The following is a 72,089-nucleotide window of genomic DNA, read 5'->3' as shown; positions in this document are numbered from 1 at the left end:
CACTTTTGCCTTTTACATCTTCTGAACACTTCATATGTTGGTGTGTGTAAGCTCCCATTATGGTCTGTACTTAAATTGCTTTTATATTTGGTGGCTCAGTGAGTCTGCCTGACAGGTAGATGCAACATATACCTCAACATCTATGTAAATACTGTTTCTGCTGAACCTCCACCTGAGTCATAATCAGACGTGTACCTTGTAAAATACCCCAAAAACTCGAGCTGTAGATACATACTGTATTCTATTAATAAATACAACTTTTCAGACCTTTCCTTTCTGAAGTCGCTCACTGTGCTGGCCCACCTGCCACTGACCCCCTCATGCTTATACACTGTGCCCTGAGTGTACATGAAGGACTGCTATATAATAATAATAATAATAATGATAATGATGATGGGGATCGAACTTTGAGCCCTTGTGTTTGGGAGTCAGCTGCCCTGGCCATTGGCCCTGGCCGCTGCACCACACCACTTCCATTTTAATCTCTTGCATGCTGGAGCCGTCCTCTGCTCCATTGCTCAGGTCCAGCATGTCCTGGCACCAGAGGAGGGAAATCCCTCTGATGAGAACACCCAAGGTATTTCCTTTTTGTATTTGTAGCTTCAGCTGCAGGTGAAGAACACCCCCAGTAACCAAGTCTGTTTTTTGTCTGTGCATTAGCGATCAGCACACATGGCATGCTGACGTCATTGCACAGAAAGTGCTCATTTACTTTCACTTAATTCGGTGCTCAGGGGAATATCTCTGCCTGGCAATGGGCTAATGCTCCTGCTTCCCCCAGCCCCAAAAATGTTTTTACCCCTTCATGGACAGATAGGAGAAGTTGCCTTCAATCTGCTCAACCTGGGGGGGGGGGGGGGGGGGGATAGAAAGTCCACTAGGCACCTGGGAGTATTTGTTTTTTATAATGCTAAGGGGTGGGGGCAGCCCACCCAGGCATCAAGCCAAACCCACACTCGACAAATAAGACAACAGTCTTTCTGTACCTCGTAGGCAGATAGGAGGCCATTACACATGGACACATATATAATATACTCTTTTTCAGAGTTGTGTATTGTATGTATTGGTAGACTATATATACAAAGAAACAAGTACATGGAAAATAGAGTGATATTTGAATTATAGCACTGTTTGGAGGAGAAAAAAATATTTCATGAAAACGACTTCTTGTGCTGTATTTGTGAATGTCAAGTGTTTAATGAATATGTGTTTATTTTAAAATTGTGAAGTATTTATGAAAATCTGTGACTACAGCCTCTGTGTATAGATTGTACTAAAAAGGTTTTTAAATAAAATCATTTTAAATTAATTGTTATGTAAAGGTGATCACTAGGCCTACAAAGTGTGGAATAAAGAATTTTGTATCAAATCACAATGTGTATTGATACTTAGTGTTTAATTAGAAAAACTTGTTTTGGTTCAGTGTAAACTGATATTTTAAATAGAAGTGTATTTTGACACATAAGGGAATAATTTCTTGTTCAGTATAATACTACCCGGTCCATTTTGGTCCTACCAGGATAAATCTCTCATTTTTGTTTGGGTCATTATAGAAAGGCCTCTAGATGCCAGGGTGATTTTTTTTTATTACCGTTGGTGTGGGTGGGGGCCTGCTCAGACATAGGGCCAATCCCCCACCCCCAAAATTACCCTACCTATAGTCCTGTCCCTTCCAGGGGCACACAGGAGGTCTTTACCTCCAATCTACCCCACTGGGGGGAGGCGGGAAGAAAGTTCACTAGACACCATGGATAGATTTGTCTTCTATAATGAAATGGAGTGGGGTGACCTACCCAGACTTTGGGCCAAACCCCCACTCCACAAATATTACAGTGGTCTTTCTGGCCCTTTCAGGAGCAGATAGGGGGTATTTACCTAAAGTCTGCACTGTCCAGTGGCCTTTCTGTCCCTAGGGATAAAGTTTGAGTAAACACCCTCAATCCACCCCCAGGGAGGTGGTAAAACACTTATTCTCATAAACTGGGATGAAAGCACAGGGTGATGCCTGGGTAAGTTGCCCCACAACCTTATTTGAGCCACAAAAGGGTGGGGGCAGCTCAGCACACCCAGGGACCACACCGTGTCCCCACCCTAAAATAAGTGCATGAGTCTTTCTGCCTCCCTGGGGGTGGATTGAGTGTGTTTACCCAAAATCTGATGCCGGGGGACAGAAAAGCCCATAGAGACTAGGGGTAAAATAGTCCCCAAACATTTGTAGGGGAAAAAAGGTCCCCCCCAAAAAATGGATGGGGCGGCTCATCCAGGCATTGTGACGTGCTCCGACCTCGGAACAGGTGCATCAGTCTTTCTGCCACCTGGGGTGGTTTGAGGATATTTACTGAAAATGTGCCTCTTTGTGACAGAAAAGCTACTAGTCAACAGAGATTTCAACATGGCACCAAAAGAAACAAAAGGCCAAGGTGACCTACTCTGGCATCGAGCCAATACTCTTACCCCAGAATGGGCTCTGCAGCATTCCTGTCCATATGGCAAAAGGGGAAATTCTTATGCTTTTTTATTCTTTTTTATTACATATGGGTAGCAGCCGCGGCCCGTGGAGGGAGTTCCGTGGGGCGGTAAGGCGGGGCAGGGGAGGGGCAGGGAGGAGGGTTCTAAAAACCAGAATATGGATAATTGCAGGTAAGTAAACAATTAAATAAATAAAATGAATTTCGTAGCGCTGTGGTTTCGTGAATTCTGAACCCATTCAATGAAGGTTGTCGTATCGTGATGACTTTGGTATCAGCGAACCGCGACTGACAAGTGCGGTATGCATAAGCATTTTCGTCATGCTACACCGATGGATTCACTGTATATTTGACGATCTAGCCTGCACCCGTGGGTTCCATTTTGTGCATAACCGCCATTTTGTGGTTGCCCTCACATAGGCTAATGACTATAGGATGACTGTGACCAAGCGAGCCTCTAGGGATGCATACACCTTAGTTCGAGTTCATGTTGACTTCAGTTTGACCTGAGTCAACCGACCCTGTTGCCCGAGGCTAAACTTGTTGAGCCAGTACCTTGTTAAGCAGCTGGTCAGATAGAGATCAAAGAGCAGGACATTATCGATTCTATGGCACACGCACACACCCCTCTATCTTTCCCTTCATCTGTTTCTGCTCCTTACTTTTATGGCCTTATGGCCGAATTATTGATTTGGGTTGAGGTCTTTTATGATGGGCCCGTCCGGCTTGTTCGAACAAGAATGCTGCATTTATGCCTTGTCATTGGCGATGGGTTGGATAACTGAAAGTGGGTTTGTCGTTATGTGAAACCTCTGTAAATATCATCCCTTGATTGGTCAAATTTGTGAGTAATTGATGCTAGCCAGGAACGTGGTTTTTGGCATAAAAGACGATGCTCCGCTCTATTATGTTGAGCAGTCTCCTGAGAACATACACCGTGTTGTACTTCTAGGATCTCTGTTACTGGCTGAAGCTAATAAATTTGATCTTTGAAGTCAACAGAAGAATCCCGTGTCTCTGTATTCTAAGACAGGTGAACCCGAAGACTTTGGGCGTGTCCCCTGCGCCGCTGGGTTTAAATCCCGTTTCTTCAGTTGGCGCCCAACTCTGGGGCGACTTCAGCGGTACTGGTCCAAGCCTGAAGATCGTGAGGAGCTTCGTGTGAAAATTGTGGAGGGAGTCCTACCACTTCATCGACCCCTGTATGTCGTTGTGGTCCGAAAGTCTTTGCTGCGAACTTCCCCGCATTCCGACGGCTACGAAGGACTGCTGCCCTGACTGTCGCCCTGTCTTGGAGCCTTTTGATGACTTGTAAAGCGAGACGATAGATGGGTCTTCTGGCGACGTCATCGATATTTCAGTTAAGTATGAGTGGAGCGTCTCCCAGTCCTTAGTTTGTTTTGGTATCCTTCGGGATCGCTTTGATTTGGTACCTGCAGGCCCCAAAGCCGAGGGACTCGTGTATTCACGAGGCTATCGTTTTGATATTCTCTTGAAGTTTGAAGCTAGACTAGTGAGCGAAGATGCCTGGTCTTAGCAGACTTGGAAAGATATTTTGTTATGGTTGTAATAAGGATTCCCGATTGGAGGACTCCTGTCCGGTACCTCCGATTGGAACTCCGACCTATGAGCTCTATTTAAAACACGGCGTGGGCCCCATCACGTATTATGATGTATGGATTAGGTATACTAGGAAGGATGGTGTCCTAAAGTGGCCCCAATATGGTACGACACGGAAATTTTAGACAATTTAGAATTCAGACTCTTCGAAAAGAAAGCCCGGCCGTCAATGTTTGACTCTTTCCGCCTTTGGCGAAAGGAAGCCAAACAAAAGGAAATTAAGTTAGCGAAACTAAATAAGCGTGCACGAGGTATGTCGATGGTGCAGGCTGCTATACAGTTTAAGGATAATGAGGAAGAGCAAGAAAGCGAACAGATGTTTAGGCAACGTAAATTAGCGGTAGACAAATGTTATCCAGCTTTGCCGCCTCAACAGCAAGAAGAAAAGAAAGATCTTGCGAAAGATCCTTTAATGTCGCATCTATTAAGTTCGCCACCCCCTTATGCTCAGAGTGCTACCGCACCTCCGCCACTTGTAGTTGCGCAACCCCCGGTTGTTTTACCTCCAGTGGTTCCTCAACAGCCAGCTCTCCCTCTACTGGCTACCACTGCCTCGGCGCAGCCTTCTCAAGGGTCGCCGTCTTTGCTACCTCCTTCGTCTGCTACTCCTATACCTGTGTTGTCTGTTCCCTCTGTCACTGTTCCGGCTTCGGTTCCTTCTCATTCTGCTTTGTCTCCTGTTCTTTTGTCACCTTCTCCTTCTGCCCGACGGAGGATGACTGATGCGGTTGCTAGTCTTTTTTCTCCTCTAATGGGTTCATTGGGTATGTCTCCTGTTGTAGAGCGTAAGCAATTGCGTAGTCAATTGCCCGGTCCTGATGAACGGACAGTGTTAGATCACTTGGCGCGTAAATGGGTTACCTTTCCTTCGCACTATGATCTTGAGGGTGTTATGGATGTTTTCCATCAATGGGAAGCACCGAAACAGAGATACGTATTTGATGTGATGTGTTCTTTTCTTCGTGAACAGTGGGAAGATAGCGAGGTAGGGCAGACTCCGCATGAGTTGTTCCGTGTGCGGTCCGAGTTTGCGAAAGGAACTATAGTGGGTCTTGATGTTGAAAGAGCAGTCGCGACATTGTTGTCGTTTAGGAGTGAGTTTCCTTCTAGGTCGTTATTTGAGCCTGATTCTTCAGTTAGGAGAAAGGCACGTCAATACCCGATGCGTGAGGTTCCTGCCGTTTGGAGACCTGGTGATGCGAATGCTAATCCACCTGTTCTGGCACATTTCCAGCGCGTTTGAGTACATGTTCCATGGAAGCGTGCAGAAGTCCTAGCTCTAAAGCAGACTATGCCTGATCCACGTAAAAATCCTGCGGGGTTTTATAAGGAGCTATCTCAAACTGCGGGTTCATGTATTATGAATTTGGCTGATATAGATATGTTATTTGGGAATGTTGTTCCACAGCCTATATGGAGTAAGATTCGTCATACGGATCATGCGCAGGAATTAGGAGATACATGGAATAACCTTAGAACTGCAGATGAAAGACAAATAGGTGGTGCTAAACCCGAGAATGTGATTGCTGATCTCCCTGGTAGAATTATTGATTATATGAAGACTTTGATGCCTGCTATGCGTGTCAATTGGGACAAGTTGTCTGCATGCAAGCAGAAGAAAGATGAAACTGTGTCCGACTTTTTCACTCGATTTGAAGAGACATTTGCAGACCACAGTGGTCAAGCCATGAGTACAGAAGGTGGTCAAAGGTTGTTCGTTGACAAGTTTGTGTATAATTTGCTTCCCGAGTTGTGCAATAGGTTGAAGGATTCTGAAAGTGCCTGGGCTGTTTCTTCGTCAGCACAGATATTGGCTACTGACCAGTACTATGAGAATAGAAATAAGGATGAGATAGAGAAAGCGGATAAGAAGACTAAGGAATTGAAGACTAAGGTTCTTTTGCAGCAAGCATACCCGCCTCGCAATACCCAGCGTGATTACCAGCAACCCCAACAATATCAGAGAAACTCGCAAAGGTTCGAGTCTTCTCAACAGCGTTTTTCTGTAGGTCCTAATCAGTGTGCGTATTGCAAAGAAGAGGGTCACTTCAAGAATAGTTGCCCGACTTTATTACAGCGCACGAATGGTGTTTCTGGTATGAGAGGTCGAGGTGTTCAACAAGCTCCGCGAGGTCGAGGACATGGTATGTCCCAGATTGCGCGTTCCTTGCCTCCGCAGAATTTGATGAATTGTTTTGATCAACTGAATGATGCGTCTGGTAGGACGGCTCAATACTATGCGGATGATTATTACGTTGAAGGTGAGAATATGGAAGGTAACGATTGCTAGGACAGCCACAGATAAAGAGAGGGAGTCGTTTCAGTGCCAGTAGATCAGAGTGGACCTTATGTTAAAGTGATTGCATCAGGTGTCAGAGCCTTTTCTGTTGGACACTGGTGCTGCGAAGAGTTCTATCATGCACTCTAAACTCCCTAGCGCACCTTTGTCTGGCTCAATGAATGTTTCAGTAGGTTTTTCTGGCGCCCCGGTTAAAAATCCGATCTCTAGTCCTTTGTCTCTTTCTGTCGGACCTTGTGAATTCGAAGCACCCCTCATCCTGACGACAGGTTGTGGTGAGAACTTGTTGGGATTGGACTTGTTGAAGAGATTGCATGCGACGCTTTATTGTTCTCCTTCAGGAGTGCAGCTTACATTGGGAAAGAGAGTGATCTCCCCGATGTAATTGGCTAAAGACCAACTTCCAGCTGAATTGTCTTCTCTTCCTGATTCTCTTTGGGCTACTGGTCCTAATGATGTGGGTCTTTTGGAGATTCCGCCATATGTTGTGACATTGAAGGCGAATGCTAGATTGCCACGCATTCCACAGTATCGTATCTCAAGTGATGGTGAAAGAGCACTCTTGGCGATCATCTCTGATCTGATTGAGAAAGGGGTGATTGAGGAAACGAGAGGTAATGTGTGCAATAGTCCGGTGTTGCCTGTTCTGAAAAGAACCGACTCTTCACAACCTCCTGTATATAGGTTTGTGATCGATCTTCGCGAGGTGAATAAGATCGTTGTTCCACAATTCCCTGTTGTGCCTGATATCACCGCTTTACTGACTTTGATTCCGGCCACAGCCACGTGGTTTTCGGTGATTGATCTGAAGAATGCTTTCTTCAGCATCCCAATTGCCGTGGAGAGTAGAGATATTTTTGGCTTCTCTTTAGGAGGCCGAAGTTTCCGGTTTAAACGCGCTCCTCAAGGCTATTGTGAGAGTCCATCGATCTATAGTCAAGCCTTGAAGACGCAACTTGATTTGTTGGTTTTACCTGATGGTGCTGCCCTTATTCAGTATGTTGATGATCTTTTAGTTGCTGCTGACAATGAAGAGACTTGTAGAGAGGCTACTCTGTCATTGTTACGTCACTTGTCTGATTTCCATCATAAGGTTTCTCTTTCAAAGTTGCAATATTGCCGACAAGAAGTTACCTATTTAGGTCACCTCTTATCGAAGGAGGGAAGAAGATTGACCCCAGAAAGAATTCAAGCGATTGCGAAAATGAGTGTGCCTACGACACAGAGAGAAGTGCGTGCCTTTCTAGGTATTACATTGTACTGTAGACAGTGGATTGCTAATTTTTCGTTGCTTGCAAAACCTTTGATAGCTCTTTAAGGATACTCCGAATCCTATTCCTTGGACTGACGAATGTCAGAAGAGTTTTTCAGAATTGCGTGATGCGCTGTGTTCGGCTCCTGTGTTGGGTACTCCCGATTACGGTAAACCCTTCACATTGTATGTCCACGAGAGAGAGGGATGTGCATTGTCAGTTTTGACTCAACAGTTTGGCGATAAGCAACGTCCATGTGCTTATTTTTCGTCGACTTTGGATCCGGTAGCTAGAGCGTTGCCGAGTTGCTTGAGAGCTACAGCGGCAGCGGCTGTTTCAATTCGACAGTCTGCTGGTTTGGTGATGGACAATACACTGATCGTGATGGTTCCACATGCAGTGGATACCTTGTTGAACCGTACCAAGACACAGCACTTAACTAGTGCTCGGTTGTCAGGTTACGAATTGACATTGTTAGCGAGTCATGTACATATAAAGAGATGCAACACGTTGAATTCAGCCACGTTGTTGCCGATCTCAACTGAGACAGATGATACCGAACAACATGATTGTTTTCTTAGGACTGAGGAAGAAACGAAAGGGAGGATAGACCTTAGGGACACTCCTCTTGCGGAATGTGATGGTACTTTATGGGTTGATGGTTCGTGCTTTAAGCTTCCGAATGGTGATACGACTGCGGCATATGCTGTTATGACTTTGCATACGATTGTTGAAGCTGCTCGTATCCCATATAATTCAGCACAAGCGCCAGAGTTGATTGCATTGACAAGAGCGTGTGTATTGTCGAAAGGGAAAAGAGTGACTGTGTACACTGACAGCCAGTATGCGTTCGGTGTTGCACTTAGCTTTGGACGGTTGTGGAGAGAACGTGGGTTTCTGACTTCGCATGGGACCAAGATCCAACATGGTCAATTGGTGAATGAACTTCTTGAGTCTCTTATTCTGCCGTTGCAAGTTGCGATCGTGAAATGCAGTGCGCATAAGAAAATAACGGATGATGTTGGTTGTGGTAAAGCGTTTGCAGACGAAGTCGCGAAAGAGACTGCAAGAGATGTGGTGAGTCGAATGTACGTTGCGGGTCCGGCAAGATGGGTTCCAGATAGAAGTATGTGTGAAGATACGATTGAGAGTGTGAAATCCATCCAAGCTGAAGCTACAGAGAAAGAGTTGAATGAATGGAGAGAAAGCAAGGGTAAATTGGATTTGAATGGTTGTTGGGTTGAGTTGTCAGAGCATCAGCGATGGTTGTTGCCTGATGCATATGTACTTCCAGTGGTTACGATGGCACATGGAATGGCCCATATCAGCGTGAAAGGAATTTGTAAGTTGTTGGCCCCAGTATGGCAAAATGCTGGAATTCCTAAGTGTGCAGAGAATTTGGTCAAGAACTGTATGGTTTGTTTGATGTACAATCCTGGTAAGGGAACTCCAACTCCAGCTGGTCATTTTGCTCCTCCCATGTATCCGTTTGAGGCTTTGCAGCTAGATTTCATCCACATGGAGAGGTGCAACAATCTGAAGTATGTCTTAGTGGTTGTTTGCTCTTTTTCTAGATGGGTGGAAGCCTACCCTTTGAAGGACAATACTGCCTTGTCCACAGCTAAGGCCCTTATTAAGGAATTTTTCCCTAGGTATGGGTTGCCGAGAATGGTCTGGAGTGACAATGGGAGCGAATTTGTGGGTCAAGTGATGAAGAGTGTGTGTGATGGGTTAGGAATCCGGCAGAAGTTCCACGCTGCCAATCATCCCCAGTCAGCTGGTCTAGTTGAGTGCTACAATGGCACGTTAAAATTGAAATTGGCCAAAATTCAAGCGAGCTCTGGTCTACAATGGCCTGATGCTTTGCCGTTAGCCCTTCTGTCCACAAGAATGACTGTGCATTCGCGAATGGGTCTGAGTCCTTATGAGGTTGTGTTCGGTCGCCCGGCAAATATTTTGGGAGTGCCGCGGCCGACAAAATATAGTGAGATAGAACACCCTGTATTGCTTGACTACCTGTACGAATTGACGGCTAAATTGCGTGTTCTGCATCAACAGGTTCATGACACTTTGCCACAGGTTTCTGAAGATCCAGGGCACACCATTGAACCTGGCGCGTGGGTGCTCGTGAAGAATTTTCAGCGAACCAAGAACGAGTAGCCCCGCTGGACAGGACCGTATCTGGTGTTATTATCCACCCGTTCTGCGATACGAGTGCACGGTAAAAAGAACTGGATTCACGGCGTACATTGTAAGAGGGCCCCTTTGCCTCTGCCGTACGACCGGTGGGTCCAAAAAGGACTTCCTGATTCTGAGACTGAGACCGTGCCTCGTTTTCTGCCTGTCAGCGATGCCCGTTTGATTGGAACAAACACTGAGCCAGAAAGCGATAATCTTCTTCAAGAAACTGTGCCTCCATCGAACCGTTTGAACACTGTTAAACCTGAGAACAGACATTGCCTGGCAAAAAGCGTTTTAATTTGCGATCAAGAGTCGCGGGACAAGTAACAAATTAAGTTCCTTCTTTGCTAAATTTTTTTGAGGTCAGCTCCCCTCCAAGAAACTATTTTGATTTTTGTTTTTCGAACCACCATCCGGGTTCAGCTGTAGGGTCGCGGTGCCAAGTCCTTGGAGTGCAAGCCGAAGACATTAGGTCGACGGTTCTGGTTGGTCTAAGGGCGTTCCCTGGACCGACAGGCGCATTCCTTAGCACAGAACACCCATCCGCCGCGAGCAGCACGGTTAGAGGATGGAGTTTTTCGGGATGGAGAGACCTACTAAAAGAATGAGCTTCAAGAACGAAATGTGTATAATAATGAGTAGAAGACGGTTTTTAATATTATGTCTGTTTATACTGTTTAGTTTAATGATGTTTTTAATTGGATATGTGACATTCTCTATTCAAGTGACATTCATGCCCACTGCACAACCCATGCCTCCTCCTACTGCCTCTTCGCATTCTTTTCACCCCCTGCCCGAACATGAGTCCATTAGGAGAATGGAATTCGCTAATAATTCCTTTGTTCAGCTTCTGCACCAACACCAGCTAGTAGTGAACACAACTAATTGTTGGGTGTGTGGCCTTATGCCCCATACTACCAATAAAGGTATTCCTTACCTGGTCCTGCCATTTAGCTACAATGGTTCTGTGTGGGCATATAGAACAATGTTCATTTATGCCTGTGAAGTCAACCCCCTGCGTTCTGTGAAGGATAATGCGAAGAATAGTGCTCTGGTCAAGGGAATAGTTGACATGATTAGAGGAATAGGTTCTTATGAGGCTATCCCGAGAGATGCGACGCTAGCGTATATTGGCTGGAACGTTACTGGACATGGAGCTAGTCTGAGTGGGAACCAGCGAGCGAAGAGATCCTCTCCGATTTGGATAGTACCCCATCAGGGTCATTACTGTCTGCAAGGCAATGGCAAGAATCCTAGAGCTCAGTTAGGGAAGAGTGTTTGCATTGAGACATATGTTTTTGCATCCGAGACTTCCCCACCGTTTCTAGCAGCTAAGGGTACCTACTTCATTTGCCATGACAGAGCGTATACATGGTTGCCCCCTGATTTCTCGGGTACATGTTTTGTCTCGTTCTTGTTACCCCCCACATTTAAAGCTGCGGCAGATTACCACAAGATGAGAGTCGTTAGAGGTGTCTTCAGAAATGAAGATACCGCAGGACAAGAATTGGGAGATTTCTCGAAGGGTTTTCTGCCGTTTTGGGGACCTATGGTTAACAGCAGGAACATATGGCAATTGACGAGAGTAGTTGAGTCCACCATAGTCGAGACTGCCGGCGCGCTTAGTAACTTGACTGCTGAGCTCCAGTCGGATCGCCTTATGACTCTTCAGAACAGAGTTGCGTTAGATGTCATACTTGCAGATAGAGGAGGGATCTGTAAATTGATCCAATCAAGCTGTTGTGTTTTCATTCCAGACAACGCTCCAACAGTTTTCCAAGCCATCTCCAAGCTACATAAGCTCTCCGAGTCCGTAAGCTCTCCGAGTCCGTACATGTGGACAAAGGAGATTGGTCGGTAATGGGATGGTTCTGGGGATTGTTATCCACCTGGGGATGGAAGATTCTGATGGTCATTGGGATGGTATTAGCTATCCTTTTTCTTTTCTGTCTTTGTATACAGTGTGCTCCTGCTATCTGTGGCCTTTTTGCTACCTCGTGTTCGAGGAGACCTGTCCAGAGAGAGTTACTAAGTACCAGGATGATGCTACAGCAACATCTCAATGATCTGATAAATATAGACCTGGACTCAGATTGACGTGAGTTTAGGTTATTGCCTATGTAAGGGCAAAAGGAGGGTCTGTGGTTCCGTGAATTCTGAACCCATTCAATGAAGGTTGTCGTATCGTGATGACTTTGGTATCAGCGAACCGCGACTGACAAGTGCGGTATGCGTAAGCATTTTCGTCATGCTACACCGATGGATTCACTGTATATTTGACGATCTAGTCTGCACCCGTGGGTTCCATTTTGTGCATAACCGCCATTTTGTGGTTGCCCTCACATAGGCTAATGACTATAGGATGACTGTGGCCAAGCGAGCCTCTAGGGACGCATACACCTTAGTTCGAGTTCGTGTTGACTTCAGTTTGACCTGAGTCAACCGACCCTGTTGCCCGAGGCTAAACTTGTTGAGCCAGTACCTTGTTTTTTTTTTTTTTTTTTTTTTTTTTTTGAAACCGTTTATTGCAGTTCGTAAAAGTTACAGGTATGGGCCTACAACCATCCGGCCGGCCGCTAGAATGACAAAAACATATTGCACACATACAGTAAAAGTCTCTAGGCAGTGCAGAGCAGTGAAACAGGAGTAATCAATGGTGCAGGCCACACAGCTCCAAGCCCACAGTACGGTTCCCTTTTCTTGAAACAAAACAACACCAAAAAACCACACCCGCAGGGCAACCCGCGATCCAAAATAACAGCACGTGCTCCATAAGTGGGGGATCCAAACCAGCAGCAGAACTCTGGAGAGGGGAATGGGAATAGATCAGGGACTGGGGGACCGCGCGCCCGCGGCTGAGGGAGGGGGGCCATCTAGGGAGACGGAGCAGGCGAGGCAGCCGGTAGCAGTGGTGGCTCACAAATACCCCCACGGTAGGCGTTCCAGGGGCCCCAGAGTTTCACCCACGCCCCAGGCTTACCTCTCGCCACATACACCACCTTTTCACGAAACATACACCAATCCATATGCTCTTTCCAGGCCGACACCGCAGGGGGCCTCTGGGATCCCCACAATTGAGCAATGTCGCGCTTGGCTATCATGTATCCCAGAGTCACCCACCGCGTCTGCGGGACCGAATAGTCATTTGGTTCCCATACATTCAGCAAGCATCTCCTCGCTTCAGGCAGCAGCGCAACACGCGTCACCACACGCAGGACCTCATGCACACCACGCCAGAATCGCTCCACCTTCGGGCACTCCCACAGTATATGCATGAAAGTCGCCAACGCACCACAGCCACGCTTACACATTCCGTCACCAGCAAAACCCATACGCAGAAGCCTTGGCCCCGTCACGTAAACCCGGTGAAGGATCTTGAGCTGGACGAAACGAAGGCGAGCCGGGATGGCCACCTCTTTCGGAGAGGCCACCGCGGAAATCCAATCCTCATCGTCCAGCTCCAGCCCGTCGGCAACCCAAGCCTCGCGGAGACTAGTAAGCAGGCACGATCTATCGTTGATCAGTTTTTTGTATATGAGGGAGATCGTGCTGTCCGGGACATGGCCATCTAGGACTCTGTCCTCCAGGGGGGAAGACTCCGGAATGGATGCGACATCCGGGAAGACGGAGCCCAGCGCATGGCGGACATGTAGGTACCGAAAGTACTCACTGCCCTGCAGCTGGAACTCCGCCTGCAGCGTCTCAAAAGTTTTGAATCCCCCCCTCGTCCAGAGATCTCCCACCGTGCTGATTCCGATCATGTCCCACTTCTCGAAGCCCTTCGACGTCCACAGGGAGCCCAACCTCTCAGACGCATACAGCGGTGACGCCCGGGTCAAACGGTCCTTCCACCCCATAGCTGCATTAGCCGCGTGCCAGACACGCACCATAACACGCATCGGTCCCGTCAAACGGGAGTCGGGCACGCCAGCGTAGAGCGCTCGATTGTAATCGCCACCGGGCAGGAGCATCTTATCCATCTCAAATGCCGGGTTCAAGGCGGGCCCGTAAAGGCCATGATTAATTGCAGCTAGTTGGGAGGCCCAGTAATACCGTTTAATGTCAGGGAGGGCGACCCCCCCATCGTACCACGGGAGCGTCAATTTAGCCAGAGCAATGCGCGGCCTCCCGTCCCAGAACAGGCGCCGCTGGAGGCCCTCCACCTCACGGAAATAGCGTGCCGGGACCAAGTCCATAGTATTCTGGAGGGCGTAGAGGAAGCGTGGCAGGGACATCATTTTAAACAAGGCCGCTCGGCCGAGCGGCGAGAGCGGCAGACGCCGCCAGCGCACCACGTCCTCCCTCAAACGCCGGAGGGGGGGTAACAAATTCCGCTCATAGCGGGCCTCCGGGTCAAGAGTGATATAGATACCCAGGTACCGAAAACCTTGGGAGGCAATCTGGATCGGACAGTCCCGTGGTAGGGCCGGAGCCTCCCCGGAAAGCACATATACACAGGATTTCGCCCAGTTGATGACCAGGCCTGAGTTGCGACCGAATGAACGCAAAACATCAACCAGGACGATCAGTGATTTACGCGGGGAGGCGAGATACAGAAGGATATCGTCAGCATAGAGGGACACACGGTCCTCATGCTCGGGGGTCCAGCGGAGACCACGGATAGAAGGGTGCCACCGCAGCCACTCCGCCAGGGGCTCCAGGGCCAGGGCAAACAGGAGAGGCGACAGGGGGCAGCCCTGTCGCGTACCCCTCCCCAGCGCGAATGGGGCCGAGACTCGCCCATTCACTACCACCTGCGCCAATGGGCCCGAATATAGCAATTTGACCCAGCTAATGAAACCCGGGCCAAACCCGAATTTTGCCAGCATCGCCCAGATGTATGGCCATTCAAGCGTATCAAACGCCATGGTGGCGTCCAAGGACGCCAAGATGGCCGGCTCCCGCACAAATGGGACACGCGCGAGCACCCCGTGCAAGCGCCGCAAATTGAGTGCCGTGTTGCGGTGCGGTATAAAGCCAGATTGGTCTTGGTGGACCAAATCGCCCACCACGCCCACCAACCTGTTGGCCAACACCTTGGCGAGAATTTTGGGCTCCGCGTTCAAAAGCGAAATCGGCCTATAGGATGTGACCCGTTCACGGGGCCTCCCCTCCTTGTGGATCACCACAATTGTGGCTAGACGCTGGTCCGGCGGGAGGGAACCCCGCGAGTGGGCCGCCAGGAACATCGCGCGCAGGTGGGGCGCCAACACATCCGGGCGTAGCTTGTAGAGCTCGATGGGAATACCATTGGGGCCCATGGCCTTGCCGGATGCAACCGAGCGAATAGCCAAGGCAATTTCGTCCGAGGTGGGAGGGGCGTCCAGCGAATCCCTGTCCTCCACCGTTAGGGAGGGCAGTGCGATGTCCCGAAGCAGGGCATGGGAGTCTGCCTCCGAGCAAGCCAGTACCTTGTTAAGCAGCTGGTCAGATAGAGATCAAAGAGCAGGACATTATTGATTCTATGGCACACGCACACACCCCTCTATCTTTCCTTTCATCTGTTTCTGCTCCTTACTTTTATGGCCTTATGGCCTAATTATTGATTTGGGTTGATGTCTTTTATGATGGGCCCGTCCGGCTTGTTCGAACAAGAATGCTGGATTTATGCCTTGTCATTGGCGATGGGTTGGATAACTGAAAGTGGGTTTGTCGTTATGTGATGCCTCTGTAAATATCAACCTCTGATTGGTCAAATTTGTGAGTAATTGATGCTAGCCAGGAACGTGTTTTTTGGCATAAAAGACGATGCTCCGCTCTATTATGTTGAGCAGTCTCCTGAGAACATACACCGTGTTGTACTTCTAGGACCTCTGTTACTGGCTGCAGCTAATAAAATTGATCTTTGAAGTCTACAGAAGAATCCTGTGTCTCTGTACTCTAAGACAGGTGAACCCGAAGACTTCGGGCGTGTCCCCTGCACCGCTGGGTTTAAATCCCGGTTCTTCAGTGCGCGCTGCATCGCAAAATGCATTTTGCGATGCAGCGCGCGCTACGAAATTCGTTTTATTTATTTAATTGTTTACTTACCTGCAATTATCCATATTCCGGTTTTTAGAACCCTCCACCCTGCCCCTCCCCTGCCCTGCCTTACCGCCCCACGGAACTTCCTCCACAAGCCGCGGCTGATGGGTAGCATAAAGCTAAATTATAATATTGTGCTATTTCTATAGCATGTTTCAGGCTAGCTGCCACCTGGGGAAACCAACCAAACCCAGCCATTTCTTTAAACTAGCCTCCTGGGGCAGTGCCTCCTGTGGATCCCATGACATTTGCTTACCCACTGCGTCCTGCAAATCTCAAACTTAGACTAAAATCACACATTGTCCTTGCATTTCCGTGAAGTAAACATCCATAAATCACAGGGAGCTACAAAATTCCTACCACCCAGCATTTTCCCACTTGTCCCAATAAAAATGCTGCCCCATTTGTGTGGCGGGCCGAGTTCCCACAAAAGCAACTCATCAACACAGGATCAAAGAGGGATCTTGATTTGATGCATGCCTGTCGCGGGCACAAGGCCCAGCCACACAAGTGGGGAATCATTTTTATTGAGACAAGTGGGGGAATGCTGGGGGTAAGAACTGTGTGGATTCCTGGCGATTTAGGAACCTTATGTCACAGAACTACAAGGAAGATGCAATCTATTAGGCAAAGTTGGAGTGGTTCAGGGCATGTGTTAGTGAGAAAACATTGTGGGATCCACATGATGCACACCACCTTGGACTCCTCCATTTGTCTAGTTTTCAGAAATGCCTGGCTTTGGTCAATTTCCCTAGGTGGCCGCTAATCCCTGGCCCAGAAAACGCTGCTGCTCCATTGCCAAATCAGGTAATTTTTGTGATAGGAAATGTCTCTGCATTGTGTCTTGGGCTCTTTTATGTCACGTGCACTAGACCTACTCATACAAGCGAGGTACGATTTATTTCATTTTATCAGGAGACTTAGGGAGGTAAGGATTTTGTGGATTTCCACAGATTCCAGAACTATCCATCACAAAAATGTGAGGAAAATATGTATTTTTAGCCAAAGTTTGAGGATTTTAGGGTCTTGTGTGTAAGAAAACCTGGCGCAGGTTACACAAATCACCCCACCCTGGATCCTTCCGGGTGTCTATTGTTAATAAATGTGCTGGTTTGCTAGGTTTTCCTAGGTGCCGGATGAGCTAGGGCCCAAAACCCATAGCTACCCATGTTGAAAAAAAGGGTCAGTTTTCACTGGAAAAATGTGATGTGTCCATGTTGAGCTTTGGGGACTTTTCATGTTGCAGGCATTAAGACTACCCACATAAGTGAGGTACAATTTTTATTAGGAGACCTAGGGGAGCACAGTGTGGTAATAGATGTATGGCTCTCGACAGATTCCAGAACCTTTCACCACAGAAATGTGAGGAAAATGTGTCTTTTATATAAAGTGTGAGGTTTGTTGGGACTTCTGGGTAGCAAATGCTGGTGCAAGCAACACAAATCATCCCACTTTGGATTACACCATTTGTCTGTTTTTCAAAAATGTACTGCCTTGCTAGGATTCCCTAGGTCCCTGCTGGGCGAAGGCCCAAACTCCATAGCTAACTGCATTGCATAAAAAGTGTCGGTTGAAAAATATTATGTGTCCGTATTGCATTTTGGGCCTTTTCCTGTTACTAGCACTATGCCTACCCACACAAGTGAAGAACGATTTTTATCGGGAGACTCGGAAGAATGATAGGTGGTAGCAAATGTGTGCCTCTCCACAGATTCCAGAAGTATTTCTTACAGAAATGTGAGGAAAATGTGTGTATTTTAGTCAAAGTTTGAGGTTTGCAAGGGGTTCTTGGCAGGAAAACCTGGTGAGAGCCACACAAGTCACTCTACTCTGGATTCCCCTAGGTATCTAGTTGTCAGAAATGTACAGGTTTGCTAAGTATCCCTAGGGGCCAGCTGAGCTAGGGTCCAAAATCCACAGCCAACATTGCAAAAAAGGGGCAGTTTTCAGTGTTAAAATGTGATATGTCCATGCTACGTTTTGGACCCTTTCTTACCCTGGGCACTAAGTCTACCCACACAAGTGTGACACCATTTTTTCGGAAGACTTAGGAGAACACAGAATAGTAGAATTATGTGAAATATCCTCTTAATCAAATGTTAGGGTGAGTTCCCACAAAATCAGAGATGTGCAAATAACCAATGCTCCTAAACTCCATATCGTGCTGCTCATGTCAGAAATACATAAGTTCCTTTGATCTCCGTTTTTCACTATTATATTTTGTCATATGAAATGCGCTATACCCAGTACACACAAAAAAAACTTTTTAAGGTGCAACTCAGTTATTGGTTCTGGATACCTCGAACCCTATATATCCCGCAAAAAGAACGGTCTAGCAGATATAATGGTATGTTGCTTTTGTAATTTGGCCATCGTGACAAGAGTTACAAATGAAAATGTTCTCACATTTTAAATATTTTTATATTTAAACAGTTAGTTTGTTTGGCAAAACCTTGAGGAATCTACACAAATGACTCCTTGCTGAATTCAGAATTTGGTCTACTTGTCAGAAATATACAGTTCTCCAGGATCACCACTGGGTTTCACAGCGGTTTCCACCACAAAATGGCAGTAGATTGAAAGCACAAAAATGAGGAAAAATGGGCTACCTCTTTAATTAAGCCAAAACTGTGGTAAAAATAGTTTTTTTGATTTAACTATGCATGTTCTTGAAAGCTTCTATTTTTGCAAAGTCTTTTTTCCTATCCTCCTCCCCCATGTAAAACACGTTAGCTATATGTTGGCTATTTTCTGAGTCCCCTCCAGGGTAATCCACAAATCCTGGGTCCATTTAGAAACCTCAGGATGCTGGAAAAAAAAGAACGCAAATTTTACATGGATACTTTATGTGGAAAAATAATTAAGGAGGCCTAAGCGCAAACTACCCCAAATAGCCTGAAAAGAGCTTAGCATTCTAGGCCGAAAAGGCCTAGAAGTGTAAGGGTTAAAGCCTGGCACTGCTTTGAAGAATTTTTCACACACTGTATTTAACAGTAGTCTGACTCTTTCCCAAACCTGCTGATACTGGCAACTCTGGACACTTCTAACTGCAGCACCAAAGCAGTGGGGTAAAGGAAACCATGGTCTAAGTGGCAAGTCAGTGTGTGTATATCATTGTGGTTGTGGTAATGGTGGGCAGGGGTATGTCTGGGGTGCCTGCATGGAGAGGGGGGATTGCGACTAATACTTTACTGTATATTTAGCCACCCCAGCACAAAAGGGCCTGTGAGGGCCCCATGTGATATATGTAAGCATTAATCAGCTTTTGGGCTGTGCAAAAAACACTATCTCCCATACAGGAAGTACTAAAGCACTAAGAATGAACACACACAAAACTCCTGCAATCTGAAGAACCCAGCAAGTTGTATTCTCCTTTTCCAGTTCCATAAGTGAGCCTGTAATCCAGAGGAGGCCGCTTAATCTTGACCATAGGCACACACTAAAAGCTGAGCCTGGAGACAGGGGTTTGTGTTTGGTCTCTTACCTAAAGTGGCGGCCCAGGCTGTGAGCACTCCCTTCAAGTGACCATTACCCTTCAATGTGGGAGCCTCTCTCCCATTACCTCGCTTATCCTTCTACCTCATCTGGGCACTAACAAATGCTGCACTGACTAAGAACCAGCTATGGCCACCAGTCCCTTTCTACCTTCAAGCCCTATTATCTCATGGGTCTTCCGCCATCTATATCACCTAATGCTTCATGTCCATTTGTATCCCCTTATTCTCTCCACTACATTCACCATGCCTCCCTGGTTGGCAGTCCTATTCCCCACACACAGGTTCTATGCTATGGGTGGAAGCATGCTGTTTGTTACAGACTGCTTGCATGTTTGTGTGTCAGTCCCCTTCACATCCTCCCTGCAAGTCAGCTCCCTCCTCCAGTCTCCATGCTGCTCTTTTTGGTGTTCCTCCACTACCCATAGGTATCATGTCCTTCCGATTGCCACCTCTTACAACATCACCAATAAGCCACTTGAACTATGCCTCAGGTAGGGCATAATTTATGCTGCAGGAGTGACTAAATGATGCGTCAAGAAAAATAAATATATGCAACAATATTACATCACTGTTGTGTCATTTTATACATGTTTACACTGTCCAAACAAAAGTTTCATCTCACTACCATCAGTTTACCAATCTCAAACAACAGTCAGCAAGTGCAAGAAATTACCTGCCACTGCGTAACACCTGTGTCAGCATTTTTTGTAAATTGTTCTTGTTGAGCTAGAAAGGACATTTTGGAAAAAGACAATGTAATATATGGCAAATGTCGGAAGGGTGTTGTCTTTGTTTGTGATCCTAGTTTAAAAATCTTCCCTTGTTGTACTTGATGACCACCCAGGTGCAGGTATCATATTAGCGGACATTGTGCCTCATAGTTTGATGATAGAAGAAGTGTGAGCGATAGGCACACACTTTATGGTTTTCAGCTGGCTGCTTTGAGAAGCTCTGAATGTCTCTTAGTCATATTTTATGTGATCATAGTCAACTTATATGGTTACTGCGCTTGGTTTTCCAACTTGGAAATTGATTTAAAGTTCATAGTCTTGAGCAAGCACAATTGGTGAGGGAAGTGGTGAGGCGATCTGCTGGGATGTAATTTGTTGCTGTCATCCCCTATCTGTGTATCATTTTAAAATGTAAAGAAGTATTAATGGTATGTAGCTAATTAGTCCAAGGAAGACCTGGCTTGGCAGTTTGGGCTGCACTGTTCCCATGAGGCACAGGGTCTAGACTGATTAGTAATAAGGCTGGGTCTGAACTGGAGTGGTGAAGTGAGCTATAGAACAATGATGGATTCAACCCAGATCTGTGACAAGGAGTGTCTGAAAAGTGTTAGTGTTCCATCCATCATCATCTTGTTATTGTTGTTGTGTGGTTGCCCTAAGTTGGCAGGGTATGCCCAGATGTGGGTCCCTTGCTCACTTTGCCACTGGACTCAAGCTAGCCTGGCTGATGAGGGGTGTTACCCCGAAACTGGTCCCAGGATGCTTGTTGCTGGTCCAGGGAAGACCTGGTTTGGCAGTTTCAAAATTTTGAATACATTCTTATTGTTTTGACTTTGAATATTGTCTTGTAAAGTTTTTCTTTATTTGCTTTGGGCCTCCGACTTTTTGGACTCACACTGGCCGATTCTGCACATTGACCCCTATAGAATTTATTGGTGCAAAGCCAGTCATAATTTTGGTGGAGAATGTGGGCAGTGGGGCAAAGTAGTAAAAAATCGGTGCAAATGTAGGTGCAAATTTTAATAAAAAATGTGCACTCCAAAAAAAGTCAAGTTAGAGAATCCTAGAATTGTGTGTATTATATTGGTGTACCTGACTGACATGTTGAGGTTGTTAGGAGTGGCATTATGTCAGCATAAATAGGGCTTATGTGCAGTGAGTTTTACCTGGTGAGTTATGCAAATTATGATAACGTTTTAGTTTTGCTTAGAAACATGTGACTTGGAGTGAGTTGTTTGTTTAGCAGTGCATGCAAATCACATAGCGGTGTTATGTTAATGTTTTTTTTGTGTTCCAGTTTGCTGATGTATGAAAAGCTGCATTGCGTCGTACTGTTTTGCAAAACTTTCTGAAGTTGTTTTAATCGTGCTTTTGTTGACGAAATACATTGATATTATGTTCAAAGGATTTTGGATTTAGGTGTAAGATATGTGTCAGCTTAAGGTGGGTTAAATGCCAAAGAAATGTTGTACTCTGGGGCATATTCTCAATAATCTACCGCCGAGTTATCAGCACTTTAGCGCAGCCAAAGTCGAAATAAATTTATTGCCCTATTCACAAGCTGTTGCTAACAGCCGATATCACCAGTTTTCCGGTTATAGCATCCTCAAAAAACATCACCAGGGATGACCCCGGCAACTGCCGGTAATGAGATGCAGAGTAGGCGTTCCCGAGCAAAAAGCCGAAACAACACCACTCCACAACATTCTCAACGACCAGCCAGAATGTTGTGAGCTGGCGTAAAGTCGGACGACACCCATCAGCAGCCAAGGGGGGCACAGACCTTAGCCAAACATGAAGAACAACAGATGCCTCCGAGCTACTGAACATGCAGCCCGGAGCCCCAATAGGGCAACAACACCCGCCGCAACGCCCCTCCCTTTGGACAAAGAGAATGCATATCAACTCCACGAAACCATGAGCCGAACAAATCGCCTGAAGTCGCACAATCACAACACCTAACATACAGGTGTGGCCAGAAAAATGGAGTTCATACTTTCATATCATATAATCCAAATAAAACGTTTATTACAGATTAAACAAAAAAACAACAATCTTGAAGAGGCACGGCTGGTCTTCTCTGGGCATTCTGTAAGTCACAGCCTGCAAGACAGAAATACAGATAAGAAGGTGTGTCATGCGCCCATCAAAGTACAGAGAGAGCGAAAGAGAAAGAGGGGGGTGAGGGAGAGAGAAAGAGAGGGAGAGTGAAAGAGAGAGGGAGAAAGAAAGAGAGGGAGAGAGAGAGGGAGTGAAAGAGAGAGGGAGAAAGAAAGAGAATGAGAGGGAGAGAGAAAGAGAAGGAGAGGGAGAGAGGGGGAGAGTGAAAGAGAGGGAGAGAAGGAGAGAGGGAGAGCGAAAGAGAGAGAAAGAAAGGGAGCGACGGGGAGAGAGAAAGAGAGGGAGAGAGAGAGAAAGAGAGAGAGAGAGAGAGAGAGAGAGAGAGAGAGAGAGTGTCGACAATGCAGACTCAAGCCTCACTGCTCACTTGCAGCCACTGGTGTGTCTCCAACCACGTGCCGGTACACACTGCAGTCCCCCAGGTTCCTCATCTGAAACAGTTGCCAGAGACATGGATGGCAGAGTCCATACTGAAGCACACACCATCATTGCTTGCCTGCCCCTGTACACACAGGCAGCTGCACCACAGCCCCTCCCCCCACCCAGCGGAAATTGCCCACCACTGCGCAACCAGGCCTCACTGCTCACCTTCCACCACCGGTGTGTCTCCAAGAGGGCCCACCACGTGCCGTTGGGAGCCCCAAGCCCGGGGCCATCGCGACCAGGGTACCCTCCACATCATGCAGCCACGCACTGTGGGCCACCAGGTCACACACTTGATTCTGGGTCTTGATTTCGCTATGGCAGAGAACAAATCAGTACACCCGGCCTCATCGCAGGCTGCACACCCGCTCAGCCCTAGAGGTGCCACTAACTCTGTGAACCGCGAGGTAGACCCGCACTGCCCGCTGGCTCAGACCTACGCTGTGGTCCAGCAGGGCTCACACTAATGCCATCCTTCCGGACCACCTGGATGGCGCATCCTCGCAGGTTGCACACACGCTCAGCACTTTTAAAAAAATTTTTTTTTTTATTATAAAACAATCACTGGAGTACACAGCTCTACGCCTACAACCCTGGGGCCGGCAGCTCAGTCTTTATTATTCATACTACACAGCTTTATAGCCCACATCCCGGGGGCTGAGCAGCGTCACCTTATGTAATTATAACTGTCAACATCCTGTCATATGTGTATGCTGCGCAACGGTGCTTAAACAACCTTATTCCTACCCTATAACGAACAATGAGATGTCAGCACTACAGCACTATCGGGATCCCTACCAATGGTAAGATTATGGCCTTGTTGCAGCACTTTGAACAACCATACCGCTACTGAACAACACCTTTTCCCACCAACTAAACATCCCAGATGTCATCTAACCACCCATCCCAGTCGTCAATGCCATATGTACGGCTAGTCAACATTGCCTATCCCATAGGCTGACCATTTCCTAGGGCTGAACTAATCAGAACCCACAACTGAACTGGCTAGGAATAGGAATAGGAAGCAGCTGGGTTATAGGAGACTGCACCACCAGACTAGTCACCATGGTAGATTTTATTGCCCACCTCAAGGGATCTGCTGCCTATAGACCACAAATAACTAAACTTAAAACAGTTGGATGAGAGGCAATATATAGAAAACAAACTAACCTAGTAGGACAGAGTGTGCGGTCATGCTACTGCTAAAAGCCTGGCTTACCAGTATGATGTATAAAACGGCAAATCCAATGACACGATTTATCCAACAAGAGTGAAAAGCCAACGTAGACTACTGAATATCGTAAGAAAGGACACTTGAGCTGAACCCCTCAGTGGATTCAAAAAATATAGTATCACCCAAACCATTAAAGCAATGAAAAGTGGCGGTACACCACATACCTAATATGTTGATTCTGAACTCATGGTAGAGCAAAATAAAAACAGGCTGTCCTAGATGTGTTCCAAAGGTGGGTGCAAGTCTTTCCAGCGTGGTAGTTGCCAAGACAGGAAAGAGAGAAATCTGTAAAAAACAGAAGGGAGAGTCTATCATTGTGTGAGCTACATGTCTACCATATCGTATTGTGAGAGCGCGCATTCAATCGTTAACTGCAGGGCTCACAAGATTTCCCTATATGCAGTATAGTACAAAACAGTATGAGTTACTTCTTTTAGGCTATAAGCAGTGTGTGTTTCCAAGAGCCCAAGAATTACGCATGCGCAAACTTCCAAGCGTATACTTAAAAACAACCACAAAAGAAACCGCCTGTGTCCTTTTAAACGCAAAAAAGATACATAACAACTGGATCAAGACACAAAAAAAAAAACGTAATAAATGCCTGTGTCCTTTTAAACGAAAAAGTGATACATAAGAAATGACTCAAGAAACAAAACGTAATACCTGATTCAGACTAGGCGATATTAAAATCCAAACATAACTAAGTTAAAAGGACACAGGCAGTTTCTTTTGTGGTTGTTTTTAAGTATACGCTTGGAAGTTCGCGCCTGCGTAATTCTTGGGCTCTTGGAAACACACACTGCTCTTAGCCTAAAAGAAGTAGCTCATACTGTTTTGTACTATACTGCATATAGGGAAATCTTGTGAGCCCTGCAGGTAACGATTGAATGCGTGCTCTCACAATACGATATGGTAGACATGCAGCTCAAACAATAGAAGACTCTCTCTTCTGTTTTTTACAGATTTCTCTCTTTCCTGTCTTGGCAACTACCACACTGGAAAGACTTGCACCTAGCTTTGGAACACATCTTGGACAGCCTGTTTTTATTTTGCTCTACCATGAGTTCAGAATCAACATATTAGGTATGTGGTGTACCGCCACTTTTCATTGCTTTAATGGTTTGGGTGACGATATATTTTTTTAATCCACTGAGGGGTTCAGCTCATGTGTGCTTTCTTACGATATTCAGGAGTCTACGTTGGCTTTTCACCCTTGTTGGATAAATCGTGTCATTGGATTTGCCGTTTTATACATCATACTGGTAAGCCAGGCTTTTAGCAGTACCATGACAGCACACTCTGTCCTACTGGGTTAGTTTATAATCTCACACTCGGTATTCTGTTGAGTTGGAAGCATAGGTAGTATCATATTAATTTTCTGCTCTCATGGTGATGAGCACCTTTATCTGGTTCTTCTCTCCTTTATCACATTTTTTCTTCCTTTTCTTTACTTTTTCCCTCTCACTTTGCACATGCTTTGTCCTTTTGGATTTTCTTTAGAATATATTTCTTTCCTCTCTGTTTCTCTGATATCATAAAATTGTGTCTTTTCAAGTATTCTCATGCTTTATATTACTACAGCCCTAAAGAAGCCCATGTTGGGGCAAAACGCGTTGGTTGTTTACACTGTGTGAAGAACAACAGAGAATAAAAGACATCTAAAATTTCATCCATTTGTATCTGTTCATGTCTCGCATACTTAAATGTGTCTAAATACTTGTTTTCTATATATTGCCTCTCATCCAACTGTTTTAACTACTGAAGTGGAATGTTAGAACCTGCTACCGGCACTATCGGCGCTGGCTCTGTAGAGTCCTCTCCTTTGCTATGCACATATGTAGTGTATAACCCCCAGAAATTCTTCGGTCTATTCCTAGGGGGGAGCAACTGGCTAAAGTTCTCCGATTGTGTATAACAATAAAGTACATTGTGCGACCACTGCAACACTGTGGGCAGTGGACCCCTCATCCAACACATTGCTACTTTGCGTGTAGCCATTAATAACCTCATGTCCACTAGTCGGCGGATAGCTTTCGGTAATGTTTTGGAATGACTCAGTAGTGCCATAGCCAGATCAGGGGGGATCTCCAGTTCCACTATTTACTTAATTCAAGGAATATCTTTCCCCAGTACCGGGCAACGGCTTGACAGTAACACGCCAGGTGTATAAAATCTGTGTGCGATGTATGACATCTATCTCATGACGCCTCCTCTCTAAGCCCGTATTTGTGTAGCCTCTCCGGCGTGTAATACACTCTGTTGATGTATTTGAAGTGTATGAGTCTGTGTTTACCCTGCAAGGATATCCATTTTGTGTTGTCACAACAGTAATACCACATGGCGTCATCTATCAGTATGTCCAGATCGCGTTGCCAGGCTAGCCTGGCCTTCGTGTACTGGCTTGCCCTGTGGGACATAGCCATCCGATATATATTGGAAACGATTTTGCGGGGGGACTTAGTTTTGATTATATATGTCAATTCCTGTATTTCTAGGGGTTCGATCATATCATCCCCAGTTGTTGGTGCAGTGCCCTATGCACTCTGTGGAACTGGAATCTCTGCAATACCGTGGGGGATTCTGCAGTAACCGCGACCTCATCCCACTTCTTAGCCACACCTCCCGAGAACAAATCCCCTGCTTTGTTCAGAGCCAGCGCTTGCAATGCTTGCAGGACCCCACCGTCTCTACAGGGGCCAGCCTGACCATCCAATTAATTGCCATTTCTAGAGAATTTAACAGTGCCCCCACTTGCTGCTGTAATAAGCAGTGTCAAGAATGCCGTGGTGAGTTGAGTGAGTCTAATATTCCTGTCCTGCGATCTACTGGCTCAATAATAACTGCTGGAAGCCGGACAGGGTCGGCAAATAACTTTTCAAGCTTAAGGAACGGAATGTCATCTTCGCCATGAATCCAACAGTTCACCTGCACTCCCTGTGCTGCTCTATAGTACAACTCGAGGTCTGGTGCTCCAAGGCCTCTCAATTGGTATGGCAGCGTGAGCACCCTCCACTGTACTCGTGCCTGCTTGCCAGCCCAAGCCAGTTTTATTAATAAATTAGTCAATCTTGCAAAAAAAGGAGTGGGGTAGCACTATCGGAATATTTACAAATAAAAATAGGAACCTCGACAACACCACCATCTTCATAATGGAGATTCTGCGCATTAGAGACAGCGGTAGTCTAATCCACGTTTCAATGTCTTCCTCTAGTTTGGTGACAGCTGTACCATAGTTCTCGCGGAACACGATTTCCGAGTCTGTATGCAACCTAATGCCAAGGTACCTGACCGAGTCATCAGTTCATTGCAGGGGGTATTCCATCTCGAAGTTCGCAGTGGCCGGCGTGAGTGGGAAGGCTATGGATTTCGACCAGTTGACTCGTAGTCCAGACAATGCCCCGAAGCGCACCACCTCTCTGAGCACCAGCGAGAGGTTGTTTTCTGGATCTCTAACATAGAGCAATGTGTTGTCCGCATACGTTGAAATCACGATACTATAAGTAGGGAATTGTACACCTCTATGACTATGATATTCTCGAAGAGCACACGCCAAGGGTTCAGCAATCAGTGCGTATAGTGTCGGTGACAAGGGGCATCCCTGCCGGGTTCCCCTAGAGATAGCTATAGCGTCCGTGACTAGATTCCCCAGCCGTATGCAAGCTGATGGGGCATTGTACAGCACTCCAATCAGTTGCAAAAAGACAGGGCCGAGCCCCATTCTCATGAGCATGTGCCTCATATAGGGCCACTCTACCGAATCAAACGCGTTTTTTGCATATCTAAAAACACCGCCATAGCTTTTGTTCCCCAACTAACATGTTGCATCGTTCCAAATACTGTACGTAAATTGTAAGTGAGGTTCCTGTCCGGTATCAACCCCGCCTGTTCTGTAGCTACCAGTTCCGGTGCCAGCAGAGTCAAAGACGGTTGTCCAAGACTTTGGCATAAAGCTTGGTGTTCACATTTAGAAGGGAGAGCGGCCGGTACGAGCTGCACTCCTCAAGAGATTTACCGGGTTTGGGAATAGCGACTAACATTGCTTCTTTCATAGACTGTGGCATCACGCCCGTCACACATCATCAAATAACGTGGAAATGTTGTGGGGAGCAGTATATCAATAAAGGACTTATAAAAGTTGACAGTGAGGCCGTCTGTACCCGGAGCACTAGCTGACCGCATCCCCATCAATGCCTCCATAATCTCATCTTTTTCAATGGGTAACATTAGGAACTCTCTGCGCGCATTAGATAGAAAGGGAAGTTTAATGTGTTCTAAGTAAGCCTGGGCAAAGCACTACGCTATGCTCGCGTAGTTTGCGAAGTTCGCGCTACTTCGCACTACGCGAACTGCACGTAGCACAGTGCGAACACGCGTAGTGTAGTGTTGCGTAGTGCTGCGGTCATTTTTTGCTTGCTCGCGGTCCTCAACGTCAAGTTGGCGACCACGAGCAACCAAAATGACATCCCGGCGAGACTTTTTCCTTGTTCGCGATCAGCAACATCAAGTTGGTGATCGCGAGCATGGAAAATAAACCTCCCGGCGAGATTCCCAACGCGAGGAGGTCAGGTTTCTCATTGCGAGTGGTCGCGTATGCTCGCGACCGCTCGCGATGAGAAACTACCAGTTTGCGTTGAGAAAGCTGCCGCTCGAGTAAAAATCTACTCGAGCAGCAGAAAACTACAGCTCGCACTGTGCAAGATGCCATTTTCAATGATTGCACATTGCCGGTTGCTTGTCCGCACTGTGCAATAATTGAAAACGACATCTGGCACAGTGCGAACAAGGTACTACGCAGTTCGCGAAGTGCTACGCGTAGCTCGGGTAGTGCGAACTGCACTTTGCGTAGCTTCGCGAAGTGCTACTTCGCGAACTACGCCCAGGGTTAGTTCTAAGTAGTCTGTTATTTCGTCTTCCATGTCTGACGAGCGCGTAGTGTACAGTTCCGAGTAGTATTGTTTAAATCTTTTTGCAATGTCCTCTTCCTCTGTAAGCAAGTCACCCCCTTATGATCGGATTGCAGAGATCCGTGCTTTACTGTGTTTAGCTTTTAACATGCGGGCCAGGACCGAAACCAGTCGGTCCCCCTCACCATAGATACGCTCAGCTGCATATTTGCCCATATGTTTCACCTCACTATCCTCTGCTTCCTGATAGTCCCGTAATAAGTCCTTCAGGTCGCTTTCAACATTCTTGCCATCCCCCGCTAACTGACGGGACTCCAGTACACCTATATCTCGCTCCAGTGCCGACAGCCTTTGCCTAATGGATCGGAGTACCCCCAAGTGTTTTGCCATGACCACCCCCGTATATACACCTTAAATGCTTCCCATATCATCTGAAAGCTATCCACCGAGCTGATATTTGTGGCAAAATATGTTTTTATGGCTTCAGCCATCTCCTCCTTGAAGACCGGGTCTAGCAGTGAGTACGGGGGGAATTGCCATGTAAATGGTGGTATAGTCTTCTTAGGAGTGGACAAGACCAGTAAGAGCGGCAAATGATCTGACAGGGTTTGCGGGAAGACCTGACATGAACAGATCCAGGACATTAGAGATGTCGACGCCAGCTAATAATCTATGTGCGTATGTAGGTCGCAGTATGCTGAGTAGTGCATGTAGCCGCTATCCTGCGGGTGTAACCCCCTCCACACATCTATTAAGCCCTTGCTGATCATAATGCTTTCCAAAGATCTGGCGGCCGCAGCCGGTCTTCTCGCTGGGCCACCTGATCTGTCCAGTTCCGGGTCCCTGATCAAATTAAAATCTCCACCCCAGAGCACTTGTGATGCCCCATCCCCTCCTAACGCAATAGCCAAGGTGGTAAAAAACTCTGGGCAGTCATAGTTAGGTCCATATACATTCACTACGAATAGATCCAATCCCCTACCCTGCAGTCTGGAGATTACAAACCGGCCCTCCGTGTCTGCCGTCAATTGCTGTAACGTGTAATCTGTTCTGGGGTTAACCCAGGTTAGTACTCCCCTAGCGTGTGTGGTGAAGCCTGAGGCGTTAACACAATCCAAGAGTCCCCTGTGTCGCATCAGTGGGCTGTGTAATGGTAGGTGGGTTTCCTGCAGTAAAGCTATATCTATATTGTGTCTGTTAAGGTAGCTCAGCACTTTTTGTAATTTGCGATGATCGTTCAGACCACTCATGTTCCACGTTAGTGCTCTGAGGGAGTCTATATCCCTCAAGGTCATAGCTCCATTAGCCATAGTCATCCAGTTTCGCTAGTATCCTAGCCTGTCCCGACATGTGTAGTGCACTTACAGAATTTGCATTGAATAGCCATTCAATAGACATCTCCGCCCAAACAAAAAACAACTGTACCCCTGACCCCTCTCTCCCACCCCCCACCCACAGCAGACCACCCGCAACTCGGTCGCGCTTCTTCCCCTGGAACCCCCTCACTTGCCACCCGCCTCCCCTTCCAACCTTAATTAACATCAGTAGTGTTCAGCACTCATAGGCAGAGGTCGCTCTGTTTATGATTCACTGTAGTATACAGGCCTTCTCTCTACCCAGCCTCCGCACACCGACGGATGCTGCCGCAGTCCCCGCTATCAAGCCCTACCAACCTATTTCTTGTGTCTGGGCCCGAGCAGTGACTCCACCCAGTTCCTTTACTAGTGCCTTGCAACTCAGAGTGCAATTCCCGTTGATTGCATCGCAGCAAAAGCTAAATCCCTGTACATTCAGCATCTTAGTGTTCTCTTCTACCGCTAACCGCTACTTCACAGTCATTGTTACTGTAAGGACCACATGATCACATTCTCTCCACCTCTGCACACGTTGGTCCAACTCAGACCCCTGTATCCCGCCCCAACCCACCCCACTGTACTTATCCACTAGTTGTGAGTAAAGAAAACTCAGACCTGCTCATCCAGCGAACCGCCAGTTGCCTCCTCCGGGATATGTCGTTCAGGACTCGGTCGATGTTCTTTGGACCAGTCTTTCAGCGCCTTCTGCAGGACCTTCGGATCTGTAAAAATATGTGAGTGACCCTGTCTGTTCACCCTCAGCTTGACTGGATACAACATGGCGTAGTCTAGACCTAATTCCCGCATCTGCTTTTTCATGGGTGCAAATTGCCTTCGTGCCTCCTGCACTCGCGCTGTGAAGTCCGGGAAAAGTGATATATTCGACCCTTCGTGTTGCAACGCTCCTTTTTCCCTCGCTGTTCGCAATGCCGCATCTCTGTCCCGATAATTCAACAGTTTCGCTATGATTGGGCGCGGCTGGGCACCCGGTGCCGGACGTGGCCCCAAGGAGCGGTGTGCCCTCTCTACCATGAACATATTAGAGAATACCTCTGCGCCTAGTAGGCTCTCCAATAACTTCTCCACAAAGTGCTCCATGTTGCCCGTTTGCGTCGTTTCCGGTAGTCCTGTGATGCGAAGATTACAGCGCTGGGAACGGGCCTCCAAATCCTCCGCTTTGTCTTGTAGAACCCAGAGAACCTTTCCAATCTGTTTCTGGTCTGTGTCTAGGGTAGTTTGCGCCTCTTCCACCTCCATTAGATGCCGTTCAGACATGTCCAATCTTTCGGCGTGTTTGTCCAGCCGTTCTCCCATCCTGTCTATTCGATGCGAGAGGGCCTCAATTTTAGAGCCAAAGGAGGTAATGCCACTCTGTAGGCCCTTCTCCATTGACAGCAGCATGCTTCAAATATCCGGTTTGCCCTCCATCTGAGTTGCAGTTCTGGTGACCTCCCCTGGTGCAGTGCTGTGCGACCTGGAACGCTTTTGCTCAAAGGTGAGCTTTGATTGTGACTTATCCGTTCTCCCCATCTCCTTCACCTGATCCAAACTCCTCACCAGAGCTATCTACTGCAACGCCACAAGGGGGTTCTATTAAGGGAAAAAACCCCACTTCGCAGTCTCCGTGATTGCCAAATCCGTCGCTCTTTCTCCGTAGGCAAGGGCGTTCTACAGTATCGCTGCTCTATCATGCACCTGCAGCTGGGGGGTCAAGTACCACATCATCCGCTCCGCCGCCTGACCTTCAATCAGCTGTCGCCTCCTGTTGCGACCTCTATCACTCCTCACCCAAAGGTGGTGGGCTCCGGCGTCGCACCCTTTCCAGGTGTCTCCCCTCCGCTCCGTAACGTCCCTCTGTACCTCCAGTAGCGCTGGTCAGGGGCAGCGCACAGCAATGCTGCTCACCAATGTCCTTGCCCCCGTTCCTTGCCACCACAAGTATTTATCTGTCTGCGCAGTAGCACACTTCTTGGGTCCCGGCCATGCACTCTGCTCCCCTCTCAGTTTCATGTGGCTTTACAGCTTCCTGCCCGCCACCATACTTGACAGGCTTCTAAAAGGCACTCCAGGGGCGTATGATGTGTTGCTGGCATACAGGGCATGGGGCGCCCAATCCCCTTTGAGAATGGAGGCTTATCTGGTTCATCGGTGTCATCCAGCGCCCTCGGCACCTCAGCAGTGGAGTGCCACAGCTACACCACCGCAGGTGCCCAGCGCGATCTTCGTCCACGCACAGCCTCGCCTCCGGGCGCCACCTCCCAATCCCAGAGTCTGTCTCCCGGTGCGGCCCGATCACCAGCCACGGCGTGCGGTTCGCCTCTTACATCAGTCACTGCCGCGGAGCAAGCGGGAGATCCGTGCCCAGTCGCTGCTCGGCTCCGCCAGTGGCTTGCCCCCTCTATGCAGTCCGCTTCGATTGCAGGGACCCTCGGTCCGGAGGTCCGGGTAATCTACCCTGGTTGTGGCCGCACGTACGCTGACATCACTGCGCTCACTCTTTCAGGTTGGTCCGGGGATCCGCGGCCTTCCCATCTCCCGGGAGGTCCAGCGATATCGCAGCGTGTACTGGGGTGGGAGGTCTCGGGATCAGCCTGTGCCGGGGAGAACGCCTTCCGCAGCCCAAACACCAACTATAAAGTTATATCTCAGCGGTAAACTGCAGGATAAATGCCGGATTGTATTTCGGTGTATCGGAGCCTGAGACTCAGGCAGCCATCTCGGTCTCGAGCAGGCTCCCCCCGCCCCCACTCAGCACTTTAGGTGCCCCTACCTCAGTGCACCGAAAGACACCGCCATGTGGCGGTGTGCCTGTGCCTGCCGCAGTGTATCCGGTGCCACAAAGTCTGTGCAACGCAAGCCATGGACCCTTCATGACTGAGTCCCGTGGTGCAAACACCATCATGTCACCCCCAGCACCAGGCAATGTGCTGTGCCCGGGCCCTAGGCCCTCAGGCAGAAATGACACCCACTCGGAGACACCCAGTTGGGAAGTGGAAATGACGTCCAGCACGTGCGCCAGGCCCTTTTTATTGCCAGGGTCACATGTCCTGTGATGCCTCAGGCTGAATGGGTGTGGTGTGGGTGTGAACCAGCCGTGAGGGAGTGGCTGTGGCATGCTGACAACTAGATCTGTGAGCAGCAGATCCCTACAGGGAAGACTTGGAACATGTAGCGTTGTCGTCGTCCCCGTGAGCGTAAGCAGAGGGGGCTGGCCTGGCGTATGCCAGTCCTGCATAAGGGTGTCAACAATGATCCCAGGGCTCTGGGCGTGCTTCTGTTCTGGGCTGGACAAGGAAGTGTCTAATGCGTGTGTCTCCGTTCTAGTGTCGGCACCACCCGGAACGCAATCGGCAATGTGTCACCCTGTGACCCAAGTCCCACAACATGGGCACATGGACATAAGGGGGAATCATTGACCATACATTCATCCATACCTCCACACTTGCAAAATCATAGACATAACACATCAGTGTGACAATGAATGCTTAATGCACATTCAATGGAGTGTTGTAGCTGGAGCAGTACAGGGCCATGCAAACCTCACTTTACATTGTTAGCCCATGTAAGGCCAGCCAGAGTCCTTCATTGAATGACAAGTACATCAGAAGAGGAGGAGTTTAGTCCGCAGTCAGGTAGCTGTGTCATTGGTGACCAAACAGAATATGGCTGTCCATGCCGAGGTCCAAGGTGAGTGTCGCAGAGTGCTTCAGGGGACAGTGGAAGGTGATGATGCAGAGGGCAGAACCAAGCAGAAACAGGCCATATGGCAGAGATGAATGCTACCACTTCCTTCTGGCCACAAGGGCAGATTCATCCGCATCTTTGTCCTCTGCTGTTTCAGGTGCCTCACATGTGGGTGGTGGTGTTCTGTCTCCAGCACTTTGTGGCAGTGACACCTCAGGGGCCGGAGGTGGAATGTCCGCCGCACTGTGTGGTACTGACACATCAGGGGCCGGAGATGTGGATGGAGTGGAAGCAGCAGCATGCATCAGCGCCAGGCCTTGTGGCAGCAATGCCAGGAGGAGGGTCTTTATGTCATTGAAGGACCCAGTTACCTCTCGCTCGTGTGCAGCCGGGGCAGCCACTCTTTCCGTCCGCATCCGCTTCATGTTCTCCATGAGCCTCCGCATGAGTCCTATATCCACGGTGAGCTCACTGAAGCCACTCTGACTAGACAGTCGTTCTTGTCCCAGAGTCAGGACTTTGGCGATGTCAGCCATGGTTCGTTGGAGAGCATGGAGCGGACTGTCGGTGTCCGTTAGGGACTGTGAGTGGTCTCTGATGAGACTTAGACACCCACGTATGGCATCTAGTTTGGCTGCCATGGGGTCGAACCCCACCTGCACCTGTTCAGCCAGCTTCTCCTGGCACCCCAACACACAGAGTTGGAAGCCATGTGTTCGCCATGGGGGTCCTGGGTGGCAGCTGTCTTGGTGGGTACTGCCTGCTGTGTGTACTGTACAGGGGGTAGGCTCTCCTTGTAGCAGCTGGGCTGCCCTGCTCCTGGAAGTGGGCTGTGGAGGCTCTCCACGAGCTGTTGGTGGACGTCGGAGTCGAAGGTGTGGTGGTCCTCTTCGTCATCAGAGAATAGAGGTTGGGACTGCTCTCCAGGAGGTGTTGATTCTGCCTCTGCAATCTGAAGGGGAGATGCAGTTTAACATTGTGCTCACATGTATGATGACGTATTGTACATGTTTACATTCAGACTGCAGGACAGTGTACATTGTGACTGTTTGTGGGGAGCTGCCTATATGATGTGGGACAGTGGACATTTCGACAACATCACGGAGGTGTGTTTGTACTTGTACAATGTCAACTCACATTTCCCTGAGATGCCATTTGTGATTGGCCAGTTTCTGCCCACAAGCAGCACCAGTTTATGTCCTCTGTTCTATTGCGGACGTGTTGCGGATTGTGCCACATCGTTGTCAATGTTGATGTGCTCTGCATGTGATGTGTGTGTGCCACATTTTGGGGGAGTTGACCCTGTAGCTCTGATTTGGATGCACCTGATCCCTTAAATGCAGTGTGCCTCTGATGTCTGTGCTTATACAGTGCTGAGCTGTTGCATACTTGGGTGCTTTGGTCTCTTGGTGGGAGTTGGGGGTCTGGGGCATGGTTTGTCTGCATATGTGCTATGCTTACTTGTGCATGTGTGCCACTGTGCCCATCTTCCCCAGTCCCCCCAGTCCCTGGTCGTTACTCACCCTGTTGCTGTTGTGTCCAGTAATGTTGAGCAGTGTCCGGGCCCCCAACTCCTGCCACCGTCTCCCCACTGATGACTGTGGACACCATTTCCTCCATCTCATCCAGCTCCTGCTGTGGTGCTGGGCTCCCACCTCCAGTCTGCATTGCTGCCTTCCGGTTGTTTGCGAGTTTCTGCTTGGTTTTGCGCTTCACATCATGCCAGCGACTCTTGACCTCTTCCATTGTCCTCTTCAGCACTCCGACTGCATTCACCTTGTCCACGATGGTCTGCCATATTCCATTTTTAGTTGCCTGTGACACAGTGGAGGTGACAAACAGTAGTTGATGTTGTTCCATCACCTCATTATCAGGATCCTGTTTTCCTGCGGACTGAAACGCTTCTTCCTACTCTTCATCTCCTTGCCCTTCCCTGACCCCGAGATCCCCGGGGGGCTTGTGGGGTTCTGGTTGTCCTCTGCACTTGCTCCGGCTGACTGCATTGTGCTTCGCTGTTGTTTGGCTTTGTATGTGTTTTTTTTTCCAACTTTTATAGTGCATTTTCCCTCATGTCACATGGGGATTGCAGGCCTGTGGCTGATTTTCGCTGATTTGCGTCATCGGCGCTTTTTTTGCGTTAGTGTTTCGCATTTTTGCGGCGTCGTGTTGATTTTAACTCATTCATTTGACACGTTGTGGTGGGTCTATCTCATGATGCCGCCGTATTGTGAATACCACGTTAACACGGTGTTATATTCTCATGATAGACTGCGATGTGAAGAGTTGCGGTAAGCTACTTTTGCAGTAGTTATCACACTTTCTTGAGAATATACCCCTCTGTTTCCACTTATAGAGCTCTTTTATTGTTCCAATAAATAAAATAGAACACGTTTTATAATTTAGGTCTCTTCTTCTTTCCTCATTCTGGTCTTTCATATATGTCGGAACGCCAGGACCACCATGACGGAGGCCCTACTCAAAGTAGGAGAAATCAAAGGTCAGTGTTCAGGATTTACCACCAGTGTTTTTAAGAGAGGATTTTTTGTGAAGGTGTTTTTCACCAGAAAAATAAAACATTCTTTGGCTCACCACCAAGTGTTTGAAATGGAATTACAATGACTCTACCCGGATTATTTTACCGGTTTAAGTGTCCAAACAATGAAAGATGAAACCTCAATGGTTTTATGCGTTGGTTTTAGCTATGTGCTTTAATAGCTCTCTGCTCTTAGGTATCTGTCAGCTTGACTTGAGTGAGGCAGTTTTCTATCAAAGGTAGAACCCTTGTCCTTGTTTCTTTTTTCACCCTACCTCCCCATCAACCCTTGCACACGTGCACCTACCTTGGTCATCCACACTCTTACGGTAGCGTGGCGGGAGGATTCCTGGTGCTTCCACTGTGTCAGGCATAGGTTTTCTGTCTCCCTCCAGATCGAAGGCTCCACTCATTATGGGATCCTTTCTTCTTTCCAGCATCTTCTCCCTCCAACCTGGTGCTTTGTTTGGAGAGCCACCACTGCTTCTTTGTCTGGGCTTTTTATAGTCCAGGCGTGTAGGGATTGGTTGATCGCAGCATCCATTGGGAAAGGCTGCGGGTTGCCTTCCTCCATTTCGGGAAGACTTTTGGGGGGCCTTAAATGTACAGGCAGTCCAGGGAATCTTTACAGAAAGTAACAGGGCTTCAGATGATAGGTAAGTAGGTGGGCCATGGAGTCTCCTCAATTATGCCCTCCTCATCAACTGTGCTCTCCTCCCCGTCACAGTATGCAAATTTAAGGAAATGTGTATAAGATATTAAAATTGTCCTCTTAAATAGCGTATAAAGTTCGATGGGTTAAGTCCAATGAAGCCCTTAATAGTCTAGCTTTGTATCAACTAATTTGGGCAGTTCTGTTTATTTCTTTGTGCACAGGAATCGACTTGGTGACTCTAAAGATGGGTTATCACTAGATCATAGCTTAATGAGATTGAATGCACTTTAAGTGCTGAGTGTTTTTCCCTCTTCTGTGATGAATTTGATTTCCGCCTTGCATCCTGGTAGGCAGACAAGGTATTAGTTTTGCATTTCAAGTCTCGTTTTGAAATCTAATTGTTATTGGTTGTATTACCATTGTGTACTCTGAGTTAAGTTGCAATTACAGTGGATGTGCATTTGAATAATCCAGCAATAATTGCTAATGGAGAAGATCCTACACTCTTGATTCGTACCCATACCCATTAGATGCTCATAGATCATGGCTTAATCAATGTTTATGGCTGAAAGAATGGAATAGAATTAATACTGACATTAAAACGTTACAATTTCTTGTCTACTGTACTCTGAGTTGAAAAAGATTGTGAATTTGAGTTGAAAAAGATTGCAAATTTGAGTTGTATCCTATTTGAGATGAAGCTGAAATGTAGACATGCACAGTGCAAAGCCTTGAAAGAGCGGGATTATGTGGCAAATGTGAGAGCACATGAGAAAATGCCAATAGGAAAATGAAAAAGGCTGTCAACCAATCGATGGAAGTGAGATTGCATTTAAGGAAGAAGGCATAGACTCCGGAAGTGTTATAAACGTTAGATGCTTAACATGTGATTACTGACAAAACAGACAACAACAAAACAAAAGATGACAAAACTAAAAACAGGAAAGAGACGGAAAATAATGAGTGCTACTCTGAAGGAGAAGATGAGTATATGGACAGATTGTTGAGTGAAGCGAGACCACCTCTATATAATGAGACTCGTGTATAAGCACAAGTGGAGGAGATAAGAGCAGGTGAGCCGAGTATCAGAAGAGATGAGGCTGTGCCTAGTTTTTCTTCAAGTAGTGAGAAAAAAGTGGTTGAGATTGAAACATTCAAATTTGAAGGGAATTTGGAAATAATGGCAGAGACAGAAACTGATAAACTCAACATTTCAAAGTATAATGAAAAATGGGATTGGCATATTTTATTGGAGAACAATAAAAAGACGATCATCAAGCATTTGAGAAACTCTATGAATTGGCTGCAGAATTTAAAGTGGATTTAAACAAGAACATTTGTGAGTCAAGAAGATAGGGATGTATGTAAACAAATGAATGAGTCAGGATCCCTTAACACTGCAAGATACTCTCATAGACTTATCAGGGGTGATTAGAAAATTAGAGGACTTGTCGAAGTTTAGAGAAGATGGACAGAACCACCTGATAAGCCTGAACATTAAAAAAAAGAGCAGAGAGAAGAACAATGTGAGGTTGAGTGATTATGAGTGGGAAGTGGTGGTTGAAAAGGAGTTCCAATTGAGAGACGTACAGGGGTGAGCATATGTGCTTATACCCTGGTCACAAAGTGACAGCTATAGATTTTTAAAGACAGTTCTGAAGCCCATAGAGAAGTCAGAGAATTGGCAAAGAGGGGTGGAATGGATTTTGATCATTTGAAAAGTACTTTGGACAGATTTGGATGCTTTACATTTCAATTGTGGTTCCTTGAGATTGTGTAAGACCATATTACAGTTGCCAGTAGGTTCAAGGTTCAAAGACACTTTATACAGATAACGTTGTATCCATAAAAGCACAGCAACACAGCAAGTAAAAAATTTACAAATAAGAGAGACATAATAAAATCCATTAGCAACATACAGAGTAGAATAATCTTTAAGATTCGTGCAAAAATAAATGAATAAATAATGTAAGATTGGCCATCATCCGACGTGCTCGAACAGCAAATCTCAGAAAAGTGCCTGTGTGGAAAAAACAGAAAATACGGGGTTAAAAGCCACTTAATATTCTTTAAATAGTATTTACAGAAAAACAAAAAATGTAAGATAGATTGGCCACTCTGACCATCACACAGGCAAGGTAGGTGATCAAGGCCAGAGTGGTGACCAAGGGGAAAAAAATAAAACAAATTTGATAGTGCCAGCCCTTAGGCGAAATAAAAAGGCTCCTCTCCCAATGGCTCATAGACAGGGTAAGGTAGTTGGCCAGCGGATGCACGGGATGTTCAATGGCCATGTAACTATGTACAAGGGATTTTTTGGATTCATTTTCAATCCATTCCACTCTATCTAACAAATAGAGGGCACTCCTAAGCTCATTTTTATTTATAGTCACTGCTGTGCTAGGATTTATGAAGATACTTCCCTTGTTAACGCTACATAGGCTCTGATACACCCCTGCTAGCCAAGGGATGTCCTTCCCTTTCTCACATCCAATACTGATGAATACAGGCCCCAGCTAGGCCCGCAAGACACAAGGGTTCGCTCTCCTGTAACGGAATCTATAAGGAAGTTGGCACGGAAACTGCAAAGTACAAAAACAACGTTTATTAACCCTTAAGGGTGGTCCTACAATCCACACAACACTCTTCAGTATTGCATGGAGTAGCACACAGAACATTCGTACACAGTCCCCTTTTATACACAACAGAGGGGCTCATAAGTGGGTGGATACAACATGAGGCCGAAGAACATTACCATTTATGGTCATTCTCGATACTGAATCAATACATGGGCGGAGCCAACACACTCCTTGAGCCCGCGAAAGGACATGGTCAAGCAAGGCTAATTATAACAGATGTGGTCAAGTCTGGGCATGCGCCAGATGGACAAGAGAGAGCTATTTATAAACTGTTGCTAGGCAGATTACAAGAGCAACTAACACAGAGGTCGGACTCTCCTCGTGGTGAACACATGGCAGCATGCCAATACAAAATGGAGTCCGGACTTCGGTCAACATAACGAAGAAAACATGATCGCAAGGGAAAGCATTAATGTTTTCAGTAAATGCTTAATCACATTCTGCCTTAATTTACAACAGACGACCCTTTCAGCATTTACTGAAGACATCCGGTTTCCAAGAATAATCATCATATAGGTCAATTGTCATCATTCCTTTAACCTCTTTAGCTAGACCCCTTTGGTGAGCAACATCGGCAACAGCTTTCTTATCTGGAATGCAGAATGAAATGCATACAGAACAGCACAATGGTCCACATTGAATACACATACAGAAAAGGAACAGAATTGCTATAATAATACAGAGACCAGTTAGGACCTTCCATCCCCAGGCAGTAACCAACGCCCAAAACCATCCAGAAAAGGACCAAGTGCCGTTTTCTGTGTGGATTTCAGCTGCTATTTTATGCAGCTTGTTAATGGCGTTATAAACGGATGGCGTATGATCAGGGATGAACACACAGCAGCTACTTCCAATAATTTTACAGGCTCCTCCTCGATCAGCTAGCATTACATCTAATACCATACGATTCTGCAACGCAACAATCCTAGTTATTTGTAACTCTTCCGTAAGATTCCCAAGAGCAGCGGCAGTCTGATTGGTCACAGCTTCTACCACTCTTGTTAATCTTCGGATCTTCCTACTATTCAAAGCGGCTCCAACAAAGAAAAACAGTCCTAAGTTAAAATCAATATACTGTTGCAAGCTGGTATCGGTCTGATCCACATCATCAATTGATAGAGTACGTTTGTATCTATTTACAGTCACATTATTCAAAAGTTTCAAATCCTTATGATATGACGCGGGTGCTAGGAATACAGGAGGTAATAGGAATGATACATAGCATACCCCAGACCACCCAGCCGGCAAACGGTAATAACCTTTATTTCCACACACAAAGTAGGTATTATGGGACGCTAGGAAGGTACTGTTATTCAACCCGTCAATGTTCAATACGGTTATGCAATCACTGACACCAACAGGGATAAAACCCACACTCTGGACACACAAGTCCGCTTGAGCTTGTGCTACTTGGATTACGAATTTGTCCTTCCCCACAGTGTCTCTGGTGTTCGTGAAGATATAGGGAATGGATTCATTGTCCGGTCGGTACTCTTCCCATTCCCAAATTGTCCCATTCGCTTGTGGATACCCATTCTTGTCCTGATGGCATTCTTTATTAAGTCTAAAAAGCAATCGTCCCACTGTCGGTTTCCGAGTGGCAAAAAGCAAAGTGTACCATGCTCTACAAGAGCCATTATGAGAGAAAGGAAGTGGTATGAATGGCGTACCTCCTTTCTTCTGATGGGCCGGCATCATCCCACATATCCAACAGTTCGTAGCGTTCGTAGCAACGTGGGTATGATGCAGCATCTGGATGAAAGTGTTGTTCAAGTAAGATTGTCGATGCTTCAACTCTTGATACGGTAATGTATAAAAGTAGTGCTCCTCAGGCACCGGAGTTGTCAACACAAGTGTTTTCCGAGCAGGAGTTACCTCCTCCACAAACCATGTGGTTATCCCAACAATAGCTACTGTTAGCATGAACCCCAACGCACAAAGGATTTTCTTCTTCTCCATGTCAAAAGAAACAATACCCTGGTATCTTCCTGAAACTAAAAAGTCTGTCAGAACTCTTCCCCTTGGGCAGTGGTTGATTTCTTCACCAGCGGGCCAAGACGGGTGTCGCTACACTAATGCAGGGCTGATCCCCCCCCCTTGCCTCATCGGCTCTCCGTTTCACTAACCCAAGGGCCGTTCTGACAGTATGTCCCGGTACTGGAAACCTTACTTCCTTGGTCGAAGATGATATCGCCTTCCTCCAGAAGTCGTGTGGTCCGGAAAGAGCTCCTCAGTGTCTCGTGGCTCAGCAGCACGGCCTGTCTCTGCTGCTAGGATTTCTCGTTGATCGGTCAGCACGGCAGACTCCACCAATCCGGGCGGTACCTTTCGACAGTGCAAGGAATGGATCCAATTCTTTCGGTTCGAGACTCGCACAGCCGTCCTCGTTGCAAGGAGGACTTGTTCAGGTCCTACCCATCTCGGCTCCAAACTGTTCGTTCTGTCGAAGACCTTCACCATAACATGATCTCCAGGCCGGAGACCATGTCCTTCGCCGGTAGACCGATCAGGGAGCGCCTCTCGGACCTGTTGATGAATAGAAACCAAGTTATCCGTTAACTGTGCCAGATAATCGCTCATCTTTACACAAGGTACATCATACACAGCCTTAGGCCTTGGTGGACCCCAAATGTTCATTGGGCGTCCGAATACTATTTCGTATGGCGTAAGGCCGGTTCGAGAGTGTGGCACTGACCTAATTGACAATAACGCCAGTGGCAGGGCGTCTGGCCAAGTCAAAGACGTTGAAGCTTGGATTTTGGCGATCTTAAGCTTCAGTGTACCATTATACTTCTCGACTAGTCCGGCAGACTGAGGGTGGAACACGGCATGAAACTTCTGAGTGATGCCTAGGCCCTTCAAGACATACTTTATAACATCCGCTACAAAGTGAGGGCCATTATCACTCCACAGAAGTCTACAGACGCCGTATCGAGGGAAAAACTCTTTTAGCAGTAGCTTCGCCATGGTCATTGCAGTATTGTCTTTCGTAGGGTACGCCTCAACCCATTTGCTGAAAGCGCAAACCACTACTAGAACATACTTCAAATTGTTACAGCGCTCAAGCTGGATGTAATCCATCTGCAGAACCTCAAAGGGTGCAGTGGGTGTCGCAAATCCTCCTGCTGGAGTTCGAGTGCCTTTCCCTGGATTATACTTCAGACAGATCATACAGGTCTGCACCACCCTCTTTGCCGTGCTAGCAATCTCTGGATGCTCCCAGACTTGGGTAAGCAATTTCACAATTGCGGAAGCTCCAACATGTGCTAGCCCATGTGCCATCTGAACCATAGGTTGTACGAAAGCCGTGGGTAACTTCCATCTATCCATCTGTTTATTTCTCCAACAACCCTCGTCATCCAGTTCTCCTTCGCTAGCCCATTGTTCCCGCTCTTTGTCAGAAGCGGTCCTTTGCATTTCTCGCACTTCCTCCTTCGCATCACGCCATCTCTCCACCTGTGACTTTACTACATACATGGCAGTAGCGCCGGGCTGCATCGCAGTCTCCCGTGCTACTCGATCCGCTAACGCATTCCCTTCTCCAACTTTATCAACCACTTTCCTATGGGCGCTACACTTAACGATAGCAATTTTCTTTGGGTATGTCAATGCAGTTAAAAGATTATGAACTAACTCTCCATGCATTATCTGTACTCCATGTGACGTTAAAAACCCTCTCTCCTTCCAGAGTAGGCCGAAGTCATGCGCTACTCCGAAGGCATAGCGGCTATCTGTATAAACATTCACACATAATCCTGTACTGAGCTCACATGCTCGTGTTAATGCTATCAGTTCCGCTGCTTGAGCTGATTTCTGTGGTATGCGTGCTGTCTCCACTATCGTGTGTAATGTGGTAATTGCATACGCTGCTGAAGTCGTACCATCTGGTAGCTTCAGGCATGATCCGTCTACCCACAACTCTCCATCTACATCTGAAAAGGGCGTATCCTGGAGATCAATACGACCCTTTGTTTGTTCCTCAGTCACAAAAATACAATCATGCGCTTTCTGCGCCTCAGGCTGGGTCTCGGGGTATGGCAACAATGTGGCCGGGTTTAATGTCACGCACCTTTTCAACGTAATATGAGGAGCCAAAAGCGTCAGCTCATATCCCGTTAAACGGGCACTGGTCAACTGCTGCGTCTTTGTTTGATTAAGCAGGGCATCCACAGCATGGGGAACTAACACCAACAATTTATGGGACAACACAATTCCTTCACTTTGGCGTATTGACACAGCTGTCGCCGCTACCGAGCGAAAACACCCTGGTAATGCTCGGGCGACAGGATCAAGCACAGCCGAAAAATATGCACAAGGGCGCTGCTTATCGCCGTGCATCTGCACTAAAACTGACAATGCACATCCATCTTTCTCATGCACATACAACGAAAAGGGTTTTGCATAATCAGGGGTCCCTAACACTGGTGCTGAACAAAGGGCCTGTCGCAGTTGCTGAAAAGCAGCATCACACTCATCTGACCAAGGGATTGGGATAGGCGTGTCTTTTGTCAAAAGAGCTAGTAATGGCTTAGCTATGTGTGAAAACCCCAATATCCACTGTCTACAAAAAGAAACAAGGCCCAAAAATGCACGCACATCCTTCTGCGTGGATGGTCTCGGTGTGTCCAAAATTACTTGGATACGATCTGGTGTGAGTGCACGCCCCTCCTTAGACAAAAGGTGACCTAAATAAGTCACCTTTGGTCTACAGAATTGCAATTTCTTCCTAGATACTTTATGATTGTGGGAGGCTAAAAAGGAAAGTAAGGATAGCGTGCTTTTCTCACACAATTCCAGGGTGTCAGCCGCCAACAAGATGTCATCGACATATTGAATGAGGGCGACCCCCTCGAGTAAAACAAAGGAATCCAACTGTCGTTTCAAAGCCTGACTGTAAATACTAGGGCTTTCTGTATAGCCTTGGGGAATTCTACAAAAACGATAAGATCTATTGTTTAATGTGAACCCAAAAAGAAATCGGCTATCAGGGTGAATGGGAATGGAAAAGAAGGCATTCTTCAAATCAATCACTGAAAACATGGTCGCCGTAGGCGGGACCAAGGTAAGCAACGTCGTGATATCGGAAACCACCGGGTACTGAGGTATCACGATCTTGTTTACCTCCCTCAAATCAATTATGAACCGATAGACCTTTGCATCCGTGTCCTTTTTCAAAATTGGGAGAATCGGACTGTTACAGATATTATAGGGAACTTCTTCCACTACCCCTACTGCGATCAAGTCTTGCACAATCTGTATGAGAGCCTCCTCGCCCTCCTGGGAAATACGATACTGCGGGAGGCGTGGTAACACCGCCCCCTCCTGGACGCTAATGTGGACCGGAGGAATCACCATTTGTCCCACATCTGTGTCCGAAGTCGCCCATAAAGCTCGGGGGAGGGTAGCCAACAACGCATCCTCTGATATCGTACACATCCGCCCAGACCGGGGGTAGTTGTCATTTAATATCACCCTCACACCCTCAGGGGAGCAGCGGATTGTAGCCCTAAAATACTTTAACATATCAAGGCCCATAATGTTATCCGGTGTATACGGAGCAAGCAGAAACGGACAGGGCGCAGAAAAAGAATCAACCTTAAATGTAAGGGGCTGTGAAAGAGGGCTTCGGGAGAGTGTACCGTCAAACCCTACCGATGTAACCACTGAGCCGGATGGGGGAGCCCCCGGAACCAAGTACCTAGACAATGCACTACGTGTCGCTCCTGTATCTACTAGGAACTGATCAGTAGAACCTAAAACTTCAGCCGATACATAAGGACCCGTCTGATCGACCGGCACCTCAACTGATTCAGACCCCCATCCAACGCATTCCTATGCATGCTGCGAATCATGATATCCCGATCGATCGATGTCCGATACATGATACTGGTGCTGGCGATCGAAAACATTTGAGCTATCTCGGTGCTGCCCAGCAGTATCGAAACGGGCATTGTCATTAGAATTCCCTCTAAAGTTCGAGGAACCCCCTCTACCTCTCGGGCCACCCGGAGTATGCCCCTGACGTGAAGCACGCAACACTGGGCAATCCCTGGCCCAATGGCCCAATTGCTTGCAATATGCACACTGGTTCCTATTCAAATCAGATCGGCCCGGAGGGGGACCATAAGATCCGCCCCGTCCTCTATTATTACCCCGTCGGGGCGGGCCATATACTTGTGCTAACATCACCTTAGTCTTGAGGTCTTTCGATTTCTTCTCTTCCTGGCCCGTCGCCTCGTGCTCCTGACGCTCATAATACTGAGCGATAGTCAGAAGGGCCGTCGGCGTCGCGGAGGACCAGGAACTCTCGCTCGCTTTTAACCGGGCTGCAACTGCCGGTAGCAGATTAGCCACATATTTGTCCGCGAAAAGGTGGCGGCCCGTGTCGTCAGTAAGCGACTGGCCACTAAAATCATGAAACGTCTCCTCAAAGCGCGTAAAGAAGTCCGCAACTGACTCGTCAACTTTCTGTTTACATGCAGCTAACATATTCCAGTCAATCTTTTTAGGGGGGATAATCGTCTTCAACTTAGCCACAATAGCCGCAGGGAGATCTAAAATATTCTGGGGTGGTTTCTGTGCGGGCTTCCGTTCCCTATCCTCATCCTCAAGGTCAGACCACCGGGCCTTGAAGGCAACCGCATCATCTACCTTTCGGACAGAGCGCCACGTATCCGGCGGTAGGATAAGGCCAAAGAACAGGTCTATATCCGCTAAGGTCATAATGCAAGAATTCAAGGCCCCCTCGACTTCTTCATAGAAGGCCGCTGGATTCTTGCGGGGGTCAGGCAGCGCATTCTTTAATGCCATAACATCGGCCCTATGCCATGGAGTGTAAACCCAATTATATACAAAATATCCCCTTGCATCGGCGGAGTTAATATCCGAGCTAGTCCCTGCTCCCTTAGGAGGAACATACAAAGGCGCCGCCTCTCGCATTGGTTTAGCATGCACTATGTCATCCTTATCTGACTGGGAGGCGGATGAGTGGCCCCCTGCTGCAGACGAATCCGACTGCTTCTCCTCCTCCGTTTGTTGGCGTGCTTTCTCTCTAAGGGCCAGCACCTCGTCCCGTAAAGCGAACAGCCGCCGAGCCGCCTCAGGAGCCTTAGGGGGAGAAAAAACACCATTACGTAATGCTCCGGCATCCGAAGACACTTCTTCAGGCTCAAGGACACTAGAATATTTTCGGAAAGCAGCAATTACTTCATCTGCGAAATGAGACAGAAAATACACCCTCTCTCTATCTTGCCACGACCCCCAAGTATGGAACAACTCCTCCTTAGACATCTTGCCCTTAAGTGCACGGAGGGAAAGTTTCCGAAGCTCAGCCATATGCTCGGCCGATAACATGGACCGTGTGTCGACCTTACCCGGAGCCGGGCCAGAATCTTGCGGCCGCGGAGCAGATGCGCCAACATAAGGGGGCGGAGAGCGATCTAGTAAATAAAAATCATCATCAGGATTATTAAGGACAGGATAAAGTGGCTGGCGAACAACATATTGACCCGAGACCTGTAGTCTACGCTCCTTCTCTTGTCTGTCCGTGTGCTCTTTGTCCTCCCGACGCTTCGCTTCCTGCGCTCGCACATGGTCATTCTTCCGTTGCTCTTTATCAAACAGCGCTTTCTCACGTTTCTCTCGCTCACGCACTTCCTTCACCCATAATCGCACACACTCAAACATATCCTGACGAGCACGTCGCTTACACATACACTGTTCCACATACTCAATCTTACGTATATCAAACGATCCATACAAAGGCCATCGCAACTCAGGATCCTTCCTCGTGTATTTCCTCCATAGCGTGCTGTACATTATGGAAGAAAGACCATGCTTCACATACATATCCCTACTAGGAGTCCCCTCTGGGGGAGCTGGAGCAGATTCCTCGAGGTTCAACCGGTTACCAAAACAACAGCACCACTTACGGAGTGCGCTAAAAGCAGGCATGCTAGGAATAATGCAAAATATGCAATATTATAAGGAAAAATGGCACTTAATCGTTGCGCCGTTCAAAGTTTACACAGCTCCGGAGAAATCTCTCCACATTACCTGCCTATATGTGTTGCAACGCATATATTTTCACAAAGACAAATTCAAAATATGACTAGTCATCATCAATCAAACTCAAATAGCCAACCCAGGCTTCAAAAACTCGGAGCAAGTACCGTACAACGGTTCTTACCAATCAAGAGTCCAGGTTCCAACTGCCAAGCTCCACAATCGCCCAAACGGCTCTCACGGCAGGACCGACAGAAGAGGTCTCAGTCGATGACCGGCGCCACCCAGACGGTCAGCTCGGAAGGGAAGGAAGAAAAACCTCGGGATGCCAGGGCTAAGACGCCGCTGGCAGGGATCACGTCCCCGGCCAAACTCCTCACCTTCGTCGCGACCAGTCCTTCGAGCATCCGAGTCGCCGATGAGCCCCACGTGACGGGCGCCAATTGATGAATACAGGCCCCAGCTAGGCCCGCAAGACACAAGGGTTCGCTCTCCTGTAACGGAATCTATAAGGAAGTTGGCACGGAAACTGCAAAGTACAAAAACAACGTTTATTAACCCTTAAGGGTGGTCCTACAATCCACACAACACTCTTCAGTATTGCATGGAGTAGCACACAGAACATTCGTACACAGTCCCCTTTTATACACAACAGAGGGGCTCATAAGTGGGTGGATACAACATGAGGCCGAAGAACATTACCATTTATGGTCATTCTCGATACTGAATCAATACATGGGCGGAGCCAACACACTCCTTGAGCCCGCGAAAGGACATGGTCAAGCAAGGCTAATTATAACAGATGTGGTCAAGTCTGGGCATGCGCCAGATGGACAAGAGAGAGCTATTTATAAACTGTTGCTAGGCAGATTACAAGAGCAACTAACACAGAGGTCGGACTCTCCTCGTGGTGAACACATGGCAGCATGCCAATACAAAATGGAGTCCGGACTTCGGTCAACATAACGAAGAAAACATGATCGCAAGGGAAAGCATTAATGTTTTCAGTAAATGCTTAATCACATTCTGCCTTAATTTACAACAATACAATCACTAATGATCTCTCTCATTAGGGATGCGGCCGGGTTTTTCCAAACGGATAACCAAAGGAGGGCGGGGCGGGCCTTAATAAAATCCTCTATAAAATTTAGGTTGATTTCCCTATGGCAAACATATTGGGGTGTGGAGATTGGGACGCCTAGTAGCTTCCTGCAAAATCTATTCTCTACAGTTGCCAGTAGAAGAACCACATAGAGAAACCCTCAGAATAAGCCTTTTCCTTTTGTTATGGAGAAATATAATCAACTTATTTAGCATTTGAAAACAAAGGATTCCCAGGAACACGTAAATTGGTCAAACCCATGAGAGCGACGTAAGAGCCAGGTGAATCACTACATAACTATAATGAGATATTAGAAGCAGGCCTGTGCACACGTCTAGGTGATGTCGCAGAGTAAGTACTCTGTCTATCGAAATCTGACAAACAAATACAGTAAAAACAAATATTTTGAGTCACATTCCGGAGAACTTCAACCTATTCACCTTAACCGCATATACCAGCCAGGACGGAAGTACAACCGGCAGACAGATCCTTGATCTCCTCGGTATTGCCTCAAGCCCTGATGAAGTCTTGGGTCACTTTCCCAGACGAAACACGTGTTGGCTGGGCAACCATTCAAGAATAAAGACGAACATAAAACAACTTCTAAATTGCTTATTGTTTCTCAAAATATATGTTTTTACTGTATTTGATTGTCGGACCTCGATAGACAGAGTACTTACGCTGCGACATGACCTAGACGTGTGCACAAGCCTGCTTCTCATGTATTAGACCTCTGGTCTGTAACTTAGGGGGTTCAGGGTTAATCCCTTCCTGTTGCACCGCCCCACGAATATGTCAAAGTGACTTGCGTACACCCGTTGCAGGCGCCACATCCTACCCACTCACATAAACCCTGCTTCTTGCTTCATTATTATGAGAGATTGATGCAGATTTACACACAGTATAGTGGAATTAAAGACCCCACAAAAGAAGGGGTTTCTGGATTTGTTCTCGCTTTTAGTTGGGATTGCATCCAGCAGGCCAGGTTCTTAGGTGAGATTGTTATAGTGATTGAAAACCACAAAGGAGAAATTGATTGTGGCTTGAATAAGGTTTTTCCAAAAAGGGGTGAAGGTGGCTTCCAGGCACCTTGGTATGGTTTTGGTAATGTGCTGGTGTCGGTGTGCAAGGTGTTGAGGTACAGGGTAATGATTATAATAATCAAACTGGAGGGAGAAGGAAGAACTTCTGATCCACTCAGCTTCCTTGTCACAAGTATACAATAAATCAAAAGGGAGTGGATCACTAGTCCCAAAGAACCAGGGTGTGCAAAAGCAGTAACAGGTACTGTTTAAAAAACCCTCAATCACGTTATAAACGTTTCGGATGTTAGCGGTATATTTTCGTTCTCCGCTTCGTTATTGGTAACGTGACAGCATCATCATTGGGTTTGTTGTAATGCTTTCTCCACCTGGAGATCGTACCACTGGTTGTGTTGGTAGTGATCGTAAATGAAAAAGAGTGAGTTTGGTGAAGTGTTCAGTGGTGAAAAAATGGAAGTATTTAAAATCCAACAGAGCTAGTAAAAAATCTTTAATTGTACTAGATGTTGGAGAGTTTTGTAGATTCCTCAGTGTGCACTCAGGGGTGAATTAGGACCCTGTGCATTCTAAAAAAGTGTCATTAAAAAAGGTCGACATGTTTCAGCCCTTGTTATGCCCAAAAGGGTCACACGGGCTTTCTTCAGGACCTAAGAGGTGAGATAAAGACCTGAATATTCACAGGATCTTTAGGGTGAAAGGATTTGGGTTAATTAATCCGAAAGGTAACTGTTCATTTGAACCTGTAATTGTAGTTCCAATAAGTAAGGTGGGGAAGGAAAATAAGGGGAAGAAAAACAGACCTTGTTAGAACAAAAAACTTGTTAGTGAGGTTAAAAAACAGTTTTCGTTAAATTAAGAACAGACAGCAAACAGTCCGAAATCATTGATTTTTCCTCAGACCATAAGGATGTCTGCAACAACTGGAAAATGGCAATTTCTATTTGTATGGAGTTAAGACACTCGGAAGCGTCCCGTCTCTCATATGGCAAAATTCGTCCCTCCTTCAAATACTAGTAAGAGAATCCACATTCCATCTTGTCATATATGGTGTATTGAGCGCTCATATGTAATAGCACCATTCTTAAGTTTGTAATAGCAAAATGCATCTGGACGTATCAACATAATCATTATTGGGACAGGCTGGCTTGTAGACGTTAGTGGTGTCAATGTTAAATGGAATAGATAGCCTGTGAGGTACAAAAATAGCTTATGCGCTTAAATACGACTTAGCATAAAAAGATGCAAAGGGCGCGTAATAATGGCAGTAGTTATGTTCTTACTCAAAACAGTAGAGCTTATGTGTTTACGAGTAACTTAGAAACGCATGGTGTTGTTAGCAGATAGGCTCTTGAAACAAGGGGAGCGATACAATATTTTCGTAATAATGGCAGCAGTTATGTTCTTACTCAGAGCAGTAGAGCTTATGTGTTTGCGAGTGGCTTAGAAACGCAGATGGGCTCTTAAAACAAGGGGAGCGGCACAATATGTTCCAAGTACATAAGCGTAGTATAGTAATGATCTAAATACAAAGGACACACAAGTGGAAATATAATTGTTTGCTTGCGTTAAATGCTTAAGCCAAATGGATGGGGCAAAAAGTAGTTACATGACGCCAAAAGCGATGAAAAAGAGCATTCATACCTGTTTCCCGTTTCTGTGGGCAACAGCGGGTATAAAGTAGGGCGGTCGCTCGCGCTCTTCAGAGGTAATAGAAAAACAGAGGGAAAAAGGAACTGTCAAAGTTTTGACCAAATAATACATTACGGTTCTGCCGTGAGGTTGAGTCCGCCATCTTGCTAACCTCTTCGGCGCTGAACGGAGCTTCTGTGCTGACTCTGCCCTAGTTGACCCGGTACTGCCGGTAGGGCCTGAGGGCTCGCGTTATATGCGATGCAGAGCGCATGGAAATAGTGGAAGGACCACTACGAGATGGTAAATGTAGAACGAAAATACCTTTACGGTATGTAGTCGTCTTCAGTGATTCAATAGAAACAGCAATGTGGAAATGATGACATAGAGGCAGGTTGCTTTAGATGTATACAAAAAAGTAGTTATTGAAGCCAAATAGGACTACAATCATGCCTGATAGTGACCTGTACATCATTGTCAGCAGGGGGTATCCTCTGACAAGACAGTATGTAGTTGAAATATAAAATCTCAGAATGTGTAGGTAGTGCAATGATTAAGTGTACCAACCCCTGAGCATTAATGAGGGTGGTATATGCTTGGCATGGTTTTGTGTATAGGAGGTGTCTGTTTTTTGTCAATAAAGTTTATACAAAAATCGGTTTTTCATTTTCTCAAGATGCTCAACCATGGTATATTGTCATTCAAACCTTGGGTATTCGTACAAAGTCGATGGACCCATCTTTGTTCTTTCTCGAACAGTACCCTCTCAGCGTGGTTGTTCTTGATAGTGAGGGTTTCCAAGATTACCCAACGTAGATCATTGACAGTATGTCCTTGTTCCAGGAAGTGATTACTCATCTTTGTAGTGCTTCTCTTGCACTTGATGTTACTGCGATGTTCGCAGAGTCTCTGTTTCACCTTCCTACAGGTCATTCCGATGTAGCGCAAACCGCATGGGCATGTGATCATGTAGCTAGCGTGGGTGGTATTGCAGTTAGTGTGCGTTCTTATGGTCCAATTCAGATTAGGTGATAATTGTAAGTTTTTGGTTGCCGTTGTCAAGTGGCAGACTGAGCATGACCCGCATGGAAAATGTCCTGTAACCGGTGTGTTGTGCCAAAGGCCCAGTTGGGTCTTTGTAGCTGGTTTATCCAAAGGTCTCGTGTGTACGAGTATGTCTTTAAGGTTCCTAGTCCTTTTATTTGAGAATCTGGGTTTTGGCCATTTCAAGTTTCCAGAAGTTAGAATTCGCCAGTTCTTGTTGACGATTTTCTTGATATCGTTTGTCACAGTACTGTAAGTGCTCACGCATGTCATCAGATCCATAGTGGGTTCTTTCGTTGTGATGTCTAGAAGGGTCTCCCTTTGTGGATTCCTTGCCCTTTTCTGGCATTTTTTAATGATGTGCATAGGGTAGTCTCTGGTTTGCAGTTTATCACTCAGTTCTATTGCTTGACTTTTGTAGTCTCTGATGTTACTGCAATTTCGTCTGAGTCGAAGGAACTGTCCATACGGGAGGTTTTCCCTCAAAGGGCGTGGATTGTAACAAAAGACTACATTACACAGAACAAGATTCAGAAATTGGGGAAGGATCTGAAAAGATTCTCTATGGAAAAGATGCACCCCTACAGTGCAGAGGATTATAAAATCCCGGATGACACATTCGACAATTCAAGCAACTCGAGCACAGGCTCGACAAATAATGGTTCTGACTGGAGCGGAGAGGAATCCTATACGCCAAGGAGGAACAGAGGCCAATACAGACGCCAAAACAGAAGAAGACCAAACACCTGGTATAATCCTTACTTTGGCACACAGACACCCCAGATGCCCTTTACACCATTCAACCCCAACCTTCCAGGCTGGGTTAACCCTTTCTATCCAGGTCCTCCACCTATGGGCCCTCCAGTAATGTCTGACATGAGACCCAACTACCCGCATAGACCGCCTTTTTTAGGGAGAGGCCAGACAACCAACAGGTCAAGGCGCAAAGGGGTCACCTGGTCAGACCAGCAACACCAAGTCCACACGAGGAGCATGACGGGCGCAAAACCAGGGACCAGCACAACAACCTGATCTTCAACCTCACGAATGTAACACTCACCAAAGAACAAGAAGATGTTCTTAATAAAGGTCTTAGTTACGTACCTACACCACCCCTAGACATCTTCAGACTCCAGTGTGAAATGGCGGAGTTCTGCAGGAAGATCAAGCTGAAAGCCTTCTTCAATGGAAAAGAAGAAATAACTAAGGACGGCGACACGACGCTCCGCCGAAAATCCAACTTCTGTCCACTTAACCACCAAGTCCCAGTAGAAGTACTAGCCTTTGAACAGGCAATAATGAAAGAAGTGGGTGATCTAAAAGACCAAACTAGAAGACCTTTCATGAACATATCTAACACTGAACAAAGAGCACTAGACACATTACGACAAGACGAAGAACTAATAATCAAACCAGCGGATAAAGGAGGTGGTATTGTACTTCTCAGCAAAGAAGGGTACCATCAACAGTGCATTGAATTACTTTCTGACGAAAAGTTCTATGAAATCATCAGGACAGACCCAACCCAACGCTTACAGAACACCATTGCTATCATGGTTGATGAAGCAGAAACCAACAATTGGGTCTCCAAGACTGAAGCAGACTTCTTGATAACCAAGACACCAAGAATGCCTTACTTTTATTCTTTACCCAAAATCCACAAAGAACGACGCCCGCCACCCGGACGTCCGATTGTTTCTGGAATTGGTTCTATTTTAGAACCGCTGTCACAATTTGCTGACCACTACTTGAGACCATTGGTACAAAAAACTCCCACCTATTTAAAGGACACGAAAGACCTCCTGAACCTCCTACAGAATCTACAATACTCACAGAACAGTATGTTACTAGTGGGGCTTGATATCGAAAGTTTGTATACGAGCCTCCCACAACAGAAAACTCTGGAAACTTTAGAGACACTCCTCTTTGACCAACAATGGGAACACAGGACACCGAGACATTTCGTACTTGAGTGCTGTAGGTTAGCACTGACAGAAAACCACTTTGAATACAATAAGATCATGTACAAACAGCGCCATGGTACTTCAATGGGCAGTACCTTTGCGCCGAGTGTAGCAGGGCTCTATGTCAGCAATTTTGAAACCACCTACATCCATGACCCCTCTAATCCCTTCCTAAGTCACATCGTCTTCTGGAAGCGCTATATAGATGACGTTCTTCTGATATGGGAAGGAGATAATGAAGATCTGTACGAATTCCACCAATGGCTCAATACCAGGGATGACTGCTTGAAGTTTACGTACACAGCAGATCCAAATAAACTGGACTTCCTAGATGTCACTATCTTCGTCGAAGGGGACAAATTACAAACAAAGACCTATTTCAAACCTACAGCCAAAAACAGCCTGTTATCATATAAAAGCTTTCATCCACGCCCATTGAGGGAAAACCTCCCGTATGGACAGTTCCTTCGACTCAGACGAAATTGCAGTAACATCAGAGACTACAAAAGTCAAGCAATAGAACTGAGTGATAAACTGCAAACCAGAGACTACCCTATGCACATCATTAAAAAATGCCAGAAAAGGGCAAGGAATCAACAAAGGGAGACCCTTCTAGACATCACAACGAAAGAACCCACTATGGATCTGATGACATGCGTGAGCACTTACAGTACTGTGACAAACGATATCAAGAAAATCGTCAACAAGAACTGGCGAATTCTAACTTCTGGAAACTTGAAATGGCCAAAACCCAGATTCTCAAATAAAAGGACTAGGAACCTTAAAGACATACTCGTACACACGAGACCTTTGGATAAACCAGCTACAAAGACCCAACTGGGCCTTTGGCACAACACACCGGTTACAGGACATTTTCCATGCGGGTCATGCTCAGTCTGCCACTTGACAACGGCAACCAAAAACTTACAATTATCACCTAATCTGAATTGTACCATAAGAACGCACACTAACTGCAATACCACCCACGCTATCTACATGATCACATGCCCATGCGGTTTGCGCTACATCGGAATGACCTGTAGGAAGGTGAAACAGAGACTCTGCGAACATCGCAGTAACATCAAGTGCAAGAGAAGCACTACAAAGATGAGTAATCACTTCCTGGAACAAGGACATACTGTCAATGATCTACGTTGGGTAATCTTGGAAACCCTCACTATCAAGAACAACCACGCTGAGAGGGTACTGTTCGAGAAAGAACAAAGATGGGTCCATCGACTTTGTACGAATACCCAAGGTTTGAATGACAATATACCATGGTTGAGCATCTTGAGAAAATGAAAATCCGATTTTTGTATAAACTTTAGTGACAAAAAACAGACACCTTCTATACACAAAACCATGCCAAGCATATACCACCCTCATTAATGCTCAGGGGTTGGTACACTTAATCATTGCACTACCTACACATTCTGAGATTTTATATTTCAACTACATACTGTCTTGTCAGAGGATACCCCCTGCTGACAATGATGTACAGGTCACTATCAGGCATGATTGTAGTCCTATTTGGCTTCAATAACTACTTTTTTGTATACATCTAAAGCAACCTGCCTCTATGTCATCATTTCCACGTTGCTGTTTCTATTGAATCACTGAAGACGACTACATACCGTAAAGGTATTTTCGTTCTACATTTACCATCTCGTAGTGGTCCTTCCACTATTTCCATGCGCTCTGCATCGCATATAACGCGAGCCCTCAGGCCCTAACGGCAGTACCGGGTCAACTAGGGCAGAGTCAGCACAGAAGCTCCGTTCAGCGCCGAAGAGGTTAGCAAGATGGCGGACTCAACCTCACGGCAGAACCGTAATGTATTATTTGGTCAAAACTTTGACAGTTCCTTTTTCCCTCTGTTTTTCTATTACCTCTGAAGAGCGCGAGCGACCACCCTACTTTATACCCGCTGTTGCCCACAGAAACGGGAAACAGGTATGAATGCTCTTTTTCATCGCTTTTGGCGTCATGTAACTACTTTTTGCCCCATCCATTTGGCTTAAGCATTTAACGCAAGCAAACAATTATATTTCCACTTGTGTGTCCTTTGTATTTAGATCATTACTATACTACGCTTATGTACTTGGAACATATTGTGCCGCTCCCCTTGTTTTAAGAGCCCATCTGCGTTTCTAAGCCACTCGCAAACACATAAGCTCTACTGCTCTGAGTAAGAACATAACTGCTGCCATTATTACGAAAATATTGTATCGCTCCCCTTGTTTCAAGAGCCTATCTGCTAACAACACCATGCGTTTCTAAGTTACTCGTAAACACATAAGCTCTACTGTTTTGAGTAAGAACATAACTACTGCCATTATTACGCGCCCTTTGCATCTTTTTATGCTAAGTCGTATTTAAGCGCATAAGCTATTTTTGTACCTCACAGGCTATCTATTCCATTTAACATTGACACCACTAACGTCTACAAGCCAGCCTGTCCCAATAATGATTATGTTGATACGTCCAGATGCATTTTGCTATTACAAACTTAAGAATGGTGCTATTACATATGAGCGCTCAATACACCATATATGACAAGATGGAATGTGGATTCTCTTACTAGTATTTGAAGGAGGGACGAATTTTGCCATATGAGAGACGGGACGCTTCCGAGTGTCTTAACTCCATACAAATAGAAATTGCCGTTTTCCAGTTGTTGCAGACATCCTTATGGTCTGAGGAAAAATCAATGATTTCGGACTGTTTGCTGTCTGTTCTTAATTTAACGAAAACTGTTTTTTAACCTCACTAACAAGTTTTTTGTTCTAACAAGGTCTGTTTTTCTTCCCCTTATTTTCCTTCCCCACCTTACTTATTGGAACTACAATTACAGGTTCAAATGAACAGTTACCTTTGGGATTAATTAACCCAAATCCTTTCACCCTAAAGATCCTGTGAATATTCAGGTCTTTATCTCACCTCTTAGGTCCTGAAGAAAGCCTGTGTGACCCTTTTGGGCATAACAAGGGCTGAAACATGTCGACCTTTTTTAATGACACTTTTTTAGAATGCACAGGGTCCTAATTCACCCCTGAGTGCACACTGAGGAATCTACAAAACTCTCCAACATCTAGTACAATTAAAGATTTTTTACTAGCTCTGTTGGATTTTAAATACTTCCATTTTTTCACCACTGAACACTTCACCAAACTCACTCTTTTTCATTTACGATCACTACCAACACAACCAGTGGTACGATCTCCAGGTGGAGAAAGCATTACAACAAACCCAATGATGATGCTGTCACGTTACCAATAACGAAGCGGAGAACGAAAATATACCGCTAACATCCGAAACGTTTATAACGTGATTGAGGGTTTTTTAAACAGTACCTGTTACTGCTTTTGCACACCCTGGTTCTTTGGGACTAGTGATCCACTCCCTTTTGATTTATTGTGTACAGGGTAATGATACACAGTTTGTGCAAAGTGTAAAATGTGATCCTTGAGGCAGAGGTAGAGGCTTTACTAACAACATGCCTAACCAAAATATTAATAATGCACAGATGTGAAATGGCCCATGTCACATCTATAGGAAAAATAGCCACTAAAACAGGATCGTAGATTTATTTAAAATAGATTTCGAAAAGAGTGGCAAAGTCCCCCAAATGTAGCAGAATATGAATCAGGTGTCACAGAATGGGATGGTACAGCTAGCTCCCCCAGTCCTAACAACTTGTCTGCAGAAGATACAGAATCCAAGGCAGTTCGACGGGAATATGCCTTTAGCACCAGTCATTTCATTGCCTGTGCAAAAAAATGCAGGTTTTTTAACCAATTTTTAGATTTCAGCAAAAACCTTCAGTGAATAATCATGATTTTCTACAATTTGCAGGTACCAAGTGAGTTCGCTCAGGGCCAAGATCAGCACAGTGATAGTACCTGAGGGGGACTAGTATTGCAAGCTTGGTGCAGTCCTAGAGGTAGGTCAGAAGGGGCCTTTGTGGAAGGAGTAGTGATTGGACATCCAGTATATTTTTCATTGATACAGGTTCTGCCCACTCAACTGTTGACCTGGTGATTAATCCCAACCATACCCCTCTCGGGAAAAGAAGTCCAAGTTAAAGGTATTTAACTAATAAACTGTCATCTAATGTCCCAGTAAAATGGATAGAATCATGAATAACCATGAACTCATAATTAACACTGGGCTGTTTGTCATCAACTCTGACTCCTACCTCCACGTAGTGGAGTGTACTGGCACCGGCTCAATCCTAGCCATTATGGGATGCTTAGCTATTAAAGTTATAGAATGTGCATGCTGGTGCTCACATAAACTGAAAATGACCCCTTAAAGTTAGCTGTCTCACTCATGATTGCATGAGTACACTAATGACGTGATTGCCGCATATGAACATTCGCCATTGGGTGTGCTTAATTCAAATGACAATGAAGGTAAAATCAACTCGATGTCCCAACCCTACCCTATTTAGAAATGCACCTGAAAACCAGTGTGTTCAGGAATCAAGACCGTTATCGGTCTCATTCTATATACGGCACTCACGGGCAGCAATATTGGAAAATCTCACTCCTTGCCGTTTGTATTAAGCTGGCAATCATATTGGGCTCACTCATCTTTAATGCAAAGCTATCTGGTGGCGATAGTATCAAAGTACCCAAGGGGCTGGTTTGTTTCATAATATATTGTTATGTGCGTTTCCCTATTACTCTCCCACTGCACCGGGAAACGGAGAGCTTAGGACGGCAGCCAACTTGATTCAGCTTCTCCCAGGCTTCCCCAACATTTGCCATTCGACCAGCTCAATGCTTACCATTCTGAGGCCAGAAAAACATCATTTGTTACAAACTGGGCGGCACTAGCAAACTACAGCAAATCAGCGCTAGAATTGGCTGGAGTGCCCCTAATGCTCCAATCGTAGGTTACTTCACTAATTAGCAGTACCGCCCACGTCCAGAAGACTCCCTGAACATTTTCTGCTGTGGGATTGATTGTTATGTGAGCTGGCACATCAGAGAGAGAGCGGAGCATACTCCTGGCACAAGAGCAGGACTCGGAGATGGCATAGACACGTATGGAACAGCCTGGTGCAGAAGGGAGCAGAACAGTTGCCACAGGTGAGGTCAAAGTAAGATGGAACAGAAGAGGTCAGGACAGCCTAACGCGTAAGAGACGATAATGGCACATGATAGTAGACCACTGCGTTTACGCCCTAAATTGCACTGGTGCAAAACCTTTCATAAGCTATAAAGGAATGCACTACGCTGCGCTCGTGTGAAAGCCTTCTTGAGTCCGCTCCAGCTTTTAAAGAGTTAACAGTGGGTTCTGCCCAGCTGAGCCCAAAGAAAGCCTCTTTGCCACAGGGCAAGGACTCAGATTTTACAAAACGTCTGCTGCACTGTTCTCCACGTCCTTCTACACACTGGACCTAAGGGCCAGGCAGACACAAGCGGCTGCAGGCACAGTAAGAACTACTCACCCCCTGAATTTGGGCCACTTTACAGATGCATCTTTCCCTGCCCGAGTTAGATTTGGTAGGACTTTGCTGAAAAGTTTTCATGAAAGGGTCCTTCTAGTGAAGTGGCCAGTGGTGTTGTGCAGTTCCTTGTGGACCGGCGCTGTCCGGAACCAAATTGACTGTTTTCTTTCCTGAATTGGTTGTACACTAGGGCAGGGCAGAGCAGAGCTCCGTGGAATTTCACGGAGATTTAATGCAACTCCGTGGAATTTGCGTAGTGCAACTCCACGGACTCTGCCCACCCTTACTCAAAATCAGTGAAACCAGAGAAGTTAATTTGTAAGAACAATACCTTTTCTGTAAATTCAGCTGTGTAATTTACTGTAAAACGGATGCTATACAGACAAAGGATGAGGATTCTGAGTTCAAGATAAAATTACAAGAGTCAACAGTTAATATGTTCCTTGTTTCCACAGAGGAAGACTTACCTCCAGATTTAAGAAATACTATGAATGAGGAAGTTAGGGTTTTTTTCAGGATAAGAAATTAGATTGATCAAAGTGCAGAGTACCAATTGGTGCCAATCTTGCAGTAATATTATTTCAGATTCCCACAGAAGCCCAGTGGTATACAATAATAGACTTGTGTCAAGCATTTATCTCAATCCATCTTTATGAGAATAGTCAATATCTTTGCATGTATAAATTCTACAATAGAATTTTGGCTTGGTATAGGATACCAAGGCAATACAGAAAGTCCTTCAATCTTGTCCAAAATCTTAAAGAAGGATCTAGAAAGTCTATACCTGCACTGTGACTCAGTGTTAGTACAATATATCGATGACCTGCTTGTCTTAGCTACAACGAGATTGGGCTTTAGACTTGACAGAGTTTCATAGCTAAACCATCTTGATAAAAATGGTCATAAAGTAACCACTGCAACATTAGAGAATAGTCAGGCGGAAGAAATGTATTTGGTGACACCAAATTGAGACCGGAGTTAGAAAGATGTCCAAAGAAACTATTTCAGTGATTCTGAAAATTAACCCGCCAACAAATGAGGAGTGAGGTTCTTTTTAGCAATGATTAGCTACTGGTGTCAGTGGATTCCAAACTTCTACCTGATTGCAAAGCCTTTACAGAGGGTAACTTGAAGCGATGTGAGGGACCTGGTGTCTTGGAAAAATAAATGCTTGCAATCCTCTCTGTGCTCAAACACAGCTTATTTACCGCCTCTACTCTAGGAACGCCAAATTATGAGAAAGATTTGTAATAATTTGGTCATGAAGAGAAGGGTCTGCACTTTCATTCCTCACACAGCAGCATGGGGATGAAATGGCCCATTGCATACTTTTAGGCTACACTTGATGCAGTGGCCGCCAAACTTCTGGGGTGCAAGAAGATCATTGCAGCTACTTCTTTGAAAACTGTACAAAGTGAGACATTTGTGATAGAACACACAGTTCTTTACTTTAAGTTTATGTTTTATGCTACTTACAGAACAAGGAATATGTATATCTTTTTTATAAATCTGATATCGTACACTCCTATTTTATTTTTCTGATTGGTTCATGTGGTCACTTTATTACTGACTTGTGCCTTAAGATTAATTCTACTTGTCACCATCTTGGGAGAATATAATTTATTTCAATGTAGATAATATTCTTTCTAAATAATCCCTTTTTGGCCACTTACATTTCCTCTAGTTGATATTCAAGCTTGCAAGGGGTTATTGGGTTTCCCTTTTTTAGGTTTTGCCTGCACAGAACTTGCGCTGTGCTTGCAAAATCTTTTGTAATAAAAAAAAGATCTTAAAAGGTCAGTCTCATTTTTTTCTTCTCACTGATCAGCAGCAGCTTCTGACGTTATGGGGTTGAACTTCCTCTCTTTCACATTGGCAAAACCTTGTGTATTTTTTTTGTGATACACATACTATACATATTACAAACAGTTGCTTGACTGAATATGAACAAATTATTATGGCAACTGAAAATATCTAATCAAAGGCTGCAGTACACTGAATCCTGCAACACTTTTGTCAATGGCAAGGGAGGAGGCTGATGAAGAAATTGATGAACATTACAATGATTGCATTAATGTGACAAAATTGTGCACCAAACTAAGACTGGATGTTCAAGGTGTACCACTAGCCTACGTCTGCGATCAGCATATGCACTTTGCACACTAAATTATACTGTGAAAGTATCATACATGTGTATTGCAACTTCTGGACAAGTGCCTGAATTGATTGCAATTACAAGGGCATACTGCATAGCCAATGGATTGAGCATTACAATCTATACAGATAGCAAATACAGTTTTGGTGTGGTCCATGATTTTGGAAATTATGGTCACAAAGGAGTATCTGCTGACACCACCATAAGAAATGGGCCAAAAATGATAGGTTGATTAGAAGCTCTGCAGTCCCTAGACAAGATGACTATTGTGAAATGCATCACACTCAAGAGTGGAGACAATGTAACACTAAGGGGCATATTTACAAGCTGGCGATAAAAAATGATCGCTGCTTTTGCGGCCGTTTTCGGGCGAAAAGCGGCGATAATTTTATCGCCTAACTAGCAAGGCCACGCTAACGTGTGAAACCTTGCTTTAGCGTGGGGATTCCTAACGCCCAGCTTTGCATCTCTAATGAGATGCAAAGTGGGCGTTCCTGACCTAACATGACAGGAGAAATGTCGCTAAGCGACATTTATCCTATCATCAAGCCCCACGCTATGAAGCATAGCGGCAGAAAAAGTAGCCATAACCCCTGTTATCGCTACTTTCGTTACGCCTGCTTCAGGACAGACTTAGCCATGATATCCTATGGAAGGTGGATATCATGGCTAAGTTTGTGACTCCCTATCAGCAAGCTAACGCCACATTGCGTGAGATTATCGCTGGGTTTCCAGCGATAATCTCATGTTAGGCAGTTAGCGTGAGGATTTTTATCGCTGAGGAGATAAGCGTTGCTAATAGCACGCTGTCTCAGCGATAAAAATCCACGTTACCCGGCGATAATTATCCTCATGCTAAGAGCGCTGAGCGACAATTATCGCTGGGTGTTGCTGATATGCCCCCAAGTTATAAACAGAAGTCAGAAGGCCCCTCACTAGATTACAAATAGGTTTTATTGAAATGTCCTTATGTATTGGTTTGAGGTACACTTTCAAGGTTGTTTAACCGTATAGTAGGTGGGTTGTGGCTTATCTAACCGTGAAATGTGATGCTCTGACTGTGGCAAGGCTTTTACTGAGGGAATTGATCCCTACATTCAGATTGCGAATTTCTTTAGAATCAGCTAGGGGAACTTATTTTAAGAATAAGGTCATGAAGGACCTTTGCATGGCACTAAAGGTGATACAGAAATTACATTGTGGATATCAAACAGAGCATCAGGCATTGCAGAGGGGCCAATGGTACCCAAAGGCACCCTGAAAGCAAAGTTAGCAAAAGTGTGTGCATCTACAAGTTGAAATGGCCAGATGCTCTTTCCTTAGTTTTGGTGAGCTTGAGGAGCACACCCAACAAGACTACAGGCTTGCCTCCTCACAAAGTCCTACTGGGCCAAGTAATGAGAATTCCAGGTATTCCTTCAGATGCACTTGTGAATATTACTGATAATTTGGATAAGTGCAAGAGTTTAGTTGATCTGGTATGTTCCTTCTCTCATCAGATTATGCTGATCACACATTCAGCATATGAAGAGCCCTGCCATAACATAGAATGTGGTGGGTGGGTAGTGGTGAAGGTTCATGATAGGAAAAATTGTCAAGTGGAAATTTGCCACAAATCTCAAATGAAGAGAGCGAAGACTGTAGATGACAAATTAGTGACACAAACCACTAATTAACAGGTTTGAGCTTGAGCTTGCTACATTTGCTAGAGAACAAAGAGAATGAACAGCTCAAGAAGAATAACAAGAAGCATAAGAAAAAAGAACAACAACAAAATCAAACTTCAAAAACTCAGATTCTGAAAACCCCAATACCAACTCACGGTGTGACAACTGTAAACTGTGCAAATCATGAAAAAAGGAAGCTGAAAATGAGACAAGTGAAACAAATCTGATTGAAGATAAAAGCTTGATACACGCTTATATTGGTCTGAGGGTGTGAGAGAAGGAATAAAAGCATCACAATCAGAGGCGCTACTCCATTTTAGAGGAGGAGCGTTGCACCACAAAAAAAAGCCCAAGGCCAGGGCTGAAAATTAAAATGGTAATAAAGTTTATTTATTACCATTTTATTTGTCCGCAACCAACCTGTCCCGAACTGAGCATCACTGAGTCCACTGAGGTGAACTCATTGCAGCTGAGTGGCAGCAGGGAGCTGTGTGCTCAAAGTTAAAATGTGCATTTCTCTTTGGACGGCCGTCTTCTGACAGCCAGCCAGACATGCGCATTTTAAACCTCTGTAACCCATCTGTCTAAGGCAGCTGAGTTAAAGAAAGCGCAGACCTCCAGTGCTCTTAAGAGTGCTGAGAAAAGGCCACTCCCTCCAATCCTGGTGCTTCTCTCATATTGGTTAACAGCATGAAAGCAGTGCCAGGATGGGTTTAGGAGTTTGGAGCCTGCGTCACGGAGAGAAGACTGATCAAGAAGGGCATCAAGCTTGCATAGGAAGGTGAATGTATTTTATTTTATTTTCGGTTTTTTTATGTGCCACCCGCCTCACCACCCTTGGTACATACCAGCCATCACTGATCACAATGAGTTGTACTCTGAAGAATAATGGAGAAAACTCAGCTGAAATAGTAACAGACAAGAATGGTGAAGATTCGAAAAGGGCTGTGGTTTGAGGTAATCAACAAGAATAAGACTGCAAAGACTGAACCATAAAAAGAAACCCTGACTGGATTGGTTTCCGTTGAAAGAAGCATCATCAAAATACATGAACTGAAAATTTGAAACATCAACATTGAATAGTTCCCTGATGAAGTAATGAAGCTGAATTTTTGAACCTTTAGAGAAGAGGATTTTTGGTTTTACATAGTGTGCCTTTATAACTCTCTACATTAGAAACCTAGGACCTGATTCCCAAGCTACACTTTGTAGTACGTTTTGTAATATAAACTGTCTGTAGAACCCCATGTAATGGAAAACAAGCATCCTAGGACCAGTTTTGGGGTATCACCCCTCATCGGCCAGGCTAGCTTGAATCCAGGGGCATAGTGAGCACGGAACCCATGTCTGGGCATACCCATCCCACTTAGAGCGACTATAGAAACATAAAAGATAATGGACGGAATACTGAACATTATCAAAAATTCACTCAGTCACTGATCTGGGTTAAATACATCCTTTTTGCGCTCACCATGCCTCTCCTGTTTGGACCAATCCTTATGCAAATCTGTCCTGAACCTGCCCCCCATGGGAACAGTCCAGCCAGAAATGCCAGGTCAGGTCCTCCCTTGACTGGAAATCAAGCATCCTAGGACCAGTTTTGGGGTATCACCCTTTACCAGCCAGGCTAGCTTAAATCCAGTGGCATAGTGAGCACAGAACCCATGTCTGGGCACACCTTTCTCACTTAGGACGACTATAGCAACACATAAGATGATGGACAGAATACTGAACTTTATCAAACATTGACCCCCAGTCACTGATCTGGCTTAAATCCATCATTTTGTTTGCTCACCATGTCACTCTTGTTTGAACCCAACCATATGCAAAATAGTCTTCATCCTGTTCCTCATGGGAACAGTCCAGCTGGGACTGCCAGGCCAGGTTCTCCCTAGACCAGAAATCATGCATCTTAGGACCAGTTTTGGGGATTGGATTGTAGTACCCCGAGAACACTTTGCATTGTGTTTGCTTTTTTTTTTTAAAGTAACACAAACCTGATGCAAAATGTTTATAAATTTAGACCACACATTCATACACTAATTCCTGAAAGGAGTTAAATCCTGGCATGTCCCAATCACAGAAATCTTTGCTGGGCCCCAGTAAAGATTCATCCAATGAGTTACATTTGCAAACACAGGGTAGAGATAATACGGTATTTGTAGTCACTGAAGGGATGTTTACCTCCTGACTAATATCTCTCTATGCATTAAACATGTTAAAAGATGCTTGGAATGTGTTTAATTTTGCTGCTTAAAGATATGTGGGTTATTTAATTTAATTATCTGGTACTGTTACAGAACGTTGTGGGTGTGTAGAAAAAAAAAAAGAACAGGGTTATTGCTGATCCTGAATACATTGACTGGGCAATCCAACTCTTTCCTATATTGCAATCCAAAAGTAAGAGTGTAAGTCCAGGAGATTTAAATTCCCATTTTTATTGGCCAATCTTGCTCATTTGCATGATCTATGATAACCTTTGGGCTGCCCACACAAAATTATTTATTAGTCACTTTAATCTCTCGAGGAAAGGTCTCAGTATGTAAAGCAGAAGATTTCTAAGAAGGTTGAAAAAATCAAGGATTTTACATCAGTTTAAGGGCAATATGCATTTCTTGATTTCCTTTTTAATTTGTATATAAATGGTTTGGAGAAAGCCCTGTGCAATACCAAATTTGATCCCCCCTATGTTGCTGGCCGTCCAATCCCGTTATTAATGTATGCGGATGACGCTGTATTGATGTCCCGCACTCAACTGGGACTACAGCGCGTGGTTGCTAGTTTTGCCCTCTTCATGTCAGAATTGGGCCTAAAAGTAAACATAGCAAAAACATTTATCATGCACTGTGGCAGAAATGTAAAATCAAAGAAGCCTATTTTTATTGAAGGACAACGGTTGGTCTTTACTCAACAATTTTCCTACCTTGGTATCTTATTTACGCAGAAGGATTCTTGGGGCAAGGCATTGGCTGTAAAAAAACAGGCGATGATTCATTCGACAGCTGCTCTTAGGTCCTTCTCGGGGAAACTAGGTACTCGACCCCCCGCAGAGCTAATTAAAATTTATAAAGCTAAATGTTTATCTGGCGCTATGTATGGTAGCGGAATATGGGGGATAGTGGACCCGATTCCGCTCCAGGTTGTTGAGAATACCTTTTTGAAATTTATCCTCGCGGTTCCTAATAGTTCCTCTAGTTATAATTGCCACACTGAACTGGGTCTCTCTTTTATATCCGACCTTATTAAGCTAGAACCCGTACTGTTATGGCACAGGGTATGGTCAAAAGAAGAACCTAAGCTTAATAGAGATATTTTGTCAGATGTTATTAAGTTAGATGGATACATGAGGATACCATGGCTCAGATATGTACGTAATTTTCTATCTGATATGGGTAAATTAGAGTATTTTTTAAATCCGCTTACTACATTAGCTATTTCCAGAAAGGATCTTAAAAAAGAATGCCTGACACACCTAGAATCCTTAAGATGTGCTGTGGAGGTTTTAAAACCAACCGTCCTTCAACATGAATTAGTTTTAACTACTTTTAATATTCAACCCTATTTGACTTATGTACCAAATAACTTTGACCGATTCTTACTCTGTCATTTTAGATTTAATATCTTTCACAGATTGGTCAGCTTTCCCACAATCAATGACTGGTCTCATGATTTGTCCCCATGCCCCTGTGATGAAACCTCTCCTCAAAGCACCATGCATGTTGTATTATTTTGTCGTTATTATATCCATGATATGCGAACTATATTATTGCCCTTCCTAAAGATGATTGGACATCGTCAATGTCGCCGTGCACTGCATGAGATCCAATGTTTGGATAACCACCTTTGTGTTGCAACAGTCACTTCTTATTTGAAAAAAGTGTTTTTTATTAGAAAAAGGATGATCTTATAATGTATTTTATTGAATACCTTTGGGCATCATGCTTTTCTTAACCCAAGTTTTTATGACTTTCATGTATTGCTGTATTTTATTTATGTACACTTTTATGATTGTTTTTGCTTACAATCAAATAAAGTTTTTCTGATTCTGATTCTGATTTCCTTCTGTTTCCTTCAATAAACATTCAAAATATAACTCTCAGGTGTCTCTATGGCTTTCACATCTCTTATCGCCCAATTATTCTTTAATTAGGCACATATAAGGGGAGGGACTGCCATTTGATTAAGTGCAAAGATCTGGGTTTACATCTCATTAAGTTTAAGTTTTGATAGTGTGCCCATCTCTATTGGTTCTCTTCAAACCTGACACAAAATACATGCTGTGGTAAACAGTGCAGACAGCGATATTATCTGCAAACACCATAAAGTCATAAGACCTTTAGTTGTGAGAGAAAGTCTGATCACTGGGTCTTACAGGAACCTCTAAAATAAAGGCTCTAATTATAATGCAAATAATATAGGCAATAAGGAGCACTTTGGGCAGGCGCCCCTCACGGTCACAATTAGTTTAGACTGGCTCTGATAGGTACACAGTGTGGCAGTGGGAGATTTTAACATTGTTTGCAAAATGTCAGTCACTCATCAAAGATAGACAAATGATGCAAAAAAACGACATATAATACAGAAGATACTACTGGAAAACTACTTCGAATCCAAAAATATTTTTGACAATGAGCATTAGTGTAATTGAGCATAGTCCAACAGAGTTACCAGTAAGGGCCCGATTACGAGTTTGGCGGTAAGGAAACTACAGTAGAAACGGCTTTGAAAACCTTGCTGCCCAGTTGGTGGTCCACCAGCCGTATAACGATATTGGTGGTTTGTAGGATGAAAGACCGCCGAAGCGTCGCCGCCACCGCCAGCCAGTCGTTGACTGCCTCAATAGCAGCATGGGAAAGCAGCTGTCAGGGGGTGGGACAGAGAAGTTTACCACCAGCGGATTTACAATTTGGCTTTCCGATGGGCCGAGTGTGGCAGGAAGACTGCCTGCTTCGAGTCAGCGGAATAGAAGGAATTAGGATGCATACACACCCATTTCCTTTTCTTACCTTCAGTCTCCCACGTAGATCCCTTTCTCCAGGTCCCCCCTTCACAGCAGCATCTTCATACCCAAGAAAACTACCCTGTTGGCACTGAAATCCAGGTAAGTCAGTTTTGCAGTTTTAACCCATTGACTGGACTGGGTACATATGGTCCAGTCTCCAGCAATGAAAAAGTACTCGTAGTTGGTATTTTTTCAAGTGTCAAGCATATGTGTACATTTGTCACTTGTGCATTCAAAATATACACACAAGCATTGACACATATGAAAAAATAATTCCCGCATTCAGAAACACTTCCGCTGACCTAGTGGTGACATCATTATACAGTGAGTGGTAGTCTGCCGTGGCGGTGGTCTTCTTGGGACCGCTGCCATGGTGGTATGATGGTAAGGCTGTCAAACTTGTAATCAGGCCCTATGTCATTCTGTTCCAGGCTGATTAGTTGTTGCAGAAACGGAAGCATACTGGCAGTCAACACATTAGTATAAATGTTCCCATCTGCATTGAGAAACAAAATTTACATGCGGTTTTAGCTCAGAAGGATTGCCTTTTTCTGTGTCATCTGAATTACATAGTGGAATACATGAATATTGAGTCCCTGAAACATTTTGTTAAAATTCGACAGGGATGCCATCGGCACCCCAGACCCAAGGCCGTATTATTAGGAAATTCTAACAATGCTCTACCACTGTTCTGTGACAGAATAATTTGCACCTAGTGTAGTGTTGTGTGAGTTTGTAATTATGGAACCCTTATGGCTGCTGATGGACTCCGTAGAACTGTGCCGCAAGCATTAGAACGTAGTGAAGGGAATGCAGGCTTAGAATGTTGAGTTCACGGGCACACCCAGAAGAATAAAGACTTGTTAAACTAAGCTCCTATGTGGTGTAGTCATTGGCGAGGACCCAGGCTGAGGAGGATGCTACAAATGGCAACAAAATAGGGGATAAGTAACCTGAATATTGACGTGCTCTCTCTGAGAGTTTGCCCTGGTCCAGCAAACTGCTCGTGAGTGCCACATGCCCCTCTGTCGAAGTGCAGAATCAACCTCTGGCATATGTGGTGTCAAAGCAAAGCCCCAGTTGTGTGGAAAGTATTTGACGTTAATGAAGGCTTGACTGAGATGTCTTCAACCGGCTGGGAAGGCCACAAAAAAAGGTACTGTGCTACTGTGCAACTCAAAGTCATACATTAATTTACAGTGATAATGCTATAGGCAGATGGAAACAGGTTTTGAAAGAGCTGCAAAGTGCAAAATAACCCTGCAAACAGGAGTGCTGCAAGAAAGAGATCAATCAGGTGTTAGAAAGCACAAAGAGACACTGAAGGACAAAGTGATACAAGAAGCTTTCTTCTGCTTACCAGTACTGCGTAAAGAGAGTCATCATGCCACAGCGCTGGACGCAGTGACCCCATAGAAATCACCCAAGTTGTGCTTCTAGAGCCATGTATATTTTGAGTGGCACACCACCAAAGCTGCTGAATAGGGCTCAGAACAACACCAAAGGTGTCCAAAGTGCAGAAAATGGCGATTGGAATTGTGAAATTTGATTCTCCTGTGGAAATTAAGAAAGGGGTCCAGTTTCCCATCATTATCAAAGATGATCCAGAGTTTAGCACATCGCAAGGCCTCAAAGATGGCTTGCATAAACAAGATCCCCAAGAAGCATTGGAGAGATCTATACTTTCCACATCAGTAAGTTCCTCCAATGGTTACAATGCTGCTGCCTTCTTGAAACCACCACCACCATTCAATACTGCCAAAAAGTTAAATATTGGTGACAGATGGACTGCCGGGATAAATACATTTAGGGCCTTATGTAGGTAAATTACATTTACCGATTCTTAAATACCGAATTTTACCGATTCGGTATTTATGAATCGGTAAATGTAATGTAGGTAAAAAAATACCGATTCGATAAGTGTCGGTATTTTAGAATCGGTATTTACCGATTCGGTAATGGTAACCTGTATCTCATTGATTCCTATGGGCCAGGAGGCCCATAGGAATCAATGGGAAGCCAGTTACCATTACCGAATCGGTAAATACCGAATCGGTAATGGGGGGAGCTCAATCAAGGGTGGCAGGGTGTCACATTGACACCCTGTTGCACCCCTGATTCCTGCATGTGTGCACATGTGGCACACATACATGCCCTGAGGGCATGTGTGTCTGCCACATTGCACACATCTAAGGGCCAAATAATGCATTAACAGAGACATTCGTCATTTAGCACCAACTTTCAGTTGGTGGTAAATAACGAATCCCCACACCCACCACACACTCCCCCTACATCTAATTTCTGTATTCGGTATTTACCGAATCGGTAAAATTACCGAATCGGTAATTTTACCGATTCGGTAAATTACCGAATACAGAAATGATCCCCCTACATCTCAAAAGCCTAAATACCGGTCGGTAACGGTATATTTACCGAAAATCGGCTGTTACCGACCGGTATTGGGCTACCTACATATGGCCCTTAATGATTTTATTGATGCGATTGAAGAGGCAAATAACTAGAAGATTATCAAGTACCTTAAAAATGTTGCTGGAGAAGGTGTCAATGAAGTTATAAAGAAAATGCCATGAGGTGACAAAATTACACACAGTCAAATCAAAGCCGCCTTGAATGTAAAGTTCAATTAAATCTTGAATCAAAAATGACAGAAAGCTGGTGCGACCATCAACATATTTATTGAGAGACTGGACACGCTTATCAAGCACTGTAAGTTCAATGAATTTAATGATGAAGAATTGATCAGAGTGATTGACAGAAGCTTGTCAGATTCATTCAGATGACGAATGCTGAGAAAAACTCTGAGTTAGTTCTTATGGCTGCCGCAGCTGAAAAGTGAGCTGATCGACAAGCTGCTGACATAGAGGCTGGAGGTGCCCAAAGTGAGTCCGTCATGAATGTGTGAAATAAGCCAGAGCACAAGGCAGAGGGACATCAAGTGAATTCTCCCCAGAAAAATGTTGAGGTTGAGGTGTGAATTCTCGTTTCCACATGAAGGTAAATGTCCCACCATTGACCAGATCTGCAAAGGCTGTGGAAAAGAGAACCGTTTTGTGACGGGTGTGCAAGGGAAAGAAAAAAGTAAGTGAGCCACGGCGCAAAGACAAAATGGCTGCATGAGCGTTCCAGAAAAGATGTTTGATGAATGCCCATGAGGTCAAGTAACTACATCAAATGAGGCAAATCATCACCAGACAAAGTCAATTGACATCTTAATCTTCGCCAAACAATTCTTCCGTATCAATATCAAGTCACAGTGAAGGAGAGGGTTGTGCCATGTCGATGTTTACCTCAGGGAAGCATGCGCATGTTACACTGGCCGCCTACAAGTAAAAACACCTGTACAAGAGAAATCAGCACGACAAAGCACCAAAGTCATTCA

The sequence above is a fragment of the Triturus cristatus genome, chromosome 11, assembly GCF_964204655.1.
Source record: "Triturus cristatus chromosome 11, aTriCri1.1, whole genome shotgun sequence".
NCBI classification, from domain to species: domain Eukaryota; kingdom Metazoa; phylum Chordata; class Amphibia; order Caudata; family Salamandridae; genus Triturus; species Triturus cristatus.
Note: the sequence above shows the minus strand (reverse complement) of the source record.